The sequence below is a fragment of the Oncorhynchus tshawytscha genome, linkage group LG14 (genome assembly GCF_018296145.1).
Source record: "Oncorhynchus tshawytscha isolate Ot180627B linkage group LG14, Otsh_v2.0, whole genome shotgun sequence".
NCBI lineage: Eukaryota > Metazoa > Chordata > Actinopteri > Salmoniformes > Salmonidae > Oncorhynchus > Oncorhynchus tshawytscha.
The window spans coordinates 2,111,103-2,182,911 of record NC_056442.1 but is presented as its reverse complement, the minus strand read 5'-3'; the positions used below and the strand labels follow the sequence as shown (position 1 = coordinate 2,182,911).

Below are 71,809 nucleotides of genomic sequence, written 5' to 3'. Positions count from 1 at the left end.
AAAACAGTGTTTAACTGTTATCCTTTCCACACAAAACAATGTTTAGGCCTGTCCTAATTGTACTCCACACAAAACAATGTTTAGGCCTGTCCTAATTGTACTCCACACAAAGCTGATATTGCAGATATTGTGTCCCCTGCATTAGACCAACCTATGGCTTGTTAAAAATTGTTCATGTGAATCTGACTTGCTGTCAAATAAATGGAGAAAGTCTCATCCATGTGTTCTATGCAGCGTTTTAACTTCCACTCACTGTCATGTCTGATGTTGTGTTTTTATGCTGTGTTTACTATGTATGCCACTTTTCTGGCCAGGGCTCACTTGTAAAAGAGATGTACATCTCAATGTGACTACTCTGGTTAAATAAAGGATTCAAAAAATAAAATGAAAAGAATGTAATGGGAGTCACACAATCGGAAAATATATGTTTGACAAACTCTGTGTAAACTTTAGGAAGATATAGATGTGTTTCATGTTCAAAGATTCAGTGGTAGCTAATGATGTGATCATGACTTAGAAGGCAGATAAAGTTCTACCTACGATATGACCTCGTGCCGTAACCTCCACGACCTCAATGCGCTTCAAATTACAGTCAGAAATCATCCGTAGGAGCAGCTGATACAACTGGTTGTCAGTTTTAAAAAACAGGCACACACATATTCACTCACTCACCCTGGCTAAGTCTGTGCCGTATTTCTTATGAAGTTCATCCAAGGTCAACTTGTGGTCATCCTAAATCAGAGAGAGGGAGAGAGAGATTGAGAAAGAAAGAAACAGTTGCTTGTTGAACTAGGGAGTTCTCTCAACTTTTCCCCATGGCAAACGTATATGCAGAACATGCATAGTTAATGAAACACATTCCTCAAAACAATTGAAATGATCCTAGGTATGATGAGGTTATGCTGCATCGATTTCAATATAAACCAAAGATAAGTCATGTGTTTCTTTATGATGGATGGAATTGTCTGGTTCACATTTCTGCCCTGAAAAAGTTCTGCACAGGGCACACACGTTTTTATTCTGCTCCTTGTATTTAAAAAAGCAGTTTCCAAAGATATGCTACTGTTCCTCTGAAGTTTAAACGCAGGCCATTGGGGTTTTGAAACCCAAGACTCACTGCAGAGTAATAGTAAGTCAATTAAAATGCTAATGAGTACCCAAATGCAAGTCTAGAAACTACAGAGCTTGATGCACATTTGAAAGGTTGTGTGTTGTACCTTTTCTGATCCACAGAGATTAATAGGCTTACTGTTTACCTTAGTCTTTTCTTGCTGAAAATGCTGATAGTTTTGGTGCTATATCACACTATTTAAATCATCTCTGGGACTACGGATTAACATTTTTGCAGCCATCTCCAGAGCTTTGATGTGTAAATTGTATATGGATAAATGTGCATTGTTCATGTCAACAAAATGAGATGAATATAATTAGTAATTTAATAAATCATCAGTTTTCCTCACCAGGTCAACTTCCTTTTTCAGATCGTCCATGTCCTTCTTCTCCTTTGCTTTCTTCACCTCCTTTTTGCTCTTTTTATTTCCATTGTCCTCGGAGGTCGCCGCCAGCTTATAATCATCTTTCCCCTTCTGTATATCAGAAGGTACGTTAATGATGAGAAAGTGTGAACTATCGATGTGCCTCTTTCCTAATGAGGGCTTAGATAAGCAGTGTATTCAGAACTTTATCAAATATAGAACTTTATTTTAAAAACTAAGAAGCAGCCATGAACCGAGGGCTAAACTTTTAATATGAACTGCAAAACAAAACGACAGATTTTTTTAAAGTTGAAAGGACACAATATAAGTAAATCCAAATCCTGATACTTAAAAGTGAAATCCAGACTTACTCCAAGCCCCATCCTTGCACTCCTGTTCTAGGACTCTCAATCCCAGTGGTTTGTAAAGAGAATATACTTGCTCCTTATCCTGAGAAACTCCACCTGTTACACGTTTACACTTCTCTCTCTCACTTCTCGACGTCTCGAGTCACCCCAGAGCTCCCTGGATAGCTAACTGAGGTTTGAATATATTTATATACCCGACTGGTTTACCTGCCCAAGGGGAGGTACACAGGAGGAATGAGGCAGGTGAGTGGAGAGGGGGCTGAGGATGGGAGGGGTTGGGGAGGAGGAGGGGGATCTGTGAAATGTCATTTATTTATTTATTCAACCTTCACCTATACAGCTTGGTCATTTTGACGACAAGGCCCCTGAAAGAAAGAATCCGTCTGACGTTGACGGTAATAACAGTGTGTAGTGGAATGGAAAAGAAGTTGACAGTAATAACAGTGTGGAGTGGAATGGAAAAGAACGAGGACAATTAATGAATAAAGATCATTTTCTTTCTCTCTGCTGCACTTACTTTCTCACTTGTTGGTTGATTTGAAAGAAACCCTGCGCCTTTGAAGCTAAATAATATCACGAAAAGCTGTTGAAGCGAGCATAAACAGCTGTGTTTGTACATTCATTCTCACATTTGAAACATAAGTTGCCAGTATAGAAACCAAGGCCATGAGCCTTTGTTCGGTGGCATGTTGGTTGTTGCAATTATAACAAACAATACTGATTTTGACCCAGAGGCCATCTTATCTGCCTTCCAACTGGACAACGTCACAGCACATTCATTCCTTGACCTTTGCTGTCACATGTAAATCCACAGGTTAAGATGGAGGCCGTGGGGAAGAGTGCGTAACCTTGACACACTCAGGGAGAGGTTGTACTTCAGGAGGTAGGGTGGAGTGCTGCGGGTGTCTGTTTAGTAAACGTCTGGCTGTTTGTGGTTATCAGTCTGTGGGGAGAGGTGGGCGGTAAGAGAGATAGAGGGGGGTGTAGATGTGTAACACCAGTTTATTTAAATAATAGCAACATCAAAACTTTTATACTTTCTTAAGAACCCAACATAATCAAATAGACTTTATTCATTTTACAAAAAAGTGCAAACCTTTAAAGTTGGTAAGCCATACTCTCTTAAATCGGCAATATGTGAATTCTTCCATAGTAGCTGGTATACTTTGTGGAGTGTAGATGGAGATTTAGAGAGGGAAATAATGACATGATAGATGGGTAGATAGAAAAGAGAGATGGGTAGACAGAAAAGAGAGATGGGTAGACAGAAAAGAGAGATGGTTAGACAGAAAAGAGGGATGGGTAGACAGAAAAGTGAGATGGTTAAACAGAAAAGAGAGATGGTAGACAGAAAAGAGAGATGGGTAGATAGAAAAGAGAGATGGGTAGGCAGAAAAGAGAGATGGTAGACAGAAAAGAGAGATGGGTAGATAGAAAAGAGAGATGGGTAGACAGAAAATAGAGATGGTAGACAGAAAAGAGAGATGGTAGACAGAAAAGAGAGATGGGTAGATAGAAAAGAGAGATGGGTAGACAGAAAATAGAGATGGTAGACAGAAAAGAGAGATGGGTAGATAGAAAAGAGAGATGGGTAGACAGAAAAGAGAGATGGGTAGACAGAAAAGAGAGATGGTAGACAGAAAAGAGAGATGGGTAGACAGAAAAGAGAGATGGGTAGACAGAAAAGAGAGATGGGTAGACAGAATAGGTGAGGGAGTTTCTGAAAGAGAGTGTGTGTTTTTAGAGATATGCAAATGGTACTGCACCACCTTTTTATACACGAGGGGAGGTCCTCAGGACAAGTTAAGCACAGGTCTGTCAAATGATTGAGATGAACAATAGTTAACCAAAGTGCCAAGGTTTATTAACATAGAGGGCACAAACAATGGATTAGCAGCAGGGCAAGAAATACTACAAAGTCTCCAAGACTCAAACCTTGCATGTAAAACACATCAAGGAGAATATCATGCAAACTTAGATAAAGTATATTCACAATCATTGTAAGATATTACACTTGTGATTCAAAATATTTGTAAGACCTGATGAAACATTCTTTGTCAGATATCATACTCAATATGAAACATTCTTTGTTAGATATCATACTCAATATGAAACATTCTTTGTTAGATATCATACTCAATATGAAACATTCTTTGTTAGATATCATACTCAATAAGAAACATTCTTTGTTAGATATCATACTCAATATGAAACATTCTTTGTTAGATATCATACTCAATAAGAAACATTCTTTTAGATATAGATATCATACTCAATATGAAACATTCTTTGTTAGATATCATACTCAATATGAAACATTCTTTGTTAGATATCATACTCAATATGAAACATTCTTTGTTAGATATCATACCCAATATGAAACATTCTTTGTTAGATATCATACCCAATATGAAACATTCTTTGTTAGATATCATACTCAATATGAAACATTCTTTGTTAGATATCATACTCAATATGAAACATTCTTTGTTAGATATCATACTCAATATGAAACATTCTTTGTTAGATATCATACTCAATATGAAACATTCTTTGTTAGATATCATACTCAATATGAAACATTCTTTGTTAGATATCATACTCAATATGAAACATTCTTTGTTAGATATCATGTTGAGCAGACTCAACATTTTTTTTTTATCCTACCTACCTAATATAAGGGATTCAAACGAACATTAAGTAACGTTTTGCTAATACTTTCTTCATTCTTGATTCAGAAGTAAAGTCTATCTTATAAATGTCTGTGCTTAGTTGCACGTGGTTCTCCCAAAACCAGAGAATATTTGTAAAAGTTTGTAGAATCCACGTTTTGCACCAAGTGAGGAGTTCCCTAGCCATAATAGCTGCCAGACATCTTGCATTTCCCAACATCTTTACAGGAACTAGTCATTTCTATGCGACGCGTCCATGGCCACGTGTAAAAATAGATGACAGCGCATCACACAGTGCGACCAAAACAAAGATCCAAACACATGCATGAGGCATTTCTTTCTCGATACAAAACTTAGATTTTTACTATCTTTCTGAATCTTCTCTGGTTTTTGGAGAACCACCTGCAACTGAACATGGACATTGATAAGATACACCTTTCTCCCGAACGAAGAAAGTAGGTCCTCGTTTCCCAGTTCCGATGTAACTTAAGCATTACGATGATCGTACCAGATGCATCGTTATTTATGAGCCAGCTTTTTAAGTGTTTCCCCAAACAAGGACGTAGAGAACGTTCACTAAGTGCGTCGTTAGACCATGTGTCATTACTGATAGGATTTTAAAAAAGGCAGCGCTGCTCTCGGGTCAGCTTTGTCCATTCAAATCTTACCTTAACATTAGAATTATTCCACAATAGTGATGACGGATCAGCTCCTAGAGAGAGATTACCACTTTTGTCTGCAAAAAGGCTATTGAGGTGGTTCATTATGCTTCCCTAATAATAATGCGCAAAATCACAGATTGGGTATGTCATTGCGCACATGTTGTCACATATCATGAAACACATTGAGGCAAAAACATGTTTTTACAGACAGTAGCCTAGTCGCAAAATAGAACTCCATTGACTGAACATGAAATAGATTTCAGTATAACTGAACTAGCCTATATGGGCCCATGCAGCCTATATATCTTTTAATGCAGTCATCTCGGTTTTCATTTGAAGCATTCATTTATCCTTCACTTGTTTGTAACAATTGCAAATACTTTGGATACTTTGTATTTGTAGTCAACTTCGTTCTAAAGTTAGCGACAGTCGCAGTCAGACAGATAGAAACAACATGTTGATTCTATGTTTAGCGGAGATCCTCTATGAGTACAGTGATGCGGAATGGCAAAAAAAGCATCTAACGGTGCACCTTGGCTGCTCCACGAGTGGTCTGGATCACTCAGAGATGTGCAAAGGTTTTTCAGAGCTGCTTTACTAACGAAGGCTATGGGAAACACCTGGGCTACTAAAGCTACATCGTAAGAAGGTTCTAACGGTGATATTAACGCTACAAAGGCTCTGGGAAACACCTGGGCTACTAAAGCTACATCGTAAGAAGGTTCTAATGGTGATATTAACGCTACAAAGGCTCTGGGAAACGAGGCCCTGGTTAGTTGAAAAATTGCTTCCAACCCTTTCTACTTAGCCAAGATATATTGGCAACTATGGACGAATTCACTTATCGCTAACTCTCCAGGCCTACACAGCCAACAAAACGGTTTCAATGCTGCGTCTCGCAGACAGCGTTGATCGCGTTTCAAACCTGCGCCGAACACGTCACTGAAACACAAATCATTGTTTTACATGGCTGTCGTATACTTTAACAAGCGGTAAAACATTCACAGACCAACCAACAAAAGTTAGCTTACCCAAAGTTCGACTAACTTGGACAAACACAGCCAGCATGGATGAACAGTGAAGTGCACCGTCTCTTGTCCTCCGGGGTGGAAACAAAGATCCCAAACAAAGGTATTTATGGCATCGCTCACCTCATCTCATACCAGCCCATGGGTGCAACTGGCTACAGAGACAAGGGAGGAGATAAATATGGAGATAAACTGTGTGTGTCTATGTGTGTGGTGTGTGTCTGTGTGTCAAATAGAGAACTGCTCCTTATTTAGAGCAAACATGACCAGTGTTTACACTTTTTAGAGGTGACCACTCCCTGCATTAAAAAAACGATTGTGGACAAACAAACACAAAATGGAACTGGCACCTGTATTTGAAATGCTTGAGCCCCATCCGTTCTCACCGTTTCATTTGTTGCTACCCAGATAACTGCAAAAGAGGTAAGTTCTTGGAAAACTGACAATCAAAGCGGAAGTGTATGATTCTGGGGCATTAGCACAGGGGCCTGTTTTCATATGTTTAATATCCCAATGGTGAATAGGTTTTGTTTTAAGAGGGAACTCATTGCTGTTGCCCTAAATTGGCCACTGTGCCAATTGAATCTCAACAAGGACACTGTAATAATCCCTCAACACCTGTGGAATTCCAACACTGACTGACTACAGAGAGAGGGAGAGAGAGAAAGGAAACACACACAACTGTACATAACTACACACACACACATCACTGTGGATGATAACAGTGGTCCCTGGATTGTCCTGCTCTTCTCCATCCTACTTTGACATGGCTTTGTCCTCTACCCAGACTAGGACACAGAGAGAGTTGGGGAGATGGGGGGGGGGTAGTTGTGGATGGAGGGATTCAGGACAGAGAGAGCAGGGGAAAGAGGAAAAGGAGAAATAGAATTGTAGAAGGAAGGAAAGAGGAAGAGGGGTTAAGAGCTCATCACACTGCAATAAAACCTTATTGCTCTGATGCTTACACACGCAAAAGCATGCACACGCACACACACACACATGTATGTGTCCCTAAACAGCATCTTTGATTATGTGGAATTATTGTGGATTACACAAGGTTTAACCACCATGCATTCGTACCAGTGTGAAAGACCTTATCCAGGGGCATTCATATCCTGGCCTTGAGGTCTGAGCAATCATCCCATCGGCCATTCACAATCTTTCCATTCCTAATCCTACAGGGATACACATCTGATCAATCCAGATACAGTTTACTGTCTTGAGTAGAAGCGAGTGAGGGAGAGGAGGGGGAATTAAAGGATGTGGGTAGAGTAGAGAGACATTTGTTAGGGAAGAGAGGTGAGAGAGACACTCAGGTGTGAGAGCAAGAGAGTGAGACTGAAGAAAGAGATGGAGACAGAAATAGCAGTGGAGAAAATGAGAGAAAGAGGGAGAATGAAAAAAAGAGAGAAAGAGAGAATTAAAGAAAGAGCGAGAATGCGAGAAAGAAATAGAGAATGTGAGAAAGAAATAGAGAATGTGAGAAAGAAATAGAGAATGTGAGAAAGAAATAGAGAATGTGAGAAAGAGAGAATTAAAGAAAGAGCGAGAATGCGAGAAAGAAATAGAGAATGTGAGAAAGAGAGAATTAAAGAAAGAGCGAGAATGCGAGAAAGAAATAGAGAATGTGAGAAAGAAATAGAGAATGTGAGAAAGAAATAGAGAATGTGAGAAAGAAATAGAGAATGTGAGAAAGAAATAGAGAATGTGAGAAAGAGCGAGAATGCGAGAAAGAAGAGAACGGAAGAAGCGAAAAGTGGAAAAAAAATAAAGAAGGGAAGTAAACAGGAAAGAGAGCAAGAGAGAAAGACCAAAAGTTTAGTACAGAAAGTAGAAAAACAAAATAATTAAATAGAGAGAGTGCAACAGGGCTCTGCCAGTGCCAGCCTCCTCGCCTGAGCTGAGACTTGGCACCACAAACAAAGAGCCTCTGTCCAAATCCAGAGAGGGCACACAAACAAACACACACACACAGTCACATACACAGTCACACACACACGCACACACACTTGGTGGCCTGCTGAGTGTATGGAACAGCAGGGGAACCCTCTGGGGATGTCATGGGGAGTCAGACAGCAGAAGTCTTTCTCTTTAATCATCACTGAGTCTTGAGTAACACTGAGACCTCACACACACCTGCTTTTGAAAAACTAGATGATTACTTCTTGGATTACTTTTAAATTCAGAAACAACTGTAGCAGCAATTTCTGGTACATCTTTCAATTAGGTTCACACACAATTTAAAATACATTTGTTATTGTGCATGGTTAGTAAAATAGAGATATTCAAAGTGTAACGTTTGACCGATTGTAAAGAAATATATCACTGTGTCATTAAAAAAAATGTTTTTATTAAAACAACAATACAATACAAAAAACAGTATGAATAGCCGCTACCATCAGAGGGTGCTCTGGTCAAAAGGTGCTCTCGCCCCCACTCTCCCCGAAACGCCGTCAGGCCGAAGCACCCGCCCCCGGCCCAAAAGGGATTTTCCAAGGGCGGGATGGACCAAGCCACGCCCGATGACCGGGTGAGCGCACGCATAACCAACAGGACCAGCACACACACTGTTCACACACACATCGCTCACAGTGTGAAACCAAAACACCAAACATACATAACTAAACACAAAACATCCCCACCCTCACTCCTGATTGGAGGACCTCAAACCTAAATGTGATGCTGTGCATGTGTGTATGTATTTACAACCCTCATTAATTCCAACCTTCAGATCAACCCATCTTTCCCAGTAAATCATCATTCTACCATTTCCTCTTATGCAATACATCCCTCCATTCTACCATGGTGTCTCACTAGTGACTTGAACCTCCCCATCTCCAAAACATTTTGTTTTACCCAAGAGCACAATGATATTTCCTATTGACCCCCAACAACACAGTTTGCAGGTTCAATCAGACTCCAAAAACAAGCCAGCGATGGACAGTACCAGAAGAGATGCTCTATTGATTCTGTTTCCATGTGGCAGTCTGCACCGGTCTGACTGTTCAATGCCCCATAAACTGAGCATTGTTTTTGAGGCATGAATTGTTGTATAATAGCTTAAATTGAAAAGAATGGATTGATGCATCAATTGTTGTTTTGTATATCAGTTCATAAACCCGATGCCATAGTATTGAGACGAGGAAAATCTGTTCCCAACTATCTTTAATTTTATGCTGCACAGTTGTCAAACTTCTTGACTGTAAGTAAAACTGATACATTTTATGATTTATGTTGGTCATTTTAAGACATTTTTAATTGGAGGCAAACAAACTAATTCATTACTTTCTCTTTTAAGTAATTGCATCTTCCAATTTTGTGGCAGAGCTCAGCTGAGTTGGTTATCATTTTGTATTGAGCATACATCTCCAAACACCTTGATTAATTGCTTGTATGACATCATTTTACCATCATTGTAAACAATGTCATTCATAAATATGATACTCATATACATTCTCTCTGGTTTATCCTCCATCAGTACATCAGGAGTTTAGCCATATTATTATATTAATATTAGGTGCGGCAGGTAGCCTAGTGGGCCAGTAACCGAAAGGTTGCTAGATCGAATCCCCGAGTTGACAAGGTAAAAATCTGTCATTCTGCCCCTGAACAAGGCAGTTAACCCACTGTTCCTAGGCCATCATTGTAAATAAGAATTTGTTCTTAACTGACTTGCCTATTTAAATAAAGGTTAAAAAATATATATATTTGCTGTAATATATATTCTGCCTCTTCTGGAGGATAAAATTGGAATTGTAGCCAACATGGCTTCCTCCATGAGGATTATTTAAAGAGGGTTCCATTGTCAATCCACCGGAAATTGATAGTTTTAATCTTTATAAGAGCAAAGAGCCTCTCTTTTAACATCGGATGTGCCTCTCTTCATAGCCTACTGGAAAACCAGTTTGCATTTAGATACAGTTTCAGAATAATAGAAGCTTTACGAGAGAGGTGTAATGCTTTGATATGGAATAGTTTTAGCCCTCCAAACTCATATTCATTATATAAATATACTCGTTTAACTTTTACAAAAGTGTCCTCTGCAGTGGTGTGCCTTTCTTTGTTTTCTGAAATCCATACTTTTACAATAAACGTGAATCAAATACAAATTGGAACAATTGCCTTCTTAGAGCAACAGCAATGAGCAAACAGTCTGTGGTTGTATTTGATTCATGTTCATTGAAAAAGTATGGCTTTCAGCAATCAAAGAAAGGCAAGTTCCTAAATGCAAACTGGTTTTCCAGTAGGCTATGAAGAGAGGCACTATTCTTGTGCTGACATTGCTTCCAGAGGCAGTTTGGAACTCCAAAATGAGTGTTGCAACCAAGGACAGACAAATTTTACTGGCTACGTGCTTCAGCACTCGGCGGTCCCGGAGCTTGTGGGGCCTACCCCTTTGTGGTTGAGCTGTTTCCACCTCACAATAACATTACAGATGAAGGGGGTAGTTTTAGCAGGGCAATAATTTGACTAACTGACTTGTTAGAAAGGTGGCCTCCTCTATGACGGTGCCATGTTGAAGGTCACTGAGCTCTTCATTAAGGCCATTTTACTGCCAGTGTTTGTCTATGGAGATTTCATGTCTGTGTGCTTGTCAGCAACGGGTGTGGCTGAAATAGCCGAATCCACTAATCTGAAGGGGTGTCCAAATACTTTTGTATATATATATATAGTGAACATAGCTTACTAATTAGACGGTAAGCTCCATTAATTTAATCATAGTCATTATTTGCTGTGTTGAACATTTCCCTTATCCATAGCTGCTGTAGCTACCTAGCTACCCTAGTCTGACCTCAGGTTACCTGACATAGCTTGTGAGCAGAAAATGCATTTTTTTTTTTTTTGCATTGTAATTTCATAAAATGTCCATAATATATCTGCACTAATACTGGAATGATAGTGTTTCACAGTATCACTTCAGTGTTGTGATTGGCTGTGAATAAGCTGTTTTGGTTTTGTGGATGTTTTATCTAGTGGAAACTGGGGCAAGTGGTCAATGTGGGGCAAGTGGCCAATTAGGGCAAACGGCCAATTAGGGCAAACGGCCAATGTAGAAATAAATCACTGTCATTTCCTGGTTGGTAAAATTCTACACTGTTCGCTCAATTTCTGTTTATGTTAGAAAACAAGCACGGAATAGTGCAGGGAATCATTGTACCATCTGTGAAATATATGTTCAATAACAATATGTGTTTTATAGCTGTTTGAAGCTGGTGGACCAAAACCGAATGTTTCTGCCATGTTATGGGGGAGGGGGAGATTTGTTTAGATTGCAACCTAGTGCTGTTGCAAGTCAACTAGCTTCCACAAACTGTAGGGGAGAAATTCTGAGAAATGAAATGTATAGCACCTTTAATGTAATCAGTCATGCACATGCTGCCTATGCCATTTATCTCTGGATACATTGCTGCTCGTGCACATGCTGCCTATGTCATTTATCTCGGGATCCATTGCTGCTCGAGCACATGCTGCCTATGCCATTTATCTCTGGATCCATTGCTGCTCGTGCACATGCTGCCTATGCCATTTATCTCTGGATACATTGCTGCTCGTGCACATGCTGCCTATGCCATTTATCTCTGGATACATTGCTGCTCGTGCACATGCTGCCTATGTCATTTATCTCTGGATACATTGCTGCTCGGATACATTGCTGCACATGCTGCCTATGTCATTTATCTCTGGATACATTGCTGCTCGTGCACATGCTGCCTATGCCATTTATCTCTGGATACATTGCTGCTCGTGCACATGCTGCCTATGTCATTTATCTCTGGATACATTGCTGCTCGAGCACATGCTGCCTATGCCATTTATCTCTGGATACATTGCTGCTCGTGCACATGCATGCCTATGTCATTTTATCTCTGGATACATTGCTGCTCGTGCACATGCTGCCTATGTCATTTATCTCTGGATACATTGCTGCTCGTGCACATGCTGCCTATGTCATTTATCTCTGGATACATTGCTGCTTGTGCACATGCTGCCTATGTCATTTATCTCTGGATACATTGCTGCTTGTGCACATGCTGCCTATGCCATTTATCTCTGGATACATTGCTGCTCGTGTGTTTCCGTGTGTCCACTTTACTCACTCCTGTCTTTCAGTCTGTCTTCCTGTTCGTCTTTCAGGAACATGAATCGGAGGGAGGTGATGAATGCAGCCAGAGTACTGTACAGTTTCTAATCAGCAAAGGTGTGCCTCTGCTCCCTCCCTGCATAACACAGAACCACACGGGAAACATCTGACACATTGCATTAGTGATCTAATGTTGTCACTTCTGTTGACATCGGGTGAATGTTAAACAGGAAATGTCATTGTAGGGAAGAAGCACCCAGAGCATTGTGTATCATTGTTCCTCTTGTCCACACACACAGGGCACCTGGACATGGTGCACTTCCTGTTTGTTAGAAGCTGGGACTGATTAGATGCACACAGCACTCATGGAGGCTTGTATGATGAGTACACACACAGACACACCGGCTGCTGTTGGACAGCGGGGCACAGGTCAACATACCTGCTGACTCTTCTGTGTCTCCGCTGACGCTGGCGGCCTGTAGGGGACATGCAGAGCTGGCTGCCCTGCTGATGGAGAGGGGATACGATGAGGGATGCACTCCACACATAGAGGTTACACAAGAGGGCCAAGAGGAGATGGTGGCGCTGCTTTTGGAAAGAGGTATGGGCTTCTTCTCTCTGGGCTTGAATTAAACCAGTGCCAGTGCTTTTGTTTAGAGGTTGTACCTACCATATTGACCATCTAAGCTCAGTGCTGAGGCAAAATATGAAACCCTGCATATGCGTTATGAAGATTTTGTATCATTTCAGGCAGTAGTTCTGAAGGTAGTGCTCACGAGCCAAAAGGGGTCCTGAAAATGTTGCACAATTGTGTACAACGTCATCCATTTTCTATAATGTGTTACTTCCTGTATAAAACGTGTTTGTGCTTAATATCCCGTTCAATCTATCATTTGATGTCTCATTGTAGAGCCGTTAGAAGCATAACTCGAGAGGAAAGGGCTTTTTGAACTGTTCTTGTTTGTCACGTCAATACATCTAGCTACAGCACTCTCACATTTTATACAACTTGGTCTTATGTACAGAGTGGCGGTCACTCTCTCCTCAAGTCGTGTCACTACAGACTGAAAACTTTCCAAGATTTTAACGTCTGCAATTGGGAGGAAAAGAAAAGTTGAACACAAGGGTAACTGAACTTTCAAACTGCCAATTTGGTCGGCAGCATGTCAAGCCCAAATTTGGGCATTTTTACAGTCCCTTTCCTGAAAAATGTATAATTCTGAGGGTCTGGTTTGAGCATGCCAATCATTTCCAGATTGTCTCATGACATTAAAAGCTCGTAGAAGAACAGACAGTGCCATAACATTTTAGGCCTCAGGTTGCTCATGTGGAATGGAATACAGTTGACTACTACAAGTAGTTTTACAACGAATGTGTGTGTTTCTATGCGTGTGTCTGTGTGTCAGTGTTCATTTCGTCAACAATAACTATGACTAAAAATACATGTAAATTACCTATTTTTCCTGACAAAAACGAATGACGATAATAAAAAAATGACATGAAAAAAAACGGTAACTGCGACAAATTAATTTCTATTTTAGTCAACGAAAATGTGATGACAGGAATTCCATATGAGAGACTAACGGACATTCAATTTGACATGAAGCTCCTTTTTTCATCTATTTTGTCCAATCATAAGCAAGCATGCAGGATATGTCATGCAATCCTCTCATTGGCAGAATTAACTTCTTTCAGTTGGTTGTCTGATTAGGCTGACACAGCTCCTGAGCGGTCACTTCAGTCGCTCGTCAATCTTTTGAACTGATGCGCAGCCAGTCAGGACATTTCACTTGTGACGAACTAAACTAGAAACAATCATGTTTACTCTTGTACTTTCATCTTGGCTACTTTAGCTTTGATCATATCAGAATCTCTATTTTCCCATGTGCGCTGCAATTCATCTATGTTGCTACTCTCGCGGTCCGCAAATGAAGTGCAGTTGTTTATTTCTGATTGGAAATATTAATTTGCTGAATATTAGAATATAGTAATATTTCTGGCATGGTTGGAAAGCTCAGATTCTCCCCCTTTTAAGCGAATCACTGTTATTTACCCCCATCCCAAGATTATGATGGAGAGAGCTGTATACCTAAATGGTTTAACTTGCCTAAAATGTTTAAAATCAACGTGGTAAAATGATAGGATTTGCAAAAAGTCATCAATGTAAGGGAATTTCGTATTTTTCTCACACAACTACCTAAATCCAATGACATGGTGACCTTTTTTGTGTTAATTTTAATGTTAATTCACGTTAGTTGATAGTCAACCAAATTGACATCAAAACTTGACGTTGAACTGACATCTGTGCCCAGAGGGAAGGCTTCGTAGCCTACCTGGTAAATCATGCATGGCATTGCTTACAATCTGCCACAACAGCAATGTGCCAGATATATTAAGGGATAATAGGTCTAGTTGGACCAGGCTATCTGAATGTGCACATACATATGATTTATTTAATGCAGGAAAAAAAATGCACTGGCTAATACTGTATGTGACTAAAATGACTGTGACTTCAACTAGACTAATGTTCTTCAGAGTTTTAGTTGACTGATAATAACTGAAACTAAGAAGGATGAAATTACCAAAATGTGACTAAGTTTAAAATGTATTTTATTCATAAAGACTAAAACTAAAACTAAATTGAAAAAAAAGCTGGTGTGTTTGTTTGTGTGTGTCTGTCTGTGTGTGTGTATAGTCATACTGTACCATCAGTTTGTATTGTGTATGTGGGTGAATGTGGGCTTCCTGTGTGTTTGGAATAGGTTTGCATGAATACGTCACAGCTCCCTATACACACAAGCCTTGCTGAAGCGCTTGTGAATTATTTAACAAAAGTATACAGAGCTGAAAGAACACACACACACACACACACACACTGAATTAACTGAATGGGCAAACAGTGTGAATAGACCAGGCTGTCTGACACATAGAGCCATCAATACCCAGGTCCAGTGAGTAATGTCAGTGTTGGAAGGCATGTTAGTATTGCTGCTGCAGCAGGATGTTAATGAGACCTGAGATTCATCATTTACAAATTAACTTCAAAGGCTCAGAGTTTACTGCAATTACAATATATTTTTTTTAAAAAGTTCAGAATCAAAGATTTAACTCTGAAGAGAGAACCGAATCGATACCCTGTGGAAAACAAAGCTAAGCATGAGAGATGTGAAGTTTGTCTGCTGTCCTGGATGTCAGGATACTTGAGAAATTGTTGGACATTGTTTTGTTTGAGGTAAAATAAGCACCAAATCAGTGAAAATGATGTTGTTAAATGTGTTAATAGACCCATTATACAGTAGACTATCTATAGACCAGTGAATTATAGACCAGTGACAAGGCTGGTCACACGAAGGAAGGAGAGAGAGGAGAGAGAAAGAGAGTGAAAGAAAGAGTGAGAGGAGAGAGAATTGAAAGGAGAGGCTGAAAAGAGTGAGGAGACTAGCAGAATAAAGGAGAGGAAATGAATTGGGAGAAGGAGAGAGAGGAGAGAGAAAGAGAGTGAAAGAGAGAGTGAGAGGAAAGAGAATTGAAAGGAGAGGCTGAAAAGAGTGAGGAGACTAGCAGAATAAAGGAGAGGAAATGAATGGGGAGAAGGAGAGAGAAAAAAGAGTAGTGGAAAAGTTTTAGCTCATGAGCAGAAGGGGAGGAGGGAGGGGGCTGGCCTTCTCTGGTCACATGACCTGTCTGTCCTTGAGGAGGTCATTGCTGTCCCTTACAACCCTCTTTTTGTCTTTCTTGCCCCCTTCCCCCACCCCTGTCTATCTCTGTTCCTCAACAGAACAAACTGAAAGGGACCTCTGTTCTCCTCTCTCTCTCTCTCTCTCTCTCTCTCTCTCTCTCTCTCTCTCTCTCTCTCTCTCTCTCTCTCTCTCTCTCTCTCTCTCTCTCTCTCTCTCTCTCTCTCTTTCTTTCTCTCTCTCTTTCTTTCTCTCTCTTTCTCTCTTTTCTCTCTCTCTTTCTTTCTCTCTCTCTCTCTCTCTCTTTTCTCTCTCTCTTTCTTTCTCTCGCTCTCTCTCTCCTCTCTCTTCTCTCTCGCTCTCTCTTTCTCTGGTTATTGGCAGAACTGAATGGAGGGACTCCGGTGTTACACAATACTGCCCCTACTCTCCTCTGTCAATGACACTAACTCACTCAATTTCCCAATAGGCAGGTGTATTATAAGCCCTCCCCCCTCCTCTTCCCAAATTCCATTCTTTGCCTCTTCTCTCCTTCCCTTGGGGCCCTGGTGTTCCCTCATGGAAAAATACTAGAAAAACAGAACACTCTGAACTAAGACACGCACACGCACACACACATACACACACTGTGACGTCTCATTACTGGACAGGGACAGGACATCACAGAAAGGGTAGTGGTGAATAGTGAGAAGTGAGAAAGAGAGAGAGCTACAGAAAGAGATCAGAGAGCTTTTTTCACCTTTAACCTGATGTCCCCCTGAGTCAAACATCTGTAATCACACTGTGACATCTGCTCATGTGATCACTTCATCACGCTCTGTCACGTGTGTGTGTATACAGTATATGCTTTATCCTGTGATGATACGCCTTTGAGAGGGGGGGGGGTGGACACACACATACACGAACACAGACAGACACACATACACACACAATAGACACTAGGGTTCAATAACACTCAGGACAACAGATAACACCAACAGTATGCTACAGCATCCTGCTGTACAGAATCATTAAGAGGTGTTGTTGATAGACATACAAAGGGCTAAATCCTGCTGTACAGTAGTCATTAAGAGGTGTTGTTGATAGACATACAAAGGGCTAAATCCTGCTGTACAGTAGTCATTAAGAGGTGTTGTTGATAGACATACACAGGGCTAAATCCTGCTGTACAGTAGTCATTAAGAGGTGTTGTTGATAGACATACAAAGGGTTAAATCCTGCTGTACAGTAGTCATTAAGAGGTGTTGTTGATAGACATACACAGGGCTAAATCCTGCTGTACAGTAGTCATTAAGAGGTGTTGTTGATAGACATACACGGGGCTAAATCCTGCTGTACAGTAGTCATTAAGAGGTGTTGTTGATAGACATACACAGGGCTAAATCCTGCTGTACAGTAGTCATTAAGAGGTGTTGTTGATAGACATACACGGGGCTAAATCCTGCTGTACAGTAGTCATTAAGAGGTGTTGTTGATAGACATACACGGGGCTAAATCCTGCTGTACAGTAGTCATTAAGAGGTGTTGTTGATAGACATACAAAGGGCTAAATCCTGCTGTACAGTAGTCATTAAGAGGTGTTGTTGATAGACATACACAGGGCTAAATCCTGCTGTACAGTAGTCATTAAGAGGTCCCTCAGTGAAGTCATCAGGGAATGGACATATGAGATTGTAACGTGTTGGAACATGGCTGTACTGTCTAGTCAGGAAGCACTATAGGGACCAATTTGAGGCAGAAATATAGGCAATCCTATTTAATGGGAGTTTTCCTGGCGCCTGTTTTAACATTAGTGTGCAGAGATGAGTTGAGAGGATCGGCCTGTCTTCTATATCCCTGGGGGCTGAAGGTTACTGTGTGGGACGCAACACTAGCACTGACAAATCTCAATGGAAAGCAAGACGCTCATCTGTCTGCCTACTGCAGACACTTCTCCTCTCTCCCCCATCTTTTTCTCTCTCCCTCTCTCTCATCTCCATGCTCCTGCTGCCTGTCCCTAGGGTTCTCCTTCTCAAATCAAAATGTATTTGTCACGAGCGCTGAATACAACAGGTGGAGGTAGACCTTAGAGTGAAATGCTTACATGCTCATCAGTCTAGCGTTGCCATTTAGTCTCCCTCGCCACCATGGTCTTCCATTGCCCTCATATACTGTACCCCCTGGCCCACTGTTTATCATGTGTAGACACACACACACACACACACACACACACACACACACACACACACACACACACACACACACACACACACACACACACACACACACACACACACACACACACACACACACACACACACACACACACACACACACACACACACACACACACACAGGTCATTTCACTATAAACCCTCAGGCCCACTGTTTCTGTTGTGGGGAGAATAGGTTACGAGTCTCATACTTTACTGTCTTTGTTTTAAAGCTCCCCCCCTGTCTTAACTCTCCATGTATATGTGGTACCCATAGTAACCAACAACACCACATCGCTTAGGTCCCATTCCATCACTGAAACACCCTACCCACACACACATACAGACCACACACAACAGGCACTGCACAGGTCCACTCATCTCTGCATCATATGGATGTGCTAATCCAGCGACTCACTGAGCTGAGAGGAGATCGAGGTGATTTAAAGATCAGAGGTTTGACAGAGACACAGGTGAACAAGTTGCAGCACAACACAGCAGTCAGGGTTAGGTTAGGAGGACGCCAAAGCAATCAATGTCTTCTTATTCACTGCTGCGACTCACTGGTTCACACACACACATCTTTGCAGGCACCATGTGAATTGAACATTCTTGCAGGCGCCATGTGAATTGAATATCCTTGCAGGCACCATGTGAATTGAACATCCTTGCAGGCGCCATGTGAATTGAATGTGTGAGGTGTTGGTTACAAGCAGGGAGGCAACTAACCTTTTCCTAACCAACTGAAAACCAGCGGTCTGACAGGGGTTGTATGACAGGAACAAGGAGTGGTTGGGTGAACTATGGGTAGCCTAACCTGAGATATAAACACTTGTGTTGGCTCCCTGAGCCATTGGCTCAATGGGATGACAGTCTGGGGTTCAAATCCTTTGGGTCCCAGAACACCTACACTGTTCCTTCTCATCTGTAAGAATAGAAGAAGAAGAAGAAGAAGAAGATGAGTGTGTATATTAAGAAGAAGAGTGTGTAGGAGAGACACCTGGTGATAGAGATGAAAGGATCCTCACAGGGATGAGGCAGGTTTTGGTGTTTCCACGGAGATAAGAGAGGAGGGACGACAGATGTTGGGGACGAGTAGAGAGCACAATCAACTCTCCTCCTCTCTCTTTCTCTCCCCCTCTCCTCTCTTCTTCGTACCTCTTCACTCGTCTCCTCCCTTTTTCCATCCCTATCCTCTCTGCCCTCTGTCAGAAGCTTCTGACTATGTAACTAACATCGCTAGTTAGCGAGCAGTCTTCTACCTCAGTTAACGCCAACCAACGACACATCCATGTCAATATAGCACAGCTAATACACTGTGGCTAATGAAAGCTAGCATGTTGTCTCACACAGCTAACAACATTACTAACTAAGATAACACACAGCATCAACAGCCTCATCTCTCCCACTGTTACTCATTGAGCTACGAGAGATCTAAGGCAGGCATATTAATAATGGAACACAAACAAGCAAGTACAAGGCAGTGTGTTTGTGTGAGCGTGTGTGTGAGCATGTGTGTGTTTGGGAGTGTGTGTGAGAGCATCTTTCCTGTGAACAGAAATCCAAAAAGGTTATGAACATCAGTGTCAGAAACATCTGGATTACTGTTCACCTGGAGCGATTGGAGGTTGTTTTTTCACCTTTGACCTGCTCTTTTAATATCAGAGGCTTCAGTGCCTCAGGGATGGCTGTAAATAGTCCAGTGTGTGTGTGTGTGTCTGAGTCTGTGTATGGTTACTATTGGCCCAACCAACATACTTGGCTCAAATCCATCAATTTCACTGCTTTAGGAGAAAGAGTAAGATAGATATTATATGTGTAACAGTGTTATATTGGTGATTCCCCTTGACACTTTATTGTTAAGCCAATCTGGCCACTCCATCTGGCCACTCTACCATAAAGGCCTGATTGGTGGAGTGTTGCAGAGATGATTGTCCTTCTGGAAGGTAATCCCATCACCACAGAGGAACTCTGGAGCTCTGTCAGAGTGACCATCGGGTTCTTGGTCACCTCCTTGACCAAGGCCCTTCTCCCCCGATTGCTCACTTTGGCCGGGCGGCCAGCTCTAGGAAGAGTCTTGGTGGTTCCAAACTTCTTCCATTTAAGAATGCTGGAGGCCACTGTGTTCTTGGGGACCTGCAATGCTGCAGAAATGTTTTGCTACCCTTCCCCAGATCTGTGACTCGACACAATCCTGTCTCTAAGCTCTAAGGTCAATTCCTTCGACCTCATGGCTTGGTTTTAGTTCTGACATGCACTGTCAACTGTGGGACCTTATATAGACTGGTGTGTGCCTTTCCAAATTATGTCCAATCAATTGAATTTACCAGAGGTGGACTCCAAACAAGTTGTAGAAACATCTCAATGATGATCAATGGAAACAGGATGCAGCTGAGCACAATTTCGAGTCTCATAGCAAAGGGTCTGAATACTTATGTAAATAAGGTATTTCTGTTTTAATTTTATTTCTAAAAACCTGTTTTCACTTTGTCATTATGAGGTATTGTGTGTAGATTGATGAGGAATAATTTGTATTTAATCCATTTTAGAGTAAGGCTGTAACGTAACAAAATGTGGAAAAAGTGAAGGGGTCTGAATACTTTCCGAATGCACTGTATAAAAAAGACCTCTGAAATGTCTATGGGAAAAGGTCTGCATTGTATCCCCTTGTTCCTGTCCTTCTATGGTAAAATAACCACGTCTCCATGCTTCCCTGTATGAACAACATCCTAACACCCTTAACCAAACACCCCAATAGCCGTTACCATGGAAACCAGAGCCTCAGAGATCGACCGTGGATCACAATGAACGTCCCCCCTGTAATTCTCTCTCACTCTCTCCCAATCTCTCTCACTTTTTCTTTCTTTCTTTCTTTTTCTCCCTATTTCTTCTCTCTCTCACTCTCTCGCTCTCTCTCTCTCTCAAACAGAATGATTCTCCAGAGACTGATAAAACTCAAGTACCAATGTCGCACATCCATATCCTGCCCTCCTTTTATTCAAGCCTTTATTCACATATTCTCAGATGTAGCTTACAGCACTGTCTGAGGCAGATACTGTGGTCCATATTCTCAGATGTAGCTTACAGCATTGTCTGAGGCAGATACTGTGGTCCATATTCTCAGATGTAGCTTACAGCATTGTCTGAGGCAGATACTGTGGTCCATATTCTCAGATGTAGCTTACAGCATTGTCTGAGGCAGATACTGTGGTCCATATTCTCAGATGTAGCTTACAGCATTGTCTGAGGCAGATACTGTGGTCCATATTCTCAGATGTAGCTTGCAGCATTGTCTGAGGCAGATACTGTGGTTCATACAGTATTCTCCTGCTGCATGTAGAGACTCCATCCATACAGATGACAAAAACATTGAATGTTTAGATGTCAAAGCTCATGTGAAGAACAGGTCAACTTTACATGAAATTAATGCTCAATCATGCGGTGCAGACATTATCAATGGTTCTTCACCTCTCTCCAAGTATGATCACTCACCACCATATGCAACCAATGTAGCATACAGTGAAACTAAGTTTGTGCTTGTTTTACACTTCTTTTCCATGTGACTTCAAGCAAGAAATGTAATTATCTCCGGTCCTATGAGGCATTGCATTACTGTCTATTGACACACACACACATTACACACACACACACACACACACACACACACACACACACACACACACACACACACACACACACACACACACACACACACACACACACACACACACACACACACACACACACACACACACACACACACACACACACACACACACACACACACACACACACACACACACACACATACACACACAGCTGTTAAACAAGGTCAATTTGTCATTTAGGTGAGTGAGAAAGTTACAGATGTACAAATATCATACCCCCCTATAAATGCTAACCTCCCCTGTTATGATTTAATGGTGTAAGGTTAGCACGTCTTGGTGGTATGAAATTTGTGCATCTGTAACTTTTTCACTCATCATTATTGACGATCCATTCAGGATTATCTGTAATCATGGTAGTCTTTAGAAACATTTTATATTCTTATTTACAATAAAAATTACTCCAAAATGACAGAATACAGGGCCAAATACTTTTTTACTACTTTAATACATGTATAAGTGAATTTGTCCCAATACTTTTGCTCCCCTAAAATTGGGGGACTCTGTACAAAAAGTGGGTTCATCCGATTTGGACGAAAATCCCCTCAAATTAAAGCTGACAGTCTACACTTTAAAAACTTCTTAGGGATAGGGGGCAGTATTTGGAAGTTTGGATGACTGAGGTGCCCAAAATAAACTGCCTGTTACTCAGGCCCAAAAGCTAGGATATGCATATAATTGGTAGTATTGGATAGAAAACACAGTTTCCAACACTGTTAAAATAATGTCTAACAGAACTGATATGGCAGGCGAAAACCCGGGGGTATCCATCCAGAATTTATTGTTAATGAGCTCACCACTCATTCAAATGGCTGTCTATGGGAATATCAATGGAATACCTCCCAGATTGCAGTTCCCAGGGCTTCCAGTAGTTGTCAACAGTCTTTAGAAAGAGTTTCATGCTTGTTTTTTGAAAAATGAGCTAGAATTTGTCGTTTTTCTAGGTGGCTCCCATTTTGGCTGTAGTATTGTAGCGCACGTTGGTGAGGGCGCGCACTTCGTTATTTTTCTCCGGGAATGAACATACTATTCTCCGTCTTAAATTTGATTGTTTATTTACACATTAGGGTACCTGAGGATTGATTTCAAATGTTGTTTGACTTGTTTGGACAAAGTTTATTGGCAACTTTCGGGATTAATTTGTGTGCATTTTGAACGAGGGATACCGGTGGATTACTGAGTCAAGCGCGCCAACTAAACAGACTTTTTTGGGATTTAAAGAAGGACTTTATCAAACAAAGGGATCATTTGTTATGTAGCTGGGACCCTTGTGATTGCAAACAGAGGAAGATCTTCAAAGGTAAGTGATTTATTTTATCGCTATTTCTGACTTTCGTGACGCTTCTGCTTGTTTGGAAAATGTTTGTAATGCTTTTGTATGCAGGGCGCTGTCCTCAGATAATCGCATGGTGTGCTTTCACAGTAAAGTATTTTTGAAATCTGACAAAGCAGCTGGATTAACAAGAAGTTAAGCTTTTAAACGATGTAAGACACTTGTATTTTCATGAATGTTTAATATTACAAATTTTGTATTTTGAATTTCGCGCTCTGCAATTTCACCGGATGTTGTCGAGGTGGGGCGCTAGCGGCACGTCTATCCCAAAGAGGATTTATAACCTCATAGTCAACGTTTGATTTCAAATCTAAACTTTTGGAGTATAGAGCCAAAAGAAGAAAACATGCCTTACTCTGAAGGTAGGTCAGAGTAAATAACACTCCTGTGGTTTAGCTGAAGGAATGTCAGAGTAAATAACACTCCTGTGGTTTAACTGAAGGTAGGTCAGAGTAAATAACACTCCTGTGGTTTAGCTGAAGGTAGGTCAGAGTAAATAACACTCCTGTGGTTTAGCTGAAGGAATGTCAGAGTAAATAACACTCCTGTGGTTTAGCTGAAGGTAGGTCAGAGTAAATAACACTCCTGTGGTTTAGCTGAAGGAATGTCAGAGTAAATAACACTCCTGTGGTTTAGCTGAAGGTAGGTCAGAGTAAATAACACTCCTGTGGTTTAGCTGAAGGAATGTCAGAGTAAATAACACTCCTGTGGTTTAGCTGAAGGTAGGTCAGAGTAAATAACACTCCTGTGGTTTAGCTGAAGGAATGTCAGAGTAAATAACACTCCTGTGGTTTAGCTGAAGGTAGGTCAGAGTAAATAACACTCCTGTGGTTTAGCTGAAGGAATGTCAGAGTAAATAGCACTCCTGTGGTTTAGCTGAAGGTAGGTCAGAGTAAGTAACTGACTGCCAAGTGGGTGTCATATCACTGTTCTGTCTCTGGCATATCATGTTGCCAAGTACATTGCTAGTGAATGACCAGTCCTTTAGAGTACTGGTATGGAGCGGCATGGAATCCTGGGTAGGGAGCCATGTTTGGCTGAATCTCTTTAACATTTACAAGAGCCATGATGATGCTATCTCATGACTGGTGGACCTATTTACCTTTGACCATACAGCTGAGCACAGGTCATGGGGGATTGCCTGTTTTACTCCTGTGTGTGTGTGTGTGTGTGTGTGTGTGTGTGTGTGTGAGGATATCCATCCTCCTCCATCAGCTGTGTGTCCTCAGCAGGGAAGTGTTTCTTTCCAGCACTCTTCAGACGACTAGAAAGCAAACAAACACTTTCACATCTAACCGCTCAACAAAAAAAACATCTTTAAACAAATAAGGCCTCTTTGATACCCAGATATTCTACTGTATAAAGAGAAACACAGGTGGTGTTTTCATTAAGAAGAAAAGACCTCCCTCGGCTTTTCCCAGAATCCTGTGTTGTTTCTCCCAGCAGGCTCTGCGCCCTGTCAGCCCATTGGGTGGTGTGGCCCGGGGAGAGATGGAAGGGGGCGGAGGAAGGGGTTAGAGGTCACAATACTATTTCCTTTTCTTCCCACCTGTCAAGTTATTTTCAGATCAGTGCAGATGTGGAAAGGGGGTGACACATTGGCCGTGTTCAAGAGCATCAAAACGACTGTAGGCGACTGCTAACTGACTGATCTACAAATCAGAAATAACACTCCTTATTATTTGTATATCAGTCAGTCAGTCACAATTTGCGTTTTTGATTCTCTCGAACACAGCCATTCCAAATGCACATACACACGTGTGTGTCCTCCTGCTGGTGTGTTCGAGCGTTAAGCCTAACGAAGCCGACCGTAGACGAAAGTCGGAGAGTGAAGTTGGGGGTAGGTGCACCTGCGACACCCGAAGGTCATGCAGTGTAAGGGTTTTCCAACATAGCTGCTATTGTTGTTGTTTTTATTTATTTATAAATATCCAAATAAACTTTTCTAACCCTAACCCATTTCACACACTCATAAATGAAAAACATAACATGTACAATTCATTGGTTAGAGAGACTTTCATTTGTATCCCCTGTAGCTAAAGAATCCTGGCAAAGTTGGTTCCTGTCAGGTCTTTGGCCATGTTCACGTGGGTCAAACAAAAACATTGATTGACAAATAGCGCTTCCCAAAATGCAGGTGATGGCTGAGAAGTAACTGCAGCGACTTGAAGGCGACTTGATTTTTGTCAAGTGAATTCAGTGGACATGTCGTCACAAGTCTTTTTATAACCATAATGCAACACACTTTGAAAGGCCAACTTTGTTGATCAAACAATCGGTCATTTTCTTTCCATCTAGTTTGCCACAGAATGGCTGATTTATATTTTAAAGATTTGTTCTATAGTGAATTAACCTGAACATTACCAACATTCATGAGCCTTGGTTGGCTCTGTAACTTTTTCTTGTAGACCTAAACACACAGCACATAGCCTCATTCTCTCTCTCTCTCTCATCACCCTGCTCCTTTCTCTCCCTCCCTCCAGGCGTTGGACAATGTCCCTCTGCTCTTCTACATCCTGGCATGTAGAAGAAGAAGACACGGGCGCCTTGGTGCGGATCACTTTTGTCAGGGTGGTGACCAACAATGATCCTGCCCTGACAAAAGTGATCCGCTCCATGCCCCTTCTTCAGTATCTCTAACGGCCTCCAGACACTGATCTAAGGTCAGTTTGGTGTTTTGGTCTTGATGGTTAACGTTTTGATTTTGGATTCATGAGCTGATTCTAGATCTGTGCCTAGGAGTATAAACGCCCTACGCAACAGACTGATGGAGAGGTAATTTATCGCCCTCTAGAGGATACTGAACAATACTGCATTGTCATTGTAGCTTGACCTCAATTAGCCAACATTGTTTTCCATAGAACACAGCATACCTTTAAGCATTAAGGCCAAAGGGGGTGTGTGATATTAGCCAATATATACCCCCCTTAAACGCTGTTCTTACGCACGACGTGAAGTGGAGTGCCTGGACACAGCCCTTAGCTGTGGTAGTGTTTATTGGCCACAGACCTATACCATAAACCCATGAGGTGCTGTATTCATATTATAAACTGGTTACCAACATAATTAACAAGCATTTTGTCTCATACCCATGGTATATTGTCTGATATACACACCGCTGATATGCTGTTCCCGCCAATCAGCGTCCTGGTCCCAAACTACCTGGTTTATAAATAGGCTATAGATATAATTTGAACTGTATGGCGGTGTCTATAGCTAGATGTTGGCTAGAAGTACAACAAAGTTTGTGAAACTCGAATGGTTAAATCCATAATTGGTGATGGAGTAGGTCTACATTTAATCTGATTCAGCAATAATAACATGGCTAAACAGATTAGCAAACCCCGTTACAAATTTGTAACCTTATAGCAAGAAGTAAGAATATCTCTGGAGTCACTTCTAGACGGTTCTTTTCCATTCGTCATAACATGTTTCCCGTGAAACTCTCAGTGCCCATTCATTGGCTAACCTACCGGTTTGTTCTACGACTCTTAGATGACGATTGGTCCAAATAATGTACATCAAACAAAGTGTGCATTCTTATTGGTAGAATGTCTTAAGCCCCTCCCCCAGAAGTAATACATTATACTTTACCTCCTCCCGAAGCAGTGCCACATATATCTGTGCTAGGGGAAACTTCACCCAAAGCCACTTACTTAACACAGTTCCGTCCAACGTCACATTACAGCAGACATGGACCACATGATCAACTGGAAGGTAAGTCAGATATATTAATAAAAGTCTATTCATTAGTAACAATTTTGTTGTATTGTGTTCTATAAAACGTCCCTTATTCCGCTACGAGGTCGTTGATGTCTGGCAAGCTGCCCATCCTCTCCAATGTTGTTGTGACTTGATAGTGACACTTGCTATTTGCATGGACAGTGCAGTGTTACGTTTTAAGATATTTTTTTATTCTCTGTTGTTGGTTAGCTACATTGTTATGAGTGCTTTGTACAGTGACGCATTTGCAACGTTTTTAGGATAGTCTTGCTATAAATACTGCAGCCTACGCAGCACCGTTTACTTGGTCTAGTTCACGAGGGTCATCTTGAGCAGGTGCTGCGCAGAGAAGCAGATCTAAAAGTCAGCTCATTTTACAAGTAACCGAACGGACAGGTTCTAATTATAAAAATATCAGCTAATTTGGTTGTGTGTGTGGTTGTGTGTGTGGTTGTGTGTGTGGGTGTGTGTGTGTGTGTGTGTGTGTGTGTGTGTGTGTGTGTGTGACACACACTGACAGAAGACAGGCCTAGCATACGGATGGTTGCAGCTGTCCTGTCAACTATGGTGACTGTTTGGGTGTCAGCTGACTTCTAGTCTTTGGACTTTTTGGTGTGGGGGTTGAAGGGGGGTCGGTGTAGTATTTTGGTCCCTTGTGGAATTCTAGAGCAGTGGTTCTCAACCAGGGAATCCACAGGATGTACCTGAGAAGGCTCATGAGACCATAGGCTTACTGGTAAAATGCATGAGAGGGTACTTTAGGGGTACTCCGGGCAGAGCAAAATTCAGTTGGTGGTACAGTAACCGAAAAAGGTTGGGAACCGTTGTTCTAGAGTGTTCCTTCCTTGAGGGATGGTAAGAGGGGCTGGTGGAGAGTGACTTGGTCCTCTACTTGGTCCACTGTGCAATTGAGCATGACAGAGGATTATATTAAGTCGGACAACTTTGTTGGTCAAACAAGCACTCATTTTCTTTCCATCTAGTTTGCCACAAAACGGCTGATTTGATATTTTATAGATTTGTTCTATAGTGAATTAACCTGAACATTACCAGCCTTCATGAGCTTTCATGACCTAAACACACAGCCTCATTCTCTCTCATCACCCTGCTCCTTTCTATCTCTCCCTCCAGGCATTGGACAATGTCCCTCTGCTCTTCTACATCTTGGCATTGAAGACCCTGGTCTTGTGCCTGGGCTTCGCTGGAGTGAAGATCTATCAGGCTAAGAAGGAAGAGGCCAAGCTGAAGATACAGAGGGCAGAGCAGAGGAGGATAGCGGAGCAGGTGCAGGAGCTCCTGGACAACAAGAAGGATGACTGACCCGGAGGAACAAGGGAGAGTGTGAGGAGATGAAAGGTGAAAGTGAATACAATACAAAATGAGTCCATTTGGAAATCAGTCAGCAATATAGACTGGGAGATAACAATGAGTGTTTTCAAAGCTGTTTCAAAGGGTATGATGTCTTCAAGTACAGTAGTTATTGGTCAGTTTGAGCTAAACATTTCCCCTTTCTTCCCAGGAACTACAGTATGTCACCTGACCAGACTGGGGACCTACATGCTCCAAGGATGGGGCGGAGCTCTGATTGGCTGGTCTGGGGAGGAAGTGTTGAGAATGTCTAGTTCCTGTTGGACAGTACTCACCCAGAACAGGCCTGGGGTCCTGGACATTGCTGCGGGTGTCATTCTTTTTTTACAAACTTTTAACTTCAGAGCCACCAGATGTTTTGTAAATAAAGACTGTTTTTGTACCTCTGTTGGAGCGGCCTTTCTTTGTCACATTTGATGTATAGAGCTGAATGTTGGAGACAGTGGTGTGATGGAGAGGTGGTCAGTCTATTGACTACACATTAGGGGGCATTTAATTTGTCCTGATCAAGGAGATGAGGAAGCCACTATAGCACTAAAGTCTGTTATCATGTTGACTGTTTTCCCTGGTTCGTCTGTATGATAAGTGTCCTTTCGGTACTTATTTGAATGATTTTATAGATTTAAAAAAAAACTTTATCTCCGTTAAGTGAAAAGCACTTAATCAAATGTATTATTAGACTATTGAAGTCTTAGTGGCTGTACATGGCTCGGTTGTCTGCACATTGTAAATTTGGCATTGGAACTGACCCTGTTTATATAGCTTCCTCTTATTTCTGTTTTTCTTAAACAATTATTAGTTATTTTGATATTGAGCACTGCACTGTTGGGTAGAACTTACAAGTTAAGCATTTCACTGTACTTTTGTGCCTGTGACAACTAACTTGTAAAGGTGATAGTTTGAAAGGGTGCACATCCAACTGTCACCATAGGGAGGCAGCGAAGTGCCACCAATTGGCCAGAATGTGAAGTGGCTCCAGACAGTACTTGCCTATGAACATTTGATGAAAATAAACCACCACATAATTAAAACAAACCACACATTCACATGACTTTAGCGGTGAAGTCTTTATTACATGATAACTCACTAGATTATTATTCAAAGTATTATAATGAATGTCAATAGTTTGAGTACAAAAGTAGCTAAATGACTAATGCAACTAAACCGCTGGGGTGGATAACTTCCAGATGTGCTGTGATGGCGCATGCATTAAACATTTCACAGTGCATCTACACAAGCCTCCCACTACAACCTATGAACCCCCCTCTGACAGCAGCGCACACAACCAACCCTCCTACAGTAACTGCAGTTCAGAGCCCTAATGGCCCCCAGTCGGCCCCAAAATAGCCGTGTAAGTCAAGTGAGACCAGCCATACTGGCCAGGAAGATGTGCAGCAAAAATGTACAGTAAGCTATGAAGACCCATGCAGGAGGCCATCCCTACCCCATGTGATCAGCGTGATATGGCAGCCATTTCTGTCAATCAAAGGAGGATGAACTAGGAGGGGAGCTTGTATTAACATACAGTAACATATCTCAATGCTATGGAAGCAGAGGAGTCATTATTGGAGACATATTATTGAACAAGTCCCTTTCATAGAATTCACTCCTTGACAGGTTCATTTGCTAAGAAAGTAACTTTGAAGTGTTCTGCTTACAAATGTTAGGCCTGGAGTAAAGACCATTAGGAATTATTCATGAATAATAATTAGGTCTATTGTGATGTCATCAAATAGAATGTAATTTGTACTCCTCGATGAGTGAAACATTGTAAATCGCTGAGCTAGTGATGGCAGCATTCCACAGGAGGTTGGCGGCACCTTAATTGGGGAGGACGGGATTGTGGTAATGACTGGAGCGCAATAGGTGGAATGGTATCAAATACGTCAAACACATAGTTTGACGCCATTCCATTCGGCTCGTTTCAGCCATTATTACGAGCCGACCTCCACTGCAGCATGCGCACACATCTTATAGACAAGAAAATGATGGATCCAGTACACAGTATGAAATGAGTCTATAGACAGGGTTTGTTACGGGGTCCTGAATTACAAGTCACAATGAATCCAAAGAAAGTTGATCCCCCGGTGTCTCTCTAGAGAGGACTACAAGATCTCTCTCTCAATACCATGCCTGACCATGAACATATACAACGGTTACAAAGCAAATGAAGTAAAAGTTTTTTTACAGCAAAACTATTCAAAACATCCCTTGCTCTTTATTCTCTGTCTACTTCTCTTTCTCTCAAGTGTTTAATATTGTTCCAAATGGAGGACGAAAGAGAAATTAAATGTGAAATGATAAGAGATGAATGTCTCTCGCTCTCTTTTCCTTTCTCTCTCTCTCCATGAAAAGGCAGGGCTTTGAGAGGCGACTCCCCCTAGTGTTAGAGAGGATGTATTACATGTCCCAACAGCATCCTCCCAGGGCCAGGTTGTCATTGACTTCTGAGAGGCAGATGTGGGAGACATGCTTTGTGGATGTTAGAGCGCCCCCTCTCTCTGCTGCTCACTGCATGACGCCGGGGGTGATGTCCGGACGCCGTGTCTGGATGATTTTGGGGCGAGGGGGGCGGTTGCTGCTGCTGGTGCTTCCTTCTGTGTCGTCTTCGCCCCCCGAGCTGTCCTGCTCGTTCTCACACACGTGGACCACTACGCTGGGGGTGGTGGGGGTGCCGGTGTGCAGCTCGTACTTTTCACCTAATTTACAGTTGGAGAGAGGACAGTTAACACTGTAGGACTGGCCACAATCAAACTGATGGCAATACAAAGGACAGCTACTGTAATTCCATCACATTGAATTAAAATCAATTCTAATTTTAGGTTCCCATCCTCATTGTAGCAAGTGTGTGTGTGTGTTGTACCTGGCCCTAGTTTGGAGATGGCACAGAGAAGGTCGTAGTTGATGACGGGCACGGCGTCCGGGGCCTGCTGCCACCCCACTGGTGGCGAAGCTGGGGGGGAGATCAGGAACTGTTTGTCAGGTTTAGGGGGCTCCAGGCGGGGACTGCCTATGAGGACGGACTGCAGGGCAGACGGGGGGGAAGCGAGACACGAGGCTCAATGTAGATCAATGGAATCAATCAGTGCCAACACTGCTGCTAGCTAAACCAAATTGATGAACACATTTTTAAAATAATTTGTTTACCTTTATTTAACTAGGCAAGTCAGTTAAGAACAAATTCTTATTGACAATGACGGCCTACTTGTAAAGCCCTCCTCTAACCCGGATGACGCTGGGCCAATTGTGAGCCGCCCTATTGGACTCCCGATCACGGAGATACAGCCCGGGATCGAACCCAGGTCTTTAGTGACGCAGTGCCTTAGACCGCTGCGCCACTTGGGAGCTATTATTTGTAATGCATAGCATATTTCCAATACCAAAAGATCCAAGTAACTGAAAGTATGGGGGCATTGGGTGATGTACAGAAGTCGTGTCTCTACCTGTGCGAAGTAGAGGCGCATCTCTTTGCCGTTGAAGTCGCTCTTGTGCAGTCGGAGCCGCGCCTCAGCGGCAGCCAGTGCATCGCTGAAGTTGATTCTCACACGCCGGAAACTCTTAAAGAACTGGAAGTTCACGTCCGGGTCGAAGGAGCGGAACAGAGACTCAAAACTGGCCTATAGGAGGAGAGAGAGAAAAGAGAGGGCGAGAGAGAGTGAGAGAAAGGGTGAGAGAGAGAGAGAGAGAGAGAGAAGGGGGGTGAGAGGGCGAGAGAGAGGGTGAGACAGACAGAAAGAGGGGGGTGAGAGGGCGAGAGAGAAAGAGGGTGAGAGAGAGAGGGGGTGAGAGGGCGAGAGAGAAAGAGGGGGTGAGAGGGCGAGAGAGAAAGAGGGGGTGAGAGGGCGAGAGAGAAAGAGGGGGTGAGAGAGGGCGAGAAAGAGGGCGAGAGAAAGAGGGGGCGAGAGGGCGACAGAGAAAGAGGTTGAGAGGGCGAGAGAGAAAGAGGTTGAGAGAGAAGGTACAGTACAAGTGAGTTGGATAGTGATGTTGCCACACAGCATTAGTAATGGGATGATGTAATACATAAACTACATAATGGTCTGTTTACCCAGAACTAGGCTATGCTTCTCAAAACTGCTCAGTCACCATGATCCCACAGATAATAATAGTCTAACAAACATTAACTACAGTTATGGGACTGTGGCCTGGGAGAGAACCAGCAGTGGGAGAGAAGCCCAACAAAAAGCCTAAAACCAAGGGGCTCCTGTGGCTCAGCGGTCTGGGGCACTGCATCGCAATGCTAGAGGCTTCACTACAGACCCGGGTATGATCCCAGGCTGTGCCGCAGCCGGCCGCGACTGGGAGACCAATGAGGCGGCGCACAATTGGCCCAGCGTCGTCCGGGTTAGGGGAGGGTTTGGCCGGCCGAGATGTCCATGTCCCATCGCGCTTTAGTGACTCCTGTGGCGGGCCGGGCGCATGCACACTGACCCGGTCGCCAGTTGTACGGTGTTTCCTCCGACACATCGGTGCGGCTGGCTTCCGGGTTAAGTGGGCATTGTGTCAAGAAGCAGTGCGGCTTGGTTGGGTCGTGTTTCGGAGGACGCACGGCTCTCAAACTTCGCCTCTCCTGAGTCAGTACAGGAGTTGCAGCGATTGGACATTTGGATACCACGAAATTTGTGAGAAAAATACAAATCCAAGATCAGTCCAGGCACAATGACAATAAAACCAAACCCTATAAAGGCCAAATGTATTGTGATTTGAAAGGCACATTTGTCAAGTGTATGAAGACTTGTACTGTAAGTACCTTTCCTGAAAACACTGTCACCAACCTCGTTTCATATCTTCATTCTTTCAGGCCTAACGTTACCCACCCCCGCCCTTCTAAAAATAGCTGCTGCAAAATGCTTGACTAAACTGTCCCCTTAAAATGAGGAACACTGCTCGGTTGTCATGGCAACCCCGCTCAACTTGTGTGCGTGCCTGGCCTTGGTGAGAGTCGGGGTCCGTCGCTAAAGAAAGACCCAGTGTGACAGCGGTCTGAAAGGAGCACAGCTCAGACCATGAGGACCGCTGCATCTCATTGGTCTAAAGCAGTTTGGAACGATTAGTTCAGTGAGAATTAATCACAAGCTGCAGCCAAGCACAGATCTTGGAACAGATTACTTAACCATTACAACCACTGGGAAATGGACCTCAAAGGCTACAGAATCTGACTTTAGATCAGTTTTAGGAGACAGATCAGAGGCGACATATAAAGCCTTCTTACCCGGGACTCAGGCCTGTCAAACACTTCCTGGTTGGTCACCGAGGCAACCAGGCAGAAGGCGTTACACTTGGTGGTCTTGAGGTGCATGATGGGAAGGGCAGGGAGGCAGAGGCCTTTCCACCTGATAATGCGGGAGGTCAGAGTTTGTGAGGAGGGGCCGGGATGAAGATGACAGGTGTGGGGGGGTTGCGCCGCCTTCCCCAGCGTGAGGGTTGAGGGAGATCTCGTTCCCACAAAAAAATAAAACTTATTTTTCCCGTTTCCCTTACTTCCTCCTCTTCTCTATCTCTCTCTGTTTGTACAGTCCACACCCCACTAAGAGAGCTGCATAAGCCTGCAGTCCTGGCCAAATGAAGAGCCAAAATGTCCAGTGACGTTCAAGCCGGAAGCAGTTAGCTACTGAGCAGCTAGCCCAGATCCAGAGTTAGCTCTCAGGTTCCACCCTTGGCAGTGAGGTCTGTAGGACAGAGACAGGCAGCTACACGACAGCTGAAAACAGTCCTCCGTCTAGGCTGTAGAACATTCCAACGAGACTATGGGCTGCATTTGCAAAAGTCTCATATAATACAGCCTTCTGTCTGTCTGGTCTCCAGCTCTCTCTGCCTCTGCAGCCACTTATATGAGAGTCACAACTACTGACGTACACCACAGCCCCTCCCTCTCTCCCTTTTCTTCCTTCGTTCCATGGTTCATTCACTCCCAGCCAACCCGCTGACACAGGGGGTGTGTCCTTCCTTTCTTCCCTCCCTCCTTCACTCAGACATGGTCCCTCCCTCTCTCCTTTGCTGACTAATTAGAGAGGCAGTGAGACAGAAAGACAGAGGACTGGAAAATAACTAAATCAATCCTTAGCAGACTGAAGTGTTAATCTCTTCACTCTTCTCTTGTTCTCTCTCTCACTCACTCACACACACAAAACATATGACAAATATGTTGCTTAGTTGTGAATGGAAAATATGTGCAAATCAGAAACTGAGCCATGACTCTGACACAATAAAACCACACACACACACACACACACACACACACACACTGAATCAGCTTATCGGGGCACATGACTCTGGCCTGCTGAGCGTCAGCCGTGGAAAACACACGTCATTCTGGGTATAAATACACCCGAGAGCTTCACTACAGAGAGACACAGACGAGAGAGAAAGACAGACGAGAGAGAGAGAGAGACTAAAAGAGAGAGGTGGCAGAAGCACAGAGTACATGAGAGAAAGGGAGAGAGACAGCCTGAAAAACAGAGGTCTGTGTGGAGAGTAAGGGAAGAAGAGAGAGAGAGATGAAGGAGAACTGGTTCTTATGGAAAGTATGCAGCTGGAGGCTTGATAACACAGAAGCTTTTATGAGAGTGGTATTAATAGCACTGAGGTGCTGTGAGAGGAAAAATGTAAGAGAGACTAAAGTAAAGGCTAAGCAAGTGTGTCTATAATGTATGTGCTAAATGTAGTATACACTTGTTTGTGTGTTAGTAGTGAAGTGACAATCTGTGTGTGTGTGTGTGAGAAAGCAAATGTTCCAGTGGGGGGATGGAAAATAGGAATATGAAACCAAAACAGAGAGGACGGAAGAAATGCAGGGCTGAGAGCCCCCCTCCACAATGAGTGTTATGCAAAGGAGCTCTGAAAGAGATAGTTAGTCTCACACACACACTAACAGGGTAGGACAAAGGTCTGGAGATGGTTAACACACACGTACACTGTCACACACACACACACACACACACACACACACACACACAGAGGTCTGGAGATGGTTAACAACAACAAACACAAACACTCACATTAAACCTCAGCTGCTCTGCAGGGAGGAAGAGTAGGGAGGCACATGTTTCCATACAACACCCACAAACTTTAAAACTAGCCTACACATCCATTTTCTCAAGACTACACCCACAGGCCTACATGCAAGTTAACAGTATCAAGGTATTTTGTCTGGACCCTCGACTGACACTTTTTGACAGCACTACTTTTATTCTGCATGCAGAGATCATCAACTCTTGTCTGAGATGTCGTCTCCAGCTGCTGCTACACGAAAGGTAGTGAGTAACAAATCATACTAGCCGTTGGCTGTGATTGACAAGCCAGTCGGCTAGAAGACAGAACCTAGAACAGCAGAGTGTGACCTCAGACAGTGACAGGTGGAACCTCAGAACTGGTTGTATATTCTAGAACACTCCACCATTGTCTGATCTGAGTGGCAGAAACAGCAGGAAAGACCAAAGTGTCACTGATAGTTATGAAGAGCACCAGAAACCAGACAGCACAGACGCATGCACACCTTTACATCAAAGACTAGACAACAAAGAGATTCTGTCCCCCCAGCACATCGTAGAGAAAGACAAATGCACAGAGGCTGTACTCAGGCAGAGTACTTAAAGGTGCAATATGCAGAAATTTCTACACCATTTCCTGGTTGCTAAAATTCTAAATTGTTCACCTAATTTCAGTTTGTGACAAAACAAGTGTAGAGAATCATTGTACCATCTAAACCGCGGTGAAATATATTTTCTATAACCAAAAATATTGTATTTTCAGCTGTTTGAAGCTGGTGTACAAAACTGAAAGTAAAAGACGCAAAAACAAAACTTAATGGGAAGAATAGAAATAGCACACATAGAACAGATATACATACCACTTCTTAGACTTGCATTCAATTAGAATGGCAGATCTATAACTCACATTTATATGTCAATTTGGTCAAACTGCCCCCAAAAAAGTTACATCATGTAGCTTTAAGCCTACCAGCTGCAGTCTGGTACTAGTGTGCAAGAACACACACACTACCTGCTCTGTTCTCTCTCCAGGCCTGAGGCTTTGTGAATCAAATATCTCTGCCACGCAAATCCCTCAGTGAGTACAGTAAGACAGTACAGGTCACAGTTTCCATTCGGTAACCTCTGGGGTGTCACGTGTGTGGCCAGTCCCTGGTGGTGACCTATTGTAATAATGTGTGGCCCTTACTGCAGGAGGGAAGCCATTCTGATTTGGACAGGACAGTTTACCTGATTAAGGGCAGGGACGGGTCTTAAAACTAGATGAATATCTGAATAGAATGGAAACGGTGTGTGTCTTTGTCAAACATTCCTGAAGGAGAACACAGTGTTGATGCACACAGTGGAATATTCCATCACATGATCTCTCAGCTGACTCAAAGCTCCTTAAAGGATGTGACCCTGTGAAAAGAAAAACACTTTTATTCCAAACAGTCCAGTTTTTATGACCTTTACCCTGTTTCACTTCCTTCTAAGCCCAATTGATTTTTCAATCATTGATCTGTGTGTGTGAGAGTGTGTGTGAGAGTGAGTGAGTGAGAGAGAGTTGGAGTATGTGTGGCTTCACCAGCTGTTCTGGTTGGAGCACCTGTCTCACTGTTTCTGCCCCCTCCCGTCCATGGAAGAGGCCATCAGTAGGAAAATACATTTCAGCTGAATCGGACACTATACACCAATGTCACCACACCAGCTAGGCCTCTATGTTAAACAAACCATGTGTAAATTCCATACAGCATTGACTTCTGTTTGTTGTTTCGCACAACAGTACTGTTTGTATGGCCCATAGTAGTGTGTAGTAGACCCATGGTGAGTTGACACTTGGTTCTCATGAACAAAAGCAACAGTGTGTGGTAGGGCTGACCCCAATTAGTGGACTGGTTGATGGTTGTTCTTTTCTCCTTTGTTTGGAGCGCTCCTGTCAACGTTGAGTAAGGACGCACACCTGATTATGCACTGAAGTAGGCCTATATGCTACCTGGCCTATGTGCAAATGTAGGCATATAAATGTGCCCATTTGGGGATCTGATTGTATTTCTGATTTGCTTAAATGCACCACCACTAATGAGCTGTGGAGCTTCTCAGAGTGATGTTTACTTCACCTAAAAGAGAAAGCAAACCAAGTCTGTTTTTACATCCATTGAGAATTACAATCGTTCCTCAATGTACACCACCGGTCAAAAGTTTTAGAACACCTACTCATTCAAGGGTTTTTCTTATTTTTACTAGTTTCTACATTGTAGAATAATTGTGAAGACATCAAAACTATGAAATAACACATATAGAATCACGTAGTAACAAAAAAAGTGTTAAACAAATCTATTTAATATTTGAGATTCTTCAAAAAGCCACCCTTTGCCTTGCAAGACAACTTTGCACACTCTTGGCATTCCCTCAACCAGCTTCTTGAGGTAGTCACCTGGAATGCATTTCAATTAACAGGTGTGTCTTCTTAAAAGTACATTTGTGGAATTTCTTTCTTTCTTAATGCATTTGAGCCAATCAGTTGTGTTGTGACAATGTAGGGGTGGTATACAGAATACAGCCCTATTTGGTAAAAGACCAAGTCCATATTATGGCAAGAACAGCTCAAATAAGCAAAGAGAAACGACAGTCCATCATTATTTTAAGACAAAGTTCAGTCAATACGGAACATTTCAAGAACTTTGAAAGTTTCTTCAAATGCAGTCGCAAAAACCATGAGGCGCTATGATGGAACTGGCTCTCATGAGGACTGCCACAGGAAAGGAAGACCCAGAATTACCTCTGCTGCAGAGGATAAGTTCATTAGAATTACCAGCCTCAGAAATTGCAGCCCAAATAAATGCTTTATTTTTATTTTACCTTTATTTAACTAGGCAAGTCAGTTAAGAACAAATTCTTATTTTCAATGACAGCCTAGGAACAGTGGGTTAATGGCTTTTTACCTTGTCAGCTCGGGGATTCGATCTTGCAACCTTTCGGTTACTAGTCCAACGCTGGTCAACTAACAGACACATCTTAACATCAACTGTTCAGAGGAGACCTGTGTGAATCAGGCCTTCGTGGTCGAATTGCTGCAAAGAAACCACTAGGTTTTGGCCTTTCTAGGGAGTTTTTCCTAGCCACCGTGCTTCTACACCTGCATTGCTTGCTGTTTGGGGTTTTAGGCTGGGTTTCTGTACAGCACTTTGAGATATCAGCTGATGTACGAAGGGCTATATAAATAAATTTGATTTGATTTGACTATTAAAGGACACCAATAAGAAGATGAGACTTGTTTGGGCCAAGAAACATGAGCAATAGACATTAGACCAGTGGAAATGTGTCCTTTGGTCTGGAGTCCAAATTGGAGATTTTGGGTTCCAAGTCCTGCATCAGATGACCTGGCCTCAACCAAATTGAGATGGTTTGGGATGAGTCGGACCGCAGAGTGGGAAAGGAAATGCAGCCAACAAGTGCTCAGCATATGTGAGAACTTCAAGACTGTTGGAAAAGCATTCCAGCTGAAGCTGGTTGAGAGAATGCCAAGAGTTTACAAAGCTGTAATAAAGGCAATGGGTGGTTTGATTTGGTTACTACATGATTCCATATGTGTTATTTCATAGTTTTGATGTCTTCACTATTATTCTACAATGTAGAAAATTAGTAAAAATAAAGAAAAACCCTTGAATGAGTAGGTGTTCTAAAACTTTTGACCGGTAGTGTATTTGAAAAATCTTTACAGCTCTCTCCCTTTCGATAACAACTCAGTGTGAAAGGGAAAAATGCCATGCTCTTATCCAGTGGAAATGTCATAAAATAGACCTACCTGATTACTTCTTATCCATTGCGCAAATAACCTACAGCTGTGTCTGTCTTAAGCTCACTGGCACAGGAAACTGAGGGCCCAGAATATGTTATACAATGTTGCAAGTTTGCTAGTGTGAGCTGGGCCAGACCCAAGTTAATAGTTATAGTTTCAAGTTCGTTGCAGACAGGCCATGCGTAGCCAATGTGATTTATATGATATTTCTTTTATCAGGATATTTTCTACCTGCAGGCTGCAATGTTTTTATTTGTTGGCTTTATGTAGGCTATTTTTACATAGTTGCAATGGCAATAGAAGTTGCATTTTAAGTTTGTATAATTTCTATTTAGATAGAATTTTGATTAACCACATGACAATGATTTTGTGATGTGAAGATGTTATTCTAAATTAAATGAAACTGTTCCATGAAAAAGTCAATTTCAAAACCATAACTAGCATGCAAATCGGTAGAAATTGTAAGATAAATTGGCATTGCTCATGAGAAAGGTTGTGGACTCCTTGTGTAGCCCATTACCAGCAACTTCAGGAGGATGGTTGGGTCAGGTTAAGGTTTTTTCTTCTGGTTATCTTGATCTCTGGCTCCCTCTTGAGTCATCTGCGTCTTATTTCATCAAACAGTGAGCTTAAAGCATCAGACAAGCTCAATGCATATAGTTGACTTTATTGAAACAAATAGAGTGTGTCTATATGGAAAAATATGTTTAAAAATTCCGATCACTCAATTTTTGACATGTTTTTTCCCCCCTCGATATATAGACATCCTATTTGTTATATGCAGAACGGATGACTTTCGGTCAACCAATATAAATGTTTTTATCGGGACAGCCCTAGTGTGTGGATTTATTCTATTTGCTTTAAACAAATTGCAAGGCATAGGGCCTAGTCTTTACATAGAACTAAGTCTCTAATTTCTCCCCTTTTCAACCTCATCTCTTCCTGCTTATGACTGCTGTCCTTACTGTTCCTTGCGTCCTGCCAGCTCCAATGGAAACTCCCTCTGAATCAAAGACTAACCTACACAGAGCGGAAGAATGTTGTGTACACTGAAAAATACATTAGTCAGATTTCCAACACAAAAACTCAGCCCCTGTGACACATTCACCTGACCTCAGGAAGGCTAGATGTTATCAGAGACTGAGATAATGGGAGTGTGTACCAGATATGCATTTTACTAAAGATACCAATCTTTGTTTTATAATTTAGGCTATATCCTCAAAGTCCAGAAACGCGTTTGACTGAATAGGGCCCCTGCTTGCCAACTCTCTCCCTGCTGTTGTTCAGGGGGACATAGTCTACTTCCAGTGGCCTTCATTTGACTGACAAAGAGGTCACAGCCTCCTCAGCCAAAACCCCTGACAAGAGATCGGTGAGAGGAGCAGAGGTGACTAGACATGTTTGTGACATATCACTTTCACTTATTGGCTAGCTAAGTGGTCATGAAGGAAAGAAGACAAGGAAAGGAAAGAGTAAAATAAACACTCTGCCTGTGTGCATCTGTCCTTGGCTAAACTCTGAGATTCTGGCCCAGTTAGGACCAGGATCAGTTTTTCCAAGCTTCCTGTATTCTGGCCTTGTTATGGGGGGAAATCTAGTAATGTTCTTGCTGATGGAACTGTTCCAACCCCTATGGAATCAGGCAGGGGATGGAAGGGAACAATTACCATGTGTGTGATGAGGGTGTGAGTGGTGGATTGGAACTACACAACTAGGAGCCTAAGACTCATCTTTAGAAAGATGCCAATTCTTTGGAGGAGTGGAATGTAATACTATATTTGGATTGAACATGAGTACACACACACACAAATAGGTTTAAGTTGTTTAGTAGGGAACCATTGTAATGTAATGCAAGCTTGCTTTGGTTGAATGCTTTGATCCACCATAACACACATCCTTACCTTCAGAGTTTGGTCATTGAAAACATCTTCAGTTACTTTGCATGCGATAAGGGCGTTGGGTAGGTCGGTAAACTGCACGTCGACCGTTGCCTCAGCACCATCGCTCTTCTCTGATTTCTGCATCTTGTACTTGTTCTAGTCGCGCCAGGTTAGTTGTTTCAACTTGCAGTTCGGACCTAGCAGTCACTGTAGCTAAATATACTGTGGTCCTCCGTTAGCTTTCAGCTAGCTAGCTAGCAGAAGCGCTTAGCTACTATCTCATCGCAAGCTCCTTAGAGTTGTCATTAATTAATGAGCAAAAGTTAAATAACTAATGTAGCTATGTTGTTTTATGGCCAAATATTTCTCAGTAAATTATATTCAAAACGCATATTACAATAAAAACAAAGTACTGGTATAGAGCTGGTGGCACATCGACTAAAGGAAATGACGTCAAGGGGACGAAAAACAGCTGATGCGATTTTCCGGTTTAGAACTGTCGCAACGCAGCTTCACTGATCACTGCAATTCGGGATTGTCCAAAAGATTACATGATAACGAGTTTGACTCATACAGTCTGTTTTAGATCAGTAATGTCTACGCAGCGCTTTACCCCATTGCAAATTACTGGAACGCTCTGAAGGTGATGGCACATTAGCTGCCACTGTCAGTGTTGAGTTTTAGGACACTGTCATTTTGCCCTGAACTGTTCGTTGCAAATGCCATACTTATGTCTACTGAAGTGAAGTATATTTATTTATATGTAAATGACCTGCTATTTTATCATATTTACTACCATTATAGACAAAGCAATACTGCCCTCTAACGTTGAAAAAAGGCCTACAGTCAGATTAGATGATCTTTATTTGAAGAGTATGATGGAAGCATCATCAATATCTTTACATCGAAGAATGAAATTTAAAAGATAAATAATTATTAATTACTATTCATCCTTTTGTACCAAAATGCTCTTGTGTGAATAATTCAATTTGGTCAACAATGCAATCCTTTACCTTCCGATGCCTCTGCCTGTAGGTCTACCTCTGACTGCCAGACAGTGGTTTTTGTTGGATGTGTTGGGCTGGGGGGATATAGGCTCTGGAGCTGGGCTGGGCTGGGAGGATATAGGCTCTGGAGCTGGGCTGGGGGACATAGGCTCTGGAGCTAGGCTGGGGGTATAGGCTCTGGAGCTGGGCTTGGCTGGGAGGATATAGGCTCTGGAGCTGGGCTGGGGGATATAGGCTCTGGGCGGATTTAAATGAGGCAGGCTGGTCATGTGGGGATCAACTTCTGAAACTCAGCCTAATCCTTTGGAGAAGGAGGGAGAGGGAGAGAGAGAGAGAGAGAGAGAGAGAGAGAGAGAGAAAGAGATTGTACTTTGACCAACTGTACACGGGCACTATTTACAGATTGGAGCCTCAGGCAGCGACAACTAGAAGCTGTGCGTGCGTCCGTGGAACCTACAAACACACACGTATCCAACTTTCTCAAACTTGGCTTGAACTCCTGGACACATACTCGTTGGAACCTTGAACACACTCCTTCCCAGTGTGTGTTGGTCTTCCAGTAACCATGGCTCAGTCTGAAGCTAATGGCCTCAGCCCGGACCTCTCTAATGGAGCCATCATACACAGCCCTATAGGAACCTGTACCAAGCCGGACAGACAGAGACAACGAGATGAAGAGGAGGAGGATGTAGAACTAGCAGAGGACGTGTTAGAACTGGGGGAGGAGGTGGGCGAGGACATGGAGTACATTGGGATGGCAGGTGCAGCTGATCATTTCGAAGTGACGATGCAAGCTAACGGGAGCGGAGGAAAGGAGGGAGAGGGGGGGGAGAGGGGGATTGAAGAGGAGGTTGGTTTACAGGAAAAGAGAGAGGGGGATAAAGGGGAGGGGGAGCTGACCGTGACAGTTGTTGTAATTGAAGAGGAGGAGAAAGAGCAGGAGGAATCTGTAGAGGCTGTTGAAGAAGAGAAGTTCGCTGAGAGAGAGGAGGAGTCAGCAGGGGCGGACAAAGATAGAGAAATAGAGGAGAGAGAAGATCCTCTCCCCCCACCACCCCCTAGTGTACCTGAAACTGAGTCCATTAATGATGAGGTAGAGAGGAAAGCCTTGGAGACATCTCCAGAGGCAGAAAAGGCACAAATCATTTTGCCTGTTGATGAGACAGAGAAGACAGAGGACAATGTTGGTTTGACGACAACAAAACCGCCAGTCCCGTCAACTAATGATGAGGTGGAGAGTAAAGAAGAGCTGTGTACAGAGAGTCGAAAGCCAGAAACCACATCCACTACAGATGAGTTAACGAAGGGAGAGCAGAGTGGCAGTCAGGATGCAGAGATGCCCATCAGCCAGGTGACTAATGATGATGTCATGGCGAGAGTGAGTGATGAAAGCGGGAGTCAAGTGACCGATGACTGTCAAACGGTGTCCACTAGTGATGAGGTCAGAGAGACACGGCAGGAGGAAGGACAGGAAGAGGAGCCTAAACATCAGCCAGCCAATGACAATGAAGGAGAGAGTGAGGAAAGTAACAATAAATTGGCAAAAAATCGACAGGTTTCACAAGAAGAGAGGGATGAGAACCAGCAGGGAAGTGAGAAGAGTACAGAGAAAAAAGAGGAGGAGGTTAAAAGCCATGTTACAGAGGAACAGGGAGAGACAACTAAAGCAGTTTTAGAGAAAAAAGAGGAGGGGCATCAAGCGACAGAGCACCAGCCCCCGTTGTTCGTTACCAAGGAGTTCATAGAGCTTGGAGTCGTCAAGAGTCAGGCAACCACAGCTCAACAGCCACAGGATGTTGTCACTCCACCTGTTGAGGTAGAGGGAGGGAGCAAGAGCAAGGCACAGCCACTGATACAGCCCAATGAGAGTCAGGAGGGTGAGAACGGCTCTAAAGAGGAGGGAGGTTTACAACAGACAGAACAGCAGCTACAGGTGGAAGAGGGTGACAGTGATAGGGCAGTGAAGGGAGGTGGTAGGGAGAGGGAAGAGCCGCAACAGGTTGGAGATAATGCGGTGGTGGGGATGGACACAGAAGGCAGCAAAGTAGAGGAGGAGCAAAAGAAGGAGGATAATGTAGACATAGCAGAGGAAGAGAGAAGAGGTGGCGGCGGTATGGAGGAACAGACGGAAAAGGCTTTGGAGCCTGATTATGCTGCCAGAGAAGAGGGGGAAGAGAGAGAAGACAAAGTTGTAGCTCAGCCACAGTTACAGATACTCAAGGGTTCAGCAGAAGCTACACAGGAGGACGACGACAAGGATTTAGAGCATGTCGAGGAGGCTTTCGAGCTTGAGGAGGGAGGAGACATGGAGAAAGAACAGCCAGGAGAGGTCATTCTGGATGAGCCCGGAGCTGCAGAGTTGGGAGGGGCTGAAGAGATGGATAATCCAGTCCAGGTCTCAGAGATAGGGACGGGAGGAGCAGAGGGAGGGGGTGAGTTGGAGGAACAGCGAGTGACAAACATTGACGATAATCTAGACTCACAATCAGAGGTAGCGATTGAGATGGCGGAAGAGCCAGAAGATCTCATTGAGGATGAGTCTAAATCTGCATTAGAGGGAGGCAGCAAGAGAGTAGAACAGCCAGGGCCTGCCACTAAGGATGAGCCAGTAAAGTTTGGGAAGGAATACAAAGTGAAGGACAGAAGGAAAGAGAAGAAAGAAGAGGTGGAGCTAGGGGTCAAAAGTCGCAAAGCCAGGATAGAGAATGGGTTCCCTGGAACAGAGGAGGTGAAACGACAACTGCTGAACGAGATGCTGCTAACTCCCACAAGGCTGAGACAAGGAAAAATGAAAGAGGAGGCGACAGTAAAAAGAGATAGGGTGACACCCCGCAGAGGGAGCAACGACTGGATCAAGAAGGAGGCCCCAGAGGAGGTGCAGACCCGCAGAGGGAGCAACGACTGGATCAAGAAGGAGGCCCCAGAGGAGGTGCAGACCCGCAGAGGGAGCAATGACTGGAACAAGAAGGTGGCCCCAGAGGAGGCGCAGACCCGCAGAGGGAGCAACGACTGGAACAAGAAGGCGGCCCCAGAGGAGGCGCAAACCCGCAGAGGGAGCAACGACTGGAACAAGAAAGCGGCCCCAAAGGAGGCGCAGACCCGCAGAGGGAGCAACGACTGGAACAAGAAGGCGGCCCCAGAGGAGGCGCAGACCCGCAGAGGGAGCAACGACTGGAACAAGAAGGCGGCCCCAGAGGAGGCGCAAACCCGCAGAGGGAGCAACGACTGGAACAAGAAAGCGGCCCCAAAGGAGGCGCAGACCCGCAGAGGGAGCAACGACTGGAACAAGAATGCGGCCCCAGAGGAGGCACAGACCCCCTGGAGGAGGGAGGACTGGGCCAAGAAGGAGGCCCCAGAGGATGTGCAGACCCGCAGAAGGAGTGATGACTGGATCAAGAAGGCCCCAGAGGAGGCACAGACCCCCGAGAGGAGTGAGGACTGGATTAAGAAGTTGTCTCCAGAGGAGGCGCAGACCCGCAGAAGGAGCGACGACTGGATCAAGAAGGAGGCCCCAGAGGAGGCGCAGACCCCTGGGTGGAGGGAGGACTGGATTAAGAAGTTGTCCCCAGAGGAGGCGCAGACCCCTGAGCGAAAGGAGGACGGGATTAAGAAGTTGTCCCCAGAGGAAGTGCAGACCCCCGAGAGGAGGGAGGACTGGATAAAGGAGCTGAAGTCGGTGCTCAAAGAGGAGGTACTTTCCCCGAAGAGGAGAGAGGAGCAGGTGAAGAAAAAGAAGAAGAAGGTGGTGGTCATGGACGAAGTGCCCACGTTCATGCACCAGAGGACAGAGGTGAAGATAGAGGTGAAGAAAGAGAAGGAGGCGCAGGGGGAGGAGAAGACGCCAAAGAAGTCTGTGAGGCTGCAGAGCCCAACTCCTCACGAGGAAGACAGCTACAGTCCGGACCCCCAGGAGTACGAGATCTCCCTCTATGTCAAGGTACAGTAGCACCAAGGGTTAACTATGGGCTAGCTATGACGTTAAGAACGTTGCAGATAGACATGTGATGAATAAAGCTGACACAATTCCCTTTTTTAGACGACAGGCAATCACATGTGTTCTATCTACAATACACCCTGTGTAGTACACAGTACATTTATATCTGAAAGTTCTGTTATGTTGCATCTTCCTGAACAGACTCCAGTGCTCCCTGGTCCTGTAGTGCAGGCTGTAGATACAGGCTGTATCGATCAGCTGATTACCTGAATCAGGTGTGTTACCCTGCACATCCTGTGGGTGCTCAGGACCAGGACTGAAGAACACTGTGGGGTGTGGTCTAAGATGTATAGATCTCTCTGCCATTGTCTCCACGTATTGGCATCTCCACTTGTAGCAGGTTATAGTTTAGCATGTGTTTAAAGTCAAGTGTAGCTTCTATTCAGGTAACGGCTACAAGATCTATCTGCCCACATGTCACAACAATACAGACCCACCCCTTCTCTTCCTTCTTTCTTTCTCTCTATCTGCCTCCAAATCTCACATGGTAATCTAATCAGTGTTTCAGAATCCTTGAGAATTATCTACTTAGCTCGTAATGGAACTTTCCTGTCATCCTGTTCTATAGATTACACATGGGGCTACATGTAGCGTGCTAGCTAGCATCATAGGAAAACTCATGCCAGCCACTAGCCCTAGCCCACCTTTTAGCTTATCTTAGCTACTTAGTTGCTAATTATATTAGTGTCTGGTCTATAGTCATGTTCAGTTGGTCATAAAGGCTAGCTCAGACACTGTCCGCTCTAAGCCCCAGACATTGTTCTGTTGTTGTGGTTGATTCTCCCCTGGCTGGTTTAAAGTAATGCGATTTGACAACTTGAAATGGCCGCCTGTCGGGAGTCGTTGAGAGAGAGAGGACGTTGTTGTTATCATTAGCCTACTTTCTGTGGCCTGTTCTTCTTTACCACCGAGTGTAGCGACATGGCAACATACAATGAGACTGGCTTCGCTTCAGATCTGGGCCTGGAAAATATACTGTAAGGGAGTAGTTAGCAGGTAACTTAATTTATGTCGTAATAAAAAAGACACTGTTTGGCCCTGCAGGTCAGAGGTGATGTAGTAAGGAAAGAAGAGGGTCTGTGTGTCTGGCCAGTAAAGTATTAGCCTGCTGGACTTATTCAAAAACACACCGCCATTTTGAAAATCTGTTGCTAAGGAAACATCAAGCATACTTACGGTACATGTAAGGCATGTTGTGTAATATTCCTTGTGTTATGATTGCATGTGAGGTGTTTTGTTGGGGTTGTGTGTGATTGTGTTGGCATGTGTAGCATGTGGCGGCAGTGTAGCCTAGTGGTTAGAGCATTGGACTAGTAACCGAAAGGTTGCAAGTTCAAATCCCCAAGCTGACAAGGTACAAAATCTGTCGTTCTGCCCTTGAACAGGCAGTTAACCCACTGTTCCTAGGCCGTCATTGAAAATAAGAATTTGTTCTTAACTGACTTGCCTAGTAAAATAAAGGTAAAAATAAAAAAAATGTGGGAGTCATGTCGCTGGGTTGTTTGTGATCCCACTGTGATCTCCTTATCCCATTAAGAGAGTGATATCCTACTGTAATTCTACCCCTCTTTAGCTGATTACAGATGCACACACGGAGACACACACAGTCTTGACGGTCCCATGCGTGCCTGTGTGTGAGGGGTATTCTAGTAGTGTTGTTGGTGAGTGTTCTGGTGCAAAATGGCTGCCGTAGCATCACCTGTGGCCCAATATCAATGTAAAGTGCTTTGAGGACTAGGTGGAGAGCACTACATTGAGCCACTACATCATTACGCTCCATTCTAGCCGCAACTGTATTGCTTTGAGCCATGCATTTCTGGTCAGTTGTCTATAAAAAGCCTGTATTAAAAAGTTACCTGACATGGTACCTCCTTTGGCTCAATTGGTTGGAGTGGGGCTCTCTATAGCAACCCCAGGGTTGTGGATTTGACTCCCACATGTGCTACATAATACTGTATGTGTGCTAACCGTCAGTCGCCTAGATAAAACCTCCTGCTAAAAATGGGCATATTGTTATGGCGTTGTAGGTCTGGAGGGCTGCATGCCATGGACCCAGGACGTGACCAACACAACAAAGGCACATTCCAGTGTTTGATGAAGGTGCCCTGGTGCCCAGCTGAAGGATTAAGCCTGGGGGAAAATGTCCTAATATCCTGGCCTGTTCTCCCGGGGCGCCTGCTCACATAATACAATAGACACCTTTGTCTTGCTATTGGTGTGAGAGCAACTGTAGGTATGCTCCATGGCCAAGGTCAGGGGAGGCAGGAGGTAGGAGCAAGCTCCAACTGTGGCTGAGTTAGAGACTCAAGGAAAACATGGAGGAAATTATTTTTGCATTTTCTCTCTCCCTCCTCTCTCTCTCTCTCTCTTTTCCCTCCTCTCTCTCTCTCTCTCTCTTTTTTATCTCTTCCCTTCTCACCCCCCCCTCTCTCTCGCTCTTTCTTTCTCTTTCCCTCTTTCCCTCTCTCCTTCTCGCCCCTCTCTCTCTCTCCCTCTCCCCTCTCCCCCTCTCTCTCTCTCTCTCTCTCTCTCTCTCTCTCTCTCTCTCTCTCTCTCTATTTCTCTCTGACAATAAGCTGATTATCAGGCCTGCTGGTATGGAGCTGACTGGGGTGCCTGGGGACAAGAGGGGGTGACAGGGCCCACTCTGCCTACACACATGCAGATATTTGACTTATTGGTCCGCTGTTGTTGTCATTATGGTAACAAAGTCACACAGCACACTTGAATGGTCACCTATTGCATGAGCTTTGGGGTCAGAGTTGAAGTGTGATGAGTCAGAGTTGGTTGGGTTTGTAATGATCTCAGTAGAAATATACATGATCAAACAATGTTATGTTGTTGACAACTTTCTACCCAATGAGGTACTTCTATGATATGCATGCACAGTATGGTTGGTTGCCTACGAGCAGTACGTTTTCAGTGTGTGTGTGTGTGTGTGTGTGTGTGTGTGTGTGCGTGTGTGTTTGTGTGAGAAACACATTGCGCTTTCCCATCAGGGTCAGAACAGGCCTGAGGATTCCATCAACTCCCACACACTGACCCCAGAACAGACCTCACACTGTTCTGCCAGCCTACACTGACACCATACCCACAGACTCTGGGTCAGTCAGTTGGTGCCTATTGTTGCTGTTGATTGAGGATTGATAAAAACGTATCCTGGTGCACCAAAAGAGGCAGAGTTTCTGTATTGTAGGTTATTAAGGGCAGTGAATGAGATAATTTTACTGGAATCATAAACTGAAACTTTTGCATCAGGAAGAAATTATTGTAGAGGGGCACATGGACCTGATTACGTATCTAAACAAGTTTGCACGCTGTTCTCTGTTTGGCATGGGCTATTATTAATTCATTATGTCAGTACCTGTAGCTGAATTCAACACATCAGAACTACAATCTATAAACGAAAGACACCCCACCAGACAGGGAAAACACCCAAACAGTGTGTCTATTATGCTAGCCGTGTGTGGCTAACAAAGAGGGAGTGTGCTGTGCAAAACGTCTCACTGTCCTGCTCTGCATATCTAAACCCACCTCCCCTCGATCTTACCACCCCAATCATGGACACCCACAGCTACAGAACCCTCAGACGCGGTCCGGTCTCAGTCAGCCCAGACAGAGACAGTAACTTTCACGAGTTTCTCTGACAGAACCTGACTGATTGGAGGCAGATTGATTTACGGATCGGGCTGTGTCTTTGGACCTCTAGGTTATGAGTCCATAAACTGATACCTTGACTTGTGTTGTCACCATGGCCTGGTTTGACATGGCAGCCAAAAAGCTGGGGTTCCCAACTATCGAGCTGTTTGTCAAGGTAAGAGTTGAGCTTGAAGTATGAAGGAATTTGATGCTGCTGGTGCTGTTGTTGTTGCTGGTGGTGGTGCTGTTGTTGTTGCTGGTGTTGGTGCTGTTGTTGTTGCTGGTGGTGGTGGTGCTGTTGTTGTTGCTGCTGCTGGTGCTGCTGCTGGTGCTGCTGGTGGTGGTACTGTTGTTGCTGCTGCTGGTGGTGGTACTGTTGTTGCTGCTGGTGGTGGTGGGACTGTTGTTGTTGCTGCTGGTGGTGCTGTTGTTGTTGCCGCTGGTGGTGATGCTGTTGTTGTTGCCGCTGGTGGTGGTACTGTTGTTGTTGCTGCTGGTGGTGTTGTTGTTGCAGCTGGTGGTGGTGGTACTGTTGTTGTTGCTGCTGGTGGTGCTGTTGTTGTTGCCGCTGATGGTGATGCTGTTGTTGCTGCTGGTGGTGCTGTTGTTGCTGCTGCTGCTGTTGGTGCTGATGGTGGTGGTGCTGTTGTTGTTGCTGGTGCTGGTGCTTCTGGTGGTGCTAGTGTTGTTGATGATCTCTCAGGTTTGTTGAGGACCTTAAGTGGCAAGAGATCGTCAGGGCCGATTCAATGTTTTGTGGTAGTGTGTTTTACCAGACAGGGAATAATGACCAGGGCATTTGTGATTGGGGCCTGTTGTATGTACTGTATGTATTTGAACTGTGTGTATATGAGTTGGACTGAACCTTTTGTGTGTCTCCTACTTAGGCTGGCAGTGATGGTGAGAGCATCGGGAACTGTCCGTTCTCCCAGCGCCTCTTCATGATCCTGTGGCTGAAGGGAGTTATCTTCAACGTCACCACAGTTGACCTCAAAAGGTATGGATCATCCCATCGGCCGATACGTCTATCAATCAATCAATTGTGTTCTATATCAAGATCAACTGGATTTGAAATACTTTCTAAAGACATTCAGCCATCAATGCTGGATGAAGTTTATGTAGGTTCCCTGACACAGGAGCCCTGTAAGAACCTTGTAATAATGTGTTACCCAGGAAACCGGCGGACCTGCAGGACCTGGCCCCGGGGACCAACCCTCCATTCGTCACATTTAACGGGGAGGTGAAGGTCGACGTCAACAAGATAGAAGAGTTCCTTGAGGAAAAACTCACGCCACCACGGTACACACCCACCACTTCCTGTCTATTGCCTGTCAATCAAACGACCACTTCCTGGATTCAACTGACCAATCCTGATGTCTGATATATCTTTCTCAGGTACCCCAAGTTGGCGACTAATCACCCAGAGTCAAACACCGCAGGTATAGATGTGTTCTCCAAGTTCTCTGCCTACATCAAGAACCCCCGCAAAGATACCAACGACGGTAAGGCTTGTGTTTGTGTGTACTGCGTGTGTGTACTGTGTGTTTGCGTGTTTACACTGTAGCCTGTGTGTCTCTGACTGTGATTACAATGTCTGTGTGTGTGCATCTCTGTCTGTCTGTGTTCACTCACAGTATACCGTGTGTGTGTGTGTGTGTGTGTGTGTGTGCGCGTGTGTGTCTGTGTGTGTGTCTGTGTGTGTGTGTGGGGCGTGGTGGGGGTTGGGGTGGGGGTGCAGGCCTGGAGAAGGCCCTGTTGAAGTCTCTGAGGCGGCTGGATGAATACCTGAGGACCCCCCTGCCGGAGGAGATCGATGCCAACAGCACAGAAGACCCTCAGGAGTCCACACGCTGCTTCCTGGATGGACCTGACCTCACACTGGCAGACTGCAACTTGCTGCCCAAACTACACATTATAAAGGTACTACTGCCCAGACTACACATTATAAAGGTACTGCTGCCCAGACTACACATTATAAAGGTACTACTGCCCAGACTACACATTATAAAGGTACTACTGCCCAGACTACACATTATAAAGGTATTGCTGCCCAGACTACACATTATAAATGTACTGCTGCCCAGACTACACATTATAAAGGTCCTGCTGCCCAGACTACACATTATAAAGGTCCTGCTGCCCAAACTGCACATTATAAAGGTCCTGCTGCCCAGACTACACATTATAAAGGTCCTGCTGCCCAAACTGCACATTATAAAGGTCCTGCTGCCTAGACTACACATTATAAAGGTACTGCTTCCCAGACTACACATTATAAATGTACTGCTGCCTAGACTACACATTATAAAGGTACTATTACCAATAATACCCACCCTGCTGCCCAGACTACACATTATAAAGGTACTGCTGCCCAGACTACACATTATAAATGTACTGCTGCCCAGACTACACATTATAAAGGTACTGCTGCCCAGACTACACATTATTAAGGTACTGCTGCCTAGACTACACATTATAAATGTACTGCTGCCTAGACTACACATTATAAAGGTACTATTACCAATAATACCCACCCTGCTGCCCAGACTACACATTATAAAGGTACTGCTGCCCAGACTACACATTATAAATGTACTGCTGCCCAGACTACACATTATAAAGGTACTACTACCAATAATACCCACCTTGCTGCCTAGACTACACATTATAAAGGTACTACTACCAATAATACCCACCTTGCCGCCTAGACCACACATTATAAAGATCCTGCTGCCCAGACTACACATTATAAAGGTACTACTACCAATAATTCCCACCTTGCCGCTAGGACTACACATTATAAAGATCCTGCTGCCCAGACTACACATTATAAAGGTACTACTACCAATAATCAATAATACCCACCTTGCCGCTAGGACTACACATTATAAAGATCCTGCTGCCCAGACTACACATTATAAAGGTACTACTACCAATAATACCCACCTTGCCGCTAGGACTACACATTATAAAGGAACTACTTTAATGACTTATATCCTCTAAATTCTCACATCAACACTGACCTCTATCACTGATCCATATGAGTTGTGATTTGTTTCTCTCAAAGTGATTCCCATGTTTAGGCTTCTTCCTGGTCTGTTACATGACAACACCTGTGTCTCGGTCCTGTCCCAGGTGGTGGCCAGGAAGTACCGTGGCTTTGAGATCCCGGCGGAGATGGCAGGGGTGTGGCGCTATCTGAACCACGCCTACAAGAGGGAAGAGTTTACTAACACCTGTCCTGTTGAGCGCGAAATCGAATTTGCCTACATAGATGTGGCCAAACGAATCAAATAGCGACAGGGAGAGGAGGGAGAGACTGAGAAGGCCCAATCCCAAATTGTGTGTGTGTGCGTGTGTGTGTGTGTGTGTGTCTTTGTGCACTCACAGGTTGGGTTGCACGGCACTCATATGTAGTGTCATGGCTGCTGTGATTGTAAGACCACTAGACAGAGAGGTCTGCATCCATTTCACATCCAGTCCTTTTGGCCAAAGCCCTCTGCGGTGCATTATAATACAGCTGTATGGTGTCATTGAAGACACAGACACTGTTAGAAACCCAGAGTACGAACTCTAACAGCGTATAGTACTATCTACTAATACTGCGACATTGTAAAACTGTCCTAAAGCAGCCATAAGCATTCATTAGAGTGTTATAACCTCTGTGTCTTAGAGGAATAGCAGAGCACCGGTAGACACGCCATACTTATATGAATATGCAACACTTTGGCCTTGACCACAGTATTAACCTATATATAAAAATTAACATACACATACTTTATAATTTAACTTTTCTTTAGTTTCTCCCCCGTCTTATTTTGGCTATCTATGGGTGAATAATAATCAATAGTAAAAAGCCTTTTGATGTCAAGGTCTGACTTTTCTATTTGTACGTTTTGTAAAAGCAAATCTGCTTTAATACCATTTATATCGAATTCTATTGACCATAACAGGATTGTGGGTGGGGCTTTCTGTTGAGAAGCTCACCTGTTTGGGCCTTCCTGAACATGCAGGTGGAATCGGAAGCCATTTTGATTGTGGCGGAAGTGTGTACTGTATCTCTCTATGCACCAAACAAATACTGACACAACCCTGTGTACTCGCCTTATAATCCTCACCAGAGGAGACTTTATTAAACTGATTTCAGAACAGTGATTTGTCTTTGATATTTGTGTTACCTTGCGTTGTGTATCTTTTGATGTATGACAACTTCTGACAGACTTCTGAATATGGGGTGACCTTTCCCTTTAAACCTCAACCCAGTCACCCACAGTCACCAAGGCAACGGTACAACTGACTCTTCTGTGGAACCGAAACGTAAAAGCCCTAATATCAACAAACGTAGTTTACAGTGCCACCATGGGTTACCATGGGGACATCCTCTCCAGGAATTCTAGAGTTTTGCAAGAAGTGTGTAAATCTCTTATGTAAATCTCTACCACCAATGTAAGCAGTCCAGTAACATTACATTATACAACCAATGTGTACATAACCTTTAAGACAATAGTCTCTCAGCTTTGTGATGATGCCTCGAACCCTTTCAGATGATCTTGTGAGCCCCTCAAAAAACAGCAATACATCTGCCCTCAACCTCATCTTTAGCAGCCAACTGCACACAGTTTCAGTCATTTTGGACATATTGGTCATTCCATAATGAACAACTGAGAGAGCGAGAGAGAGAGAGAGAGAGAGAGGGATCTGTAGAAAAATAAACGTGTCTTTATTGTCCTATAGTTTTGTCATGCTCGGGTCATCTTTATTAGAGATCACACACAGCGTTTTCTCTTCTATAAACGGACTTTCGTGCACATAGGCACAAGTACACACGTCGATGATGGGGCAACCTGATTGGTCAGTACTGTTATTCATGAGCCAATGAAAAGGTCAGTGGTGGCGCCGGGCCTCTGATGCCTCGCCGCATTGGTTGCCTAGTGCCCGGGTGCAGGGCGGGGGTAGGATGGGGGGAATGTTGGTTTGGAGGGTACCATGGAGGTTTACAGGGGTGTTTGTCAGGGTCTGTGGAGGTTCAGTTTTGGGAGCAGTACTTCCAGAAACACACTGTTGGAGAGAAAGAGAATGAGATTAGGAAGTTGAGCATTATCTTCAAATATTAGCAAACATGACAAAACAGGAAACCAGTGACAAGGACTTCCTAATTGACTTTTGACCCCTTGCAGTCACCTCTCTTGTTGCTGGGCTTCTTGGGTTGCTGTGGGAGGGACTTCTTGATGTTTCGGCCACTCAGACTGTCTATGCCGTCAGTGCTGGGCCGGGATGCAGTGACGCTACCTCCAACATCCACAGGAGGCACTGTGGTGGTTTTCACTCTATCCGCCTCAGCTACCTTCAGTACAGGAATAGAAGAAGTCACACTTTAGTTTCAAGCAGGCAGGAGGATCCTTTGAAATGATGTATCACAGGTCCAGTATTTAACATTTTATAAAGGAGAAGTTCAGGTTCACAATTTAATGTAAGATGGTTCCGCACACTGAAAGTAGTCTACTGGCGAAGATAAACTGTATTCCATGGTGAAGTTTTCTTTAAACAGCCACTACAAACATCAGGTAGCTTTAGCCAATCGCTAGCTAGCAATCAATGGAGGTGACAGGGGCACAAATGCAATGCAAAAAAAACATATATGGCCAAATCACATTTAAAGTAACATTAAACAAAATATTGAGTTGATCTGGCCGTAGAATTTAGAAAAATGGCACGGTTGCCCCTATCACTCCATTAGATGTATTACTTTCTAAAACACATCCTGGTGTGACAGTAACTATTCTATCCCAAGGCAGGTAGGAATATCATAAACACAAACAGCATTGATTTACCGCTTTCTTCTTCTTTCCTGAATTTCTGCCGTTTGCTGACCCTCTGGGCATCATGGTCATCCGTGTGCTCAGAGTGCTGTTGATCGCCCTGCTGAGTTCCTCCAGCACTGACAGCATCTTCAGGATCTGGGCTCGTCTATCTGGACTGCTCGTCACCGGATCCATCTTCAATCGTCTATCCAGACTGCTGGTGGGTGTGGATGTCTTTTCTCGACCAACAGGGATGGTGGTCATCAGTGTGGTCTTCAGTGGTCTAGAAGCGTTGACCGTTGAGGGTTCCGTTCTCTCTTGCACATTTGAGTCGCCTGTAGCTGGACCTGTTAGCTTTATGTCTCCTGAAAGACAACATTACAGACACACATGAACATTCTGTGGTCTCAGAGTCATATTCAACGCCTGGCAGAAAGCCATCCTCATTCTATAATGCCTCCCATAATGATTCTGGATGATGACACATTGACCTTTCTCCTCTGTGTGCTCCATGGTGGTTCAGGCCAGGGTTGCTATTTGTAGAAAGTGTCCTACAAATAAAATGTGATTGATTGATTCCACCAAACCCCAGCAGCTCAGAGACAGACCAAGTTTCAGCTCTAGACAGTCTGTTGTGTGATGTAGACAAAGTTCCCAGCCTTTCTCAGCTTTCTGTCTGTCCACGGTCTTCAGAGGGTCACTGTGTCAACTGAGCCGTATTGTTGTGTGGCCACCAAAAGACCCTCTGAACGTCACAGCGGTCCCATAGCAACGCCATGGAATCACCCAGTACCAATGTCAGCTTGTGTCGAAGTGGAGAGTGGACACGAGCTGCTTTGAGTGTGTGTGTGTGTGTGTGTGTGTGTGTGTGTGTGTATGCTTGCTTGCATTTGTTTGTGTGTGTGTGTGTACAAAGGATAATTCAGCATTGTGTGGGCGAGGAAAGTATTCTAGGAAGAGAGGAGCGTGAGCAACACATTCTTCATCTATACCCCCTGAATACTTTCATTCATCCATCTTCATCCTTAACCGTGATCTCTCCATCCTTCTCTTCCTTCACCTTCTCCATCCCATCCCTTCACTCTCCCTTCAGCCATTCAATCTCAGCCTTCCTTCCTACTCTCTCCATTCCCTTCCATTCTTTCTGTCCATCATATTTTCCCTCCATGTTCCCTTTATACCTTGACTCTCACCCTTCTTCTATCCTCCCGCAATCCCTTAAGTCTCCATCCCATCCATCCATCCCTCTCTCCTTACCTCTGTCAGTCAGCAGGGTGGGGGCTGTGTCCACTCCAGCCCACAGAGTCACCAGCACCGTCAGGACTCCCACCAACAGGACCACAGATACATTCTGCATGACTGCACCTTCTTACCGGAAATTCTAACCGTTTCTGAACCAATTCTGACCACAGCTTCTGGGCTTCAACCACAAGTACCGGTCTGGTTCTATAGCTCAGGTCTTCGGGTACCAACAAGGTCTCGTTTTAGTCTCAAAGAGCTGAGTTAGCTCTGTCGTCTTCTTTAGCTGCACGTTGAGAGACCCTGTATGTCTCCTGGGGGTCAGAGTTCAGCCAATTGTTTGGGTGTCTGTTAGTCTTCTTGTCCAAAGTCTGTTTCTTAATTTCTGTCTCTGAAGTCACTAACTTGTTTGTCGTACACACACTTGTCGTTCAGCACCGATGCGCCTCTGTGAAGAAGGCTTGTCGAGAGTGTGTGTGTGCAGAGGTGCGTGTGCAAATTTAGCTCTTGTCGATTCTAACGTAGACCTGTCCCATCCTCTCTTTATAAACCCAACGGTTCCTTGAAGACGGGCCAAACCAACACCTCGCCGTTGCCCAATGAGGGGGCTGCTAATTTCTTGTGATCCCACCCGCTCCTTCTTAGCGGCGTGATGACATTTGGCGTGTTTGGCGTCAGGCTCGCCATTGTGTGTGTGTGTGTGTGTGTGTCAGCGCGTCGCTGTATAAGCAGTGATAAGATTCTTCTTAATGTGTTTGCTCAGGGGCCCACAGAGAAAGACCCTCTGACGCAGGAGGGCCAAAAGCCTGTCTCCAACACAAAGTTGGCCCAGACCACGCACACACACACACACACACACACAATGAAAATGTCGCAGACACAGAATAGACATGAATTGATAACGTCACACACTCACTCAAAAATACTACACACTATTTGTTTGCAAAAGGCAGAGGTTAGCTTGATTCCGGCCAACAGACTGACCCCCACACACAAATAAACACATATACCAACAGTCACTCACACACAGCATCACCAAACACACCCACACAATCATCAGATGCAGACAGACAGTGTTGTGTGACACACGTCAAAGGGAGATGCAGTCAAAGAGAGTCATGTTCAGTCTATAAAATAGTTTTTTTCCCTGCCTGTCACTAAGCTTAATCACACAGGAAGATGACGGTGTACTGGACGCACTGATTGTCCTTTCGCTGTGATGTCAGAAAGACGTTTTGGAATGACGGGTGAGGAGAGGAGGAGTTGGGAGAGGAGGAGTTGAAAGAGGGGAGAGGAGAAAGGGAGAGAGGAGAAAGGGAGAGAGGAGAGGAGCAGTTGTAAGACATGGGCAATAGAATACTGAATGTTGTGGAGATGACACTGGTGACAGGGCTGAGGAGTTGGGAGAGGAGGAGTTGAAAGAGGGGAGAGGAGAAAGGGAGAATGTTGTCGAGATGACACTGGTAACAGGGCTGAGGAGTTGGGAGAGGAGAAAGGGAGAATGTTGTGGAGATGACACTGGTGACAGGGCTGAGGAGTTTACCGCGCTTTCGGAAAGTATTCAGACCCCTTGACTTTTTCCACATTTTGTTATGTTACAGCCTTCTTCTAAAATTGATGAAATTGTTTTATTTCCCTCAATCTACACACAATACCCCATAATGAGAAAGCAAAACCAGTTGTTTATTTACATTTTAGCAGTATTCAGACCCTTTACTCACGCAGTGATTACAGCCTCCAGTCTTCTTGGGTATGACACTGAAAGCTTGGCACACCTGTATTTGGGGAGTTTCTCCCGTTCTTCTCTGCAGATCCTCTCAATCTCTGTCAGGTTGAATGGGGAGCATCACTGCACAGCTATTCTCATGTCTCTCCAGAGATGTTAGATCTGGTTCAAGTCTGGGCTCTGGCCGGGCCACTCAAGGACATTCAGAGACTTGTCCCGAAGCCACCCATGCGTTGTCTTGGCTGTGTGCTTAGGGTCGTTGTCCTGTTGGAATGTGAACCTTCGCCCCAGTCTGTGGTCCTGAGCACTTTGGAGCAGGTTTTCACCAAGGATCTACTCTGTATTTGCTCCATTCATCTCTCCCTCGATCCTGACTAGTCTCCCAGTCCCTGCCTCTGAAACACATCCCCACAGCATGATGCTGCCACCACCATGCTTCACCGTAGGGATAGTGTCAGGTTTCCTCCAGACGTGACACTTGGCATTCAGGCCAAACAGTTCAATCCTTGTTTCATCAGACCAGAGAATCTTGTTTCAAATGGCCACCCAGACTATTTGCATTGACCCCTCCCCCCCTTCTACGCTGCTGCTACTCTCTGTTATTATCTATGCATAGTCACTTTAATAACTCTACATGTGTACATATTACCTCAATTACCTCGACACACCGTACATTGACTCTGTGCCGGTACCCCTGTATATAACCCCACTATTGTTATTTACTGCTGCTCTTTAATGATTTGTTATTCTTATCTCTTACTTTTTTAAAGGTATGTTCTTAAAACTGCATTGTTGGTTAAGGGCTTGTAAGTAAGCATTTCACTGTAAGGTCTACACCTGTTGTATTCTGCGCATGTGACAAATACAATTGGATTTGATTTGATTGTGATATTGTGTGTCGATTGATGAAGAACATTTATTTAATCCATTTTAGAATAAGGCTGTAATGTAACAAAATGTGGAAAAAGTCAAGGGGTCTGAATACTTTCCAAATACACACTGTGTGTGTGTGTATGTGTGTGTGTGTGTGTGTGTGTGTGTGTGTGTGTGTGTGTGTGTGTGTGTGTGTGTGTGTGTGTGTGTGTGTGTGTGCACATGTGTGCATGTATGCGTGCGTGCATTTGTTTGTGTGTGTGTGTGTGTGTGTGTGTGTGATTTGTGGTTTGGACTTGTTGCTGGGAGGAGAACATTCAAACTGAGAGCATCCAGCTATTCACTACTCTCTGTCTCTCTGTCTGAACGGAGTCTCTCGACCGAGACAGGGTGTGTGTGTGTGTGTGTGTGTGTGTGTGTGTGTGTGTGTGTGTGTGTGTGTGTGTGTGTGTGTGTGTGTGTGTGTGTGTGTGTGTGTGTGTGTGTGTGTGTGTGTGTGTGTGTGTGTGCGTGCGTGTGTGCGTGCGTGTGTGTGTGTGTGCGTGCGTGAGTGTGTGTGTGTGTGTGTGTGTGTGTGTGGTGAGTGAGGGACGGTGTGTTCCTTTCCTATCCATTCATCATTCCTGATGGTCCTAAAAATCCAGACTGTCTGTCTCTCTTTGTCTGTGTGTCTCTCTTTCTCTCTTTCTATCTCTGTCCGTCTCCATGTCTGTCTGTGTGTCTTTCTTTCTCTCTCTTTCTCCCTATGTCTGTCTGTGTTCGTCACTTTCTGTCCCTCTCTGGCTCAGCCTCTGTATTTATCAGTCTGGGTCAGAGCCTCTGCTAAAGGAATCAAATGTCAAATCTAATCTGTCTCTGGTTGGTCGTCAGAGGCAATTCTAATTACTAATGACCAATCTACCATGAATAATGCGTTAGCTCAACATTTCCCCACCTCTCTCTCTCTCTGACGCCTATTTCACCAGAAGACCAAACGATTCTTTAAATGCTGATGATATTCAGTGGCAAATTGTTCTTTTAACCATTATGCACTTACCATTTAATTATATTCCAATTACCATATGAATCAGGGGCGCAACTTTCACTGGGGATGGGGTGACATGTCCCCCCTACATTCAGAAATGTAATTTTTGTCCCCCCCAGGTTTTTAATTGGAATGCGATACAAACGAGGCAATGGTGTGCTTTAGGACCATGCGGGCGCTTCTGAGCGGTAGGGTAGACTGTTTGGAGTGTTTATCCGACTGGATACAATATATATATACATATATGTACATATATATTATGCCCCCCCCCCTCACACTTCTAAAACTAAAGCTGCGCCCCTGATATGAATATCCTGCTGTAAGGTAAAACATAACAAGGGACTTTGTAGTGGATATCTCTCTCTGCGGTTACACGCTGTGGCCACTGAGAGGCAGTGTTGCTCCTCCACAGGACAACAGCAGGTGCTTCCACTGTAGGGGGCTCCATCTCCAGCCCTGGAGAGCAACTGGGTGTAGGGTTGTCTTAGCTTCTAAAGATAATGCCTAGGGCTTCAGCTCAGCAGGCTTATAAAAAAGAAAGATACAGATTCATACTCTGTTTTAAGTCCCCAAATAGGGACGTTTGGTTTCAAGGTGAGCATAGCTGACAACATTTCCACCATTGCTTTCGCTCAATTTCTTTGTCAAGCTTCACTTTTAGGTGGTACAGAGATCTGTGTACAGCCTCTCTTTCTGCATTAGTGGTGAATCTAACATGTTCTAAAGTGATATGAGAGGAATGATTCCAACAGGAAAATAGAGAAATAGTGAAACTCAGGGAAAATGAGGGGATGAAGTGAATGACTGAGAGGAAGAGGAGAGGACCCGAGGGAACGAGGTGAGAGGGGAACTAGGGGGTTATAAAGGAGTGTAAGGGAAGAGACAGGATGGACAGATGAGGAGGGGGAGGTAGGGAAGGTCAGGGCTGAGAAGGAGAGGAGAGAAAAAGAAAATAGTGATTTGTTTTCAGTGAAACGTGAGCGTTCTCCCCCACTTAGCAGCGCCGCAGCCCTACAGCGGAATCTATTACCATGTGTCAGGATGAAACCAGAGACTGAGAAACACAATAAGGGCAAGACCTGAATGTTTGTGTGTGTGCGTGCGTGTGTGTGTACACACGTGTGCTGTGTGTGTGTTGGCTATGTGCTGTGATTGAATGGACATTACTCTATGATCATGTATGTGTGACTGCTTGATTTTGTGTGTGTGATAGAATCAGCTGTTTATACTGCAGGGATAAAAGCTTTTAGACTGATGGAAAGTGATGGAATGGAAAGCAGTTTGGGACGATTTAGTCTGAGAGTGATGTGTGTATCATTATCTGAGCTTGAGAGCATCCAGCTATTCACTGCTCTCTGTCTCTGTGTCTGAACGGAGTCTCTCGACCGAGACAGTGTGTGTGTGTGTGTGTGTGTGTGTGTGTGTGTGTGTGTGTGTGTGTGTGTGTGTGTGTGTGTGTGTGTGTGTGTGTGTGTGTGTGTGTGTGTGTGTGTGTGTGTGTGCGTGCTCTGAGGGCAGTTCAGTTGTCACTCTACACCCCGCGGACGCTGTGGCTCACCAGAGGCCAGTGTGGTTCAGAGGGGTTTGGAAACCTCTAACCACCGTGTGTGTGTCTGTGTGTCCAGTGTGGTTTGAATCACAGCCGCAGGCCACCGGCCTTCTTTGACACGGTGTAGGATGGAGCCAACCGACCAGGAACACCAGCCTGCCTGCCTGCCCCCTTTGCCTTCAGACAGCCACTGATATAGGTACACGATTTGGGGAACTGGCTTCCAGACACCAGACTCCATGGTAATGGAGGAAACTATCAGGAAACAATAGGAGGAAAATGTGAGTATGTGAAAAGAAGTAGAGAGAGAAAATGTAAAAGATTGGAGGATAGGAGAAGAGATAGAGATGAGTGGAGAGAGAAAAGTTGAGAAGCAGAGAGGAGAGATGAGAGGACAGATCAAGAAGAGAGGAGATATAGAGAGAGGAGAGGGAAGTTAGAAGGGGAGATAGAGAGGAAAGATGGAGAGATGAGTGGACAGATTGAGAAGAGAGGAGATAAGAGAGGAGAGGAAAGATTGAAGGGGAGATGAAGAGAGGAGAGGTAGAGGATAGATAGATAGATAGATAGATAGATAGATAGATAGATAGATAGATAGATAGATAGATAGATAGATAGATAGATAGATAGATAGATAGATAGATAGATAGATAGATAGATAGATAGATAGATAGATAGATAGATAGATAGATAGATAGATAGATAGATAGATAGATAGATAGATAGATAGATAGATAGATAGATAGATAGATAGATAGATAGATAGATAGATAGATAGATAGATAGATAGATAGATAGATAGATAGATAGATAGATAGATAGATAGATAGATAGATAGATAGATAGATAGATAGATAGATAGATAGATAGATAGATAGATAGATAGATAGATAGATAGATAGATAGATAGATAGATAGATAGATAGATAGATAGAGAGAGGGCTCCCCTGACATGTAGTTAGCTTGGCGATGTGTCGTGTCCTGAAGGATATGGAAAGGGACAATCCTGTGATCACTGTCTATTAGCAGCCACTAATGGTGGGTCCATCGATGGGTTGGGTAACACAGTCGCCTGCTTTTTAGTGCTAACTGCTGCATTCCCGCTAGCACATCAATCATTCTCGCACTCTCCCCACCGCCCCCCGACGCACAACTCTAAATATTTAATCACCCACCCTCGAAAAAAAGAGAAAAGAAAGGAAAAAGGAGATGGAGAGAGAGAAAAGAGATTGTCTCAGTTCATCCTCTCACGCTGAACCACTTCTCTCTCTCTCTGTATCTTTAGTTGTCTGTTCCTGTTCTCTCACCATCTCATCGATACTGAAAGGAGGAAAACTGTATGACCTTAAATTGGGGAAAGCAAACATTAATTTATTTGTATGTGTTCCGCTGAAAGTTAGACTGCACAGCAAAATGTTTCACTATATCTGGTTCCATTATGAAACATGAAAGGATATCACACACAGGCTTCAAATCTCCTCAAAAAGAGTTGACTTTGACAAGCTCCCACCTACTTCACCCCTCCTCCCCTCCCCTCCCCCTCTCCTCCTCTCTTCTCCCCCCCCTCCTCTCCTCCCCCTCCTCCCCTCCCCTCCTCCTCTCTCCTCCCCCTCCCTCCCCTCTCCCCCTCCTCCTCGCCTCCCCCTCCTCCCCTCCTCCTCTCTCCTCCTCCTCCCCCCCTCCTCTCCCCCCCCTCCTCGCCTCCCCCTCCTCCCCTCCTCCTCTCTCCTCCTCCTCCCCCCCTCCTCTCCTCCCCCTCCTCCCCTCCCCTCCTCCTCTCTCCTCCCCCTCCTCCCCTCTCCCCCCCCTCCTCGCCTCCCCCTCCTCCCCTCCTCCTCTCTCCTCCTCCCCCTCCTCTCCTCCCCCTCCTCCCCTCCTCCTCCCTTCTTCTCCCCTCCTCCTCTCCTCTCGAGGTCAGTGGCTACCTGAGCTCTGGGCTCCAGTTGCAGCTGTAATTAAAGGGTATGTAACATCACACGGAGGGGTGTCGAATGTCAGGAGGGTGAAACCCAACGCCCCTCCTCCTGACCCCCATTAACACGGATGAATTATACATACACACCCCCACTGGAGGGAGGGAGGAAGGCAGGGGACAGGTGGGTGGGAAAGAGAAGGAGGGAAAGGGTGAGAACACTCTAGGACCTAAAAGGGTTCTTCGGCTGTCCCCATAGGAGAACCCGTTGAAGAACCCTTTTTGGTTACAGGTAGAACCCTTTTGGCTCCAGGTTAAACGCTTTTGAGATCTATGTAGGACCAATGACAGGCGATGTCTCTGGTGATGATGTCACAATGGGACAGTTCTGGTCTATCAATCGCCTCAGAGTCCTACTGCAAAAATGACGTACCACTGCTGCTGACATCCCTCTCTCTCTCTCTCTCTCTCTCTCTCTCTCTCTCTCTCTCTCTCTGTCTCTCTCTCTCTCTCTCTCTCTCTCTCTCTCACTCTGTCTCTCTCTCTCTCTCTCTCTATTTCTCTCACCGTCTCTCTCTCTATTTCTCTCACTCTGTCTCTGTCTCTGTCTCTCTCTCTCTCTCTCTCTCGCTCTCTCTCTCTCCTTTCTCTTTACGGCTCTCTCTATAACTCTCCCCTTCTCTCCGTCTTTTCTCTCCACCTATTCCCCCTCTAGCAGAACTCTTTCTCTCCCTCCTTCTCTCTCTCGCTCTCCCTCTCTCTCTCTCTCTCTCTTTCTCCATCTATTCTCCTCTTTCCTTCTTTCCTTCTCCCCACAGTATGAGTGATGCTGTGGGTGGGACAGTAATACCACTGATTGACTCTATGGTTGATTGATGGGTGCTTTAGTGGACTGAGGTCTGGCTCATAAAGAGCAATTGAGGACAACAGTCACAGGGAAGAGACAAAGGCGCAACGGCCTTCTACAGTCTCTGTAAATGCTATGGGTTATGCTTCAATTTACAGACCGCTATACCTGGTATTTTCCTAAAGACATATTAAAATGACAATTCATTGATGAACATGTACAATCTGGCAACATGTACATTAGTTACCAATTAATATAAATAACCCAGGAATTTACAATAAATGCCTAATTGTTTTTAATAACTACACTCACTGTCATGAATATCTGTTATGTCGAACTTAAATTACCTTAGTGGATCAGGTCTTAGACTTGCTTCCTCCCAGCTATATATTAATAGTGTATCGCCATGGCGATATGAGAGGAGCAGTAATACCCAGGAAGTATGAGGTTACCTCCAGGCTCAGAACAGAGATGACCCACCTGACAATACCTGTAGATATCACACTGGACAATGATATATTCCCCTACAATACCTGTACACATCATACTGGCCAATGATATATTCCCCTACAATACCTGTACACGTCACACTGGCCAATGATATTTTCCCCTACAATACCCATAGACATCACACTGGCCAATGATATACAGCTGAAGTCGGAAGTTTACATACACCTTAGCCAAAAACATTTAATTCAGTTTTAAACAATTCCTGACATTTAATCCTAGTACAAAGTCCCTGTCTCAGGTCAGTTAGGATCACCACTTTATTTTAAGAATGTGAAATGCCAGAATAATAGTAGAGAGAATGATTTATTTCAGCTTTTATTTCTTTCATCACATTCCCAGTGGGTCAAGAAGTTTACATACACTCAATTAGTATTTGGTAGCATTGCCTTTAAATGGTTTAACTTGGGTCAAACGTTTCGGGTAGCCTTTCACAATAAGTTGGGTGAATTTTGGCCCATTCCTCCTCACAGAGCTGGTGTAACTGAGTCAGGTTTGTTGGTCTCCTTGCTCGCACATGCTTTTTCAGTTCTGCCTACAGGTTTTCTATAGGATTGAGGTCAGGGCTTTGTGATGGCCACTCCAATACCCTGACTTTGTTGTCCTTAAGCCATTTTGCCATAACTTTGGAAGTATGATTGGGGTCATTGTCCATTTGGAAGACCCATTTGCGACCAAGCTTTAACTTCCTGACTGACGCTTGAGATGTTGCTTCAATATATCCACATCATTTTCCTTCCTCATGATGCCGGATGCTGTTTATTTTGTAAAATGCACCAGTCTCTCCTGCAGCAAAGCACCCCCACAACATGATGCTGCCACCCCCCATGCTTCACTGTTGGGATGGTGTTCTTCGGCTTGCAAGCCTCCTGCTTTTTCCTCCAAATATAACAATGGTCATTATGGTCAAACAGTTCTATTTTTGTTTCATCAGACCAGAGGCCATTTCTCCAAAAGTACGATCTTTGTCCCCATGTGCAGTTGCAAACCGTAGTCTGGCTTTTTTATGGCGGTTTTGGAGCAGTGGCTTCTTCCTTGCTGAGCGGCCTTTCAGGTTATGTCAGTATAGGACTCATTTTACTGCGGATATTGATACTTTTGTACCTGTTTTATCCAGCACAAGGTCCTTTGCTGTTGTTCTGGGATTGATTTGCACTTTTTGCACCAAAGTACATTCATCTCTAGGAAACAGAAGGTGTCTCCTTCCTGAGCGGTAATGACGGCTGCGTGGTCCCATGGTGTTTATACTTTCGCACTATTGTTTGTACAGATGAGCGTGGTACATTCAGGCCTTTGGGAATTGCTCCCAAGGATGAACCAGACTTGTGGAGGTCTACAACTTTTTTTCTGAGTTCTTGGCTGATTTCTTTTGATTTTCCCATGATGTCAAGCAAAGAGGCACTGAGTTTGAAGGTAGGCCTTGAAATACATCCACAGGTACAACTCCAATTGACTCAAATGATGTCAATCAGCCTATCAGAAGCTTCTAAAGCCATGACATAATTTTCTGGAATTTTCCAAGCTGTTTAAAGGTACAGTCAACTTAGTGACTGTACTTAGTTACTGTACCCACTGGAAATGTGATACAGTAATTTATAATTGAAATCATCTGTAAACAATTGTTGGAAAAATGACTTGTCATGCACACAGTAGATGTCCTAACCGACATGCCAAAACTATAGTTTGTTAACAAGAAATTTGTGGAGTGGTTGAAAAACGAGTTTTAATGACGCCAACCTAAGTGTATGTAAATTTCTGACTTCAACTTTATTGCCATATAATACCTGTACACATCACACTGGCCAATGATATATTCCCCTACAATACCTGTACACATCACACTGGCCAATGATATATTCCCCTACAATACCTGTACACATCACACTGGCCAATGATATATTCCCCTACAATACCTGTACACATCACACTGGCCAATGATATATTCCCCTACAATACCTGTACACATCACACTGGCCAATGATATATTCCCCTACAATACCTGTACACATCACACTGGCCAATGATATATTCCCCTACAATACCTGTACACATCACACTGGCCAATGATATATTCCCCTACAATACCTGTACACATCACACTGGCCAATGATATATTTCCCTACAATACCTGTACACATCACACTGGCCAATGATATATTCCCCTACAATACCTGTACACATCACACTGGCCAATGATATATTCCCCTACAATACCTGTACACATCACACTGGCCAATGATATATTCCCCTACAATACAGAGCCCTGCTCGGCACTAGACGGCCATGCTAGAGAGGAAAATGGTGTCAATATTGTTAGAGCTGTTGACAAAGTAAAGGTGTGTTCTGATTAGGGTTAAGGGTCATGTGTAAGGTTAGAGCTGGTGATTGAAATAGGATTAGTGGTTAGACAGCGCTATACTCCTGTCCTTGACGACCATAAAGTCACAGTGAACTTCATCCCTCTCTCTATCTCTCCATCCCATCCCTCTCTTTCTGTCTCTCTCTGTCCCCTGTCTGTCTGATGGGATATCAGGAAGAAATCTGTTTAGGGATGTCCATGTTTCCATGGTGATGGATGGCTGTATGGGACGGTGTGTGTGTGTGTTGTGTGTGTGCGATCAATCAAGTGTGTGCGTGCACTTATAAGGGTTAACTTTAGCGACCCTGAGTCTGGACAGAAAACATTCCCAGAAAATAATACACTTTAGCCGGCCAGGTCTGAGAGAGAGACTGAGTGAGGAGACACAGCGCTGGCTTAATTCAACCACAAAGGAATCCAAATCGGGCTGCTAGAGATAACTTTCTCTCTCATGTTTGTATTTACAGTAAGTTATGTTCTTGTGTCTCCAAATCTTCTTCTTTACACAATTAGAACTTACTGTAAGCTTCATTGAAGACCAATCCTGGGACGATTACAGGATTATTTTCTTCTATTATTAAAACGTTCTCTCTCTATATCTCTCTTCATCATCTCCCCCCTCTCTCTCTATATCTCTCTTCATCATCTCCCCCCTGTAGTAGGCATCAGTAATATTGAACATGCAGGTGTAGTTTTGGGAAGCAGGGCTGTGTTCAGCTCATGCAGTGCTTGAAGTTTACTGCTTTCCAGGTCATTTAAGGGAAAGGGCTCCGGGGGGACTTAAAAAACACACCAGATGACTACATAATATCATATTATCCCATCCAGTAATAAGAGCTGGAATCATTAACAGACCTACAGGGTCCACATACATCTCTCTGGAGCATTTCTCAACTCCTCTAATATTCATATCAGCACTTTGTTTTGTTTACTTAACCTTTCAGTGTGTGTGTGTGTGTGTGTGTGTGTGTGTGTGTGTGTGTATTCCTCTGCTCCGTTTGATTACCCCTCACCAGCACATTGTTTTGGCATATTTGTTTTTCCGGTCGTTCCGCCGCATCGCACCCTTGCCGGTGTGTCATGGCCAAACGTCGACCGGCGAGTTAATGTGAGGTCTCACAGGACTGCTCCCGGGATCTGAGTGTGTTTGTGTGAGTGTGTGTGTTGGGTGGGTGAGGGGGTAGTTTAGGACCATTACCACGGGAACTGAACTGTGTGCCATGTGTGTGCATTTGTGTAGAGGTTCCCAGGGGTTCATAGTGTGCTGGATGAAAGTGTCAGATAAGTAAATACCCGCCCACATGAGGATTATTCCTTCCACCCTCCCCATGCTCTGGCCCTGTCCTGTAACCAACAGGGTGAGACCAACAAAGGGCTGTGGGGGTCAGTGGTGATTCAGTGTTGATAAACACAATATTTATTTATTTCAGAGGAGGGAAATGTAAAAACACATACAGGAAAATTGCAATACTGTCCCTGCAAAACATCTTCACTGAGTCAATACTGTCTCCCTGAAAAACCTCTACACTGAGTCAATACTGACTCCCTGAAAAACCTCTACACTGAGTCAATACTGACTCCCCGAAAAACCTCTACACCGAGTCAATACTGACTCCCTGAAAAGCCTCTACACAGAGTCAATACCGTCTCCCTGAAAAACCTCTACACTGAGTCAATACTGACTCCCCGAAAAACCTCTACACTGAGTCAATACTAACTCCCCGAAAAGCCTCTACACAGAGTCAATACCGTCTCCCTGAAAAACCTCTACACTGAGTCAATACTGACTCCCTGAAAAACCTCTACACTGAGTCAATACCGTCTCCCTGAAAAACCTCTACACTGAGTCAATACTGTCTCCCCGCAAAACCTCTACACTGAAACCTCTACACTAAGTCAATACGGACTCCCTGAAAAACCTCCACACTGAGTCAATACTGACTCCCCGAAAAACCTCTACACAGAGTCAGTACTGTCTCCCTTCAAAACCTTAACACTGAGTCAGTACTGTCTCCCTTCAAAACCTCTACACTGAGTCAATACGGTCTCCCTTCAAAACCTCTGCACTGAGTCAATACTGACTCCCTGAAAAACCTATACACTGAGTCAGTACTGTCTCCCTTCAAAACCTCTACACTGAGTCAATACTGACTCCCTGAAAAACCTATACACTGAGTCAAGCAATTCCTCACACAGTCATAGTCTAGTTAGTAATACAGACCCCAGAAGTCAAGAACATCTTCTCACATCTTTAATCAAATTAGATACAGTACATACATAGCACAGTACAGGAGAAGTGTAAGCAGTAAAATAACAAACGTGTGTCTGGGTGTGCGTCTTCGTGTGTGTGACGGAATGTGTTTGTGTGAGCTCTCTGTACCCTCACCCCCAGTAACAGAGATTCCCTGCTAGTTCAGAATACAACAACAGGATGAATCCTTGTTACTGAAGGCGGGAGGTCAGAATCTCTTTCTCTAATCAGAAGATCTCTTTCTCTAATCCCTCCAATCACCTTTATGTCTCTGTCTTGTCCATCCAAGCAACTCCTCTGGAGAGAACGGTCCCTTCCCTCATCCATTAAAGAAAAATCTCCTCCAGGCTTTCTAGAAATACAGACGGACAGGCAGACAGGCAGACAGGCAGACGGACAGGCAGACAGGCAGACGGACAGGCAGACAGGCAGCAGGCAGGCGGGCAGACGGACAGGCAGACAGGCAGACAGGCAGACGGGCAGACGGGCAGACGGACAGGCAGACAGGCAGACAGGCAGACGGACAGGCAGACAGGCAGACAGGCAGACAGGCAGACAGGCAGACAGGCAGACGGACAGGCAGACGGACAGGCAGACGGACAGGCAGACGGGCAGACGGGCAGATGGACAGGCAGACAGGCAGACGGACAGGCAGACGGACAGGCAGACGGACAGGCAGACAGACAGGCAGACAGGCAGACAGGCAGACAGGCAGACGGACAGGCAGACAGGCAGACAGGCAGACAGGCAGACAGGCAGACAGGCAGACAGGCAGACGGGCAGACAGGCAGACGGGCAGACGGGCAGACGGGCAGGCGGACAGGCAGACAGGCAGACAGGCAGACAGGCAGACAGGCAGGCAGGCAGACGGACAGGCAGACAGGCAGACGGACGGGCAGACGGGCAGACGGGCAGACGGACAGGCAGACAGGCAGACAGGCAGACAGGCAGACGGACAGGCAGACAGGCAGACAGGCAGACAGACAGGCAGACAGGCAGGCAGGCAGGGCAGACGGGCAGACGGACAGGCAGACAGGCAGACGGACAGGCAGACAGGCAGACAGGCAGACAGGCAGACGGACAGGCAGACAGGCAGACAGGCAGACAGGCAGGCAGGCAGGCGGACAGGCAGACAGGCAGACGGACAGGCAGACAGGCAGACAGGCAGACGGACAGGCAGACAGGCAGACAGGCAGACAGGCAGACAGGCAGACAGGCAGACGGACAGGCAGACAGGCAGACAGGCAGACAGACAGGCAGACAGGCAGACGGGCAGACGGACAGGCAGACAGGCAGACGGACAGGCAGACAGGCAGACAGGCAGACAGGCAGACGGACAGGCAGACAGGCAGACAAGCAGACAGGCAGGCAGACAGGCAGACAGGCAGACAGGCAGACAGGCAGACGGACAGGCAGACAGGCAGACAGGCAGACAGACAGGCAGACAGGCAGGCAGACAGGCAGACAGGCAGGCAGACAGGCAGACAGGCAGACAGGCAGACAGGACAGGCAGGCAGACAGGCAGACAGGCAGACAGACAGGCAGACAGGCAGACAAGCAGACAGGCAGGCAGACAGGCAGACAGGCAGACAGGCAGACGGGCAGACGGACAGGCAGACAGGCAGACAGACAGGCAGACAGGCAGGCAGACAGGCAGACAGGCAGACAGACAGGCAGACAGGCAGACAGGCAGACAGGCAGGCAGACATGTCAGTGGGTGAGTCTTGACTCAACAGAACTTCAAGTACAATTCACAGATAAAAGATAAAGCTTCAAGTGCAAAGTCCGAATTTAGTGCAGTGACATCATAATTTGGGCTAGGGAACAGCTATCCATATGAAAAGGTTTCAGTTTTCATTGATTGGTTTTTACAATAAGCATTTCCTAGTGTCCCTGAATCGTGTCATTGTAGCACACACAGATATCTGTTAGTGCCAGCTCACGCCCACCCATTACAAGGATCATTTCAACACTATCAACTTTATTGATCAACGTTAAGTACATGAGCTAATCTGTCATCATCTAACCCTAACCCTGAAGTCTATCACCTCCATCTAACCCTAACCCTGAACCCTACCACCTTCATCTAGCCCTAACCCTGTACCCTACCACCTTCATCTAGCCCTAACTCTGCACCCTACCACCTTCATCTAGCCCTAACCCTGCACCCTACCACCTTCATCTAG

The 71,809-nt window shown here is 44.4% G+C and overlaps 3 protein-coding genes across 6 annotated transcripts in view; 1 reads left to right on the top strand and 2 right to left on the bottom strand.

Annotated features, from left to right (window-relative positions):
• The window catches only part of LOC112266353 (sodium/potassium-transporting ATPase subunit alpha-1), a 10,083-nt gene extending 7,323 nt beyond the window's left edge, over nucleotides 1-2,760 (bottom strand). The window contains exons 1-3 of the mRNA XM_042296756.1: nucleotides 1,847-2,760; nucleotides 1,461-1,586; nucleotides 673-732 (exon numbers count right to left, since the gene is read on the bottom strand). Of these exons, the coding sequence (XP_042152690.1) occupies nucleotides 673-732; nucleotides 1,461-1,586; nucleotides 1,847-1,858 (198 nt within the window). The 5' untranslated portion in view covers nucleotides 1,859-2,760. The remainder of the gene's footprint in view (nucleotides 1-672; nucleotides 733-1,460; nucleotides 1,587-1,846) is intronic.
• A 26,527-nt stretch (nucleotides 2,761-29,287) lies between these two features.
• LOC112266350 (calcipressin-1) lies at nucleotides 29,288-41,352 on the bottom strand. 3 transcript variants are annotated; one of them, XM_042296755.1, is made up of 5 exons: nucleotides 40,917-41,053; nucleotides 36,465-36,635; nucleotides 31,689-31,862; nucleotides 31,109-31,268; nucleotides 29,288-30,944 (listed from the first exon to the last, which is right to left on the bottom strand). In XM_042296755.1, exons 3-5 carry the CDS (start codon nucleotides 31,707-31,709, stop codon nucleotides 30,754-30,756), a joined length of 372 nt encoding a protein of 123 aa, XP_042152689.1. In that variant the 5' UTR covers nucleotides 31,710-31,862; nucleotides 36,465-36,635; nucleotides 40,917-41,053; the 3' UTR covers nucleotides 29,288-30,753. The 3 variants fall into 3 exon arrangements, with proteins under 3 accessions (XP_042152689.1, XP_042152687.1, XP_042152688.1); XM_042296753.1 differs by lacking the exon at nucleotides 36,465-36,635 and having other exon boundaries at nucleotides 40,917-41,352; XM_042296754.1 differs by lacking the exons at nucleotides 36,465-36,635; nucleotides 40,917-41,053 and adding an exon at nucleotides 33,458-35,034.
• Nucleotides 41,353-42,794: 1,442 nt separating this feature from the next.
• Nucleotides 42,795-53,686, top strand: LOC112266349 (chloride intracellular channel protein 4). 2 transcript variants are annotated; one of them, XM_024443738.2, is made up of 6 exons: nucleotides 42,795-45,839; nucleotides 50,423-50,532; nucleotides 50,709-50,834; nucleotides 50,931-51,037; nucleotides 51,274-51,455; nucleotides 52,671-53,686. In XM_024443738.2, the coding sequence occupies exons 1-6, from the start codon at nucleotides 43,239-43,241 to the stop codon at nucleotides 52,830-52,832; spliced, it is 3,288 nt and encodes a 1,095-aa protein (XP_024299506.2). In that variant the 5' UTR covers nucleotides 42,795-43,238; the 3' UTR covers nucleotides 52,833-53,686. The 2 variants fall into 2 exon arrangements, with proteins under 2 accessions (XP_024299506.2, XP_024299507.2); XM_024443739.2 differs by lacking the exon at nucleotides 42,795-45,839 and adding an exon at nucleotides 49,453-49,710.
• The last annotated feature ends 18,123 nt before the right edge of the window (nucleotides 53,687-71,809 follow it).

Excerpts from the sequence above, each read along its gene's own strand:
- LOC112266350 (XM_042296753.1), bottom strand. The coding sequence starts at position 41,039 with ATGCAGAAATCAGAGAAGAGCGATGGTGCTGAGGCAACGGTCGACGTG. Across the intron at positions 31,863-40,916 it reads TCAATGACCAAACTCTGAAG|GCCAGTTTTGAGTCTCTGTT; the intron begins GTAAGGATGTGT and ends CTCCTCCTATAG. Across the intron at positions 31,269-31,688 it reads TGCGCCTCTACTTCGCACAG|TCCGTCCTCATAGGCAGTCC; the intron begins GTAGAGACACGA and ends TCTGCCCTGCAG.
- LOC112266349 (XM_024443738.2), top strand. The coding sequence starts at position 43,239 with ATGCCCATCAGCCAGGTGACTAATGATGATGTCATGGCGAGAGTGAGT. Across the intron at positions 50,533-50,708 it reads ACCACAGTTGACCTCAAAAG|GAAACCGGCGGACCTGCAGG; the intron begins GTATGGATCATC and ends TGTGTTACCCAG. Across the intron at positions 51,038-51,273 it reads CCGCAAAGATACCAACGACG|GCCTGGAGAAGGCCCTGTTG; the intron begins GTAAGGCTTGTG and ends GTGGGGGTGCAG.